Source organism: Centruroides sculpturatus, unplaced genomic scaffold (assembly GCF_000671375.1).
Source record: "Centruroides sculpturatus isolate CEXI.00-Female unplaced genomic scaffold, Cexi_2.0 scaffold711, whole genome shotgun sequence".
Lineage (NCBI taxonomy): Eukaryota > Metazoa > Arthropoda > Arachnida > Scorpiones > Buthidae > Centruroides > Centruroides sculpturatus.
Window position 1 is genome coordinate 163,029 of NW_019384941.1, and position 72,089 is coordinate 235,117.

At 32.1% G+C, this 72,089-nt stretch overlaps 3 protein-coding genes and 1 long non-coding RNA gene across 9 annotated transcripts; 1 reads left to right on the plus strand and 3 right to left on the minus strand.

The window, feature by feature from the left end:
- Positions 1–2,440: 2,440 nt before the first annotated feature.
- On the minus strand, positions 2,441–34,703 carry LOC111632130 (ubiA prenyltransferase domain-containing protein 1 homolog). 6 transcript variants are annotated; one of them, XM_023376500.1, is made up of 3 exons: positions 34,568–34,659; positions 32,878–32,997; positions 2,441–4,882 (listed from the first exon to the last, which is right to left on the minus strand). In XM_023376500.1, exon 3 carries the CDS (start codon positions 4,849–4,851, stop codon positions 3,844–3,846), a length of 1,008 nt encoding a protein of 335 aa, XP_023232268.1. In that variant the 5' UTR covers positions 4,852–4,882; positions 32,878–32,997; positions 34,568–34,659; the 3' UTR covers positions 2,441–3,843. The 6 variants fall into 6 exon arrangements, 5 of the variants coding, with proteins under 5 accessions (XP_023232268.1, XP_023232267.1, XP_023232271.1 ...); XR_002757813.1 differs by lacking the exon at positions 2,441–4,882 and adding an exon at positions 16,490–19,019 and having other exon boundaries at positions 34,568–34,703; XM_023376499.1 differs by lacking the exon at positions 32,878–32,997 and having other exon boundaries at positions 34,568–34,703.
- A 4,881-nt stretch (positions 34,704–39,584) lies between these two features.
- Positions 39,585–49,518, plus strand: LOC111632138 (triosephosphate isomerase-like). The gene is made up of 7 exons (XM_023376512.1): positions 39,585–39,809; positions 39,883–40,006; positions 45,040–45,124; positions 45,202–45,334; positions 45,876–45,961; positions 46,042–46,129; positions 49,237–49,518. The coding sequence occupies exons 1-7, from the start codon at positions 39,698–39,700 to the stop codon at positions 49,353–49,355; spliced, it is 747 nt and encodes a 248-aa protein (XP_023232280.1). The 5' UTR covers positions 39,585–39,697; the 3' UTR covers positions 49,356–49,518.
- A 4,840-nt stretch (positions 49,519–54,358) lies between these two features.
- On the minus strand, positions 54,359–64,450 carry LOC111632137 (adipocyte plasma membrane-associated protein-like). Its single transcript, XM_023376511.1, has 9 exons — positions 64,253–64,450; positions 60,104–60,259; positions 59,063–59,178; positions 58,465–58,554; positions 58,275–58,391; positions 58,029–58,200; positions 57,040–57,174; positions 56,687–56,960; positions 54,359–54,746 (listed from the first exon to the last, which is right to left on the minus strand). Exons 2-9 carry the CDS (start codon positions 60,205–60,207, stop codon positions 54,549–54,551), a joined length of 1,206 nt encoding a protein of 401 aa, XP_023232279.1. The 5' UTR covers positions 60,208–60,259; positions 64,253–64,450; the 3' UTR covers positions 54,359–54,548.
- A 2,094-nt stretch (positions 64,451–66,544) lies between these two features.
- Positions 66,545–68,759, minus strand: LOC111632131. The gene is made up of 5 exons (XR_002757814.1): positions 68,539–68,759; positions 68,412–68,463; positions 67,945–68,070; positions 66,749–66,831; positions 66,545–66,667 (listed from the first exon to the last, which is right to left on the minus strand). It is a non-coding gene; the product is annotated as an uncharacterized LOC111632131 (long non-coding RNA).
- Positions 68,760–72,089: the final 3,330 nt, after the last annotated feature.

Consider the following 72,089-nt stretch of genomic DNA (forward strand, 5'->3'; position numbering starts at 1 on the left):
ATGAATTCATTTATACTGAAAGTTATACAGAATGATAAAGAAATTACAACCTCCAAGAAGTTTAATTTTGGACTCGGGGACCTGCAAACGTCGAGAAATACAAGGATATTCGAGGGTTTTTTGTATGTATGAATGTTAGTGTACAGTATATATGTGTGTGGGTGGCAAGAATTTCTTCACCCAATTTGAAGCTTAATAACTCCTGTGCCTTTTATCAAAAATTTCTGAAATTTTGTAGGGAGGTTTCTCTATTAGGTGAATCGAAGCTATTAAATTTTGGTGGTTAAAGATCAAAGAGGTGGGGAGATAGAGGGTTTCGTTTTATTCATATACGGCAGCGCGACGAATGGACAATCTACCGAGGGGGGAATGCTTTCTTCAGAGGTCTTTTAAGGAAAACTATCCCTATTTTTGGTGTTAAAGCAGAGAACACCCGGAAAACTCCACGTGGCCAGCCCGTTGGCGAAGCGCAAACCTACGCACACCCACATAACTCGCTCGGTGTTTGCGGTCATATTGTTTTTGATTCGTTGGTACTGTACATGTGTTCGTAATCTTGCATTTAGTTATCGTCAGTTAATTATTTAATTGTTAACGCGATACAGTCTTCCACATTTCTGGGAGAAAACAAAGCGACAGCTCCAATAGCGTTAGTGTTTGTTATATAGTATTTTAACAGAATGGCTTGGATGCCATACGCTAACACAGGATGACCTCCAAATAAAAAGGAAAACCAACAGTAGAAAATTTTCCAAAAATCATTTCCTAATCAAAATTCATTTATTTGATTATGTCCTAATTACCTTGTATTTCAAGAGCAACTTTCTTTTCATTTTTGACTTCCGTTCTGTGGGCACGGAAGCGGCCTTTCTCTATGCCCAATATGGATTCGACCAGGCCTTACAGGTGCTGCCAGTAGTGATAGACAGGCGAATGAACTCATCATGGCCAACGATTGGTTGGTTCAACAGGATAAAACACTAGGGGAAACTCAACCACAAAATGACGACGACCTGTTTTCGAACCCGGATCCTGAGCTGCAGGTCCGCATTAAGGTTGTAAATTGTTCTAGACAACGAACAGGAGGATTTAAATACTTCTGTAACTGTTACAGCTCGGTGCCAAAAGAAATTACATAACATAGAACGGACCCTTTCCCTCCACTAAATAATGATGCACGTAAAACACGAGAGGCCTTAATCTATGGCTTTTGTGCAAATTCGGTTTTATACACAGTAACCCAAAAGTCAGTTAATCGACATCTATTTTATCTCGGTTAATTGACTTTTGGACGGCCCTAAAGTTTTCTTCTTGGAAATTTGATCTTCATTGATATAGCTACGATTTAGCCGAGTCATAAAATTAGTCGAATTCAGTGTTACTAGTTAAAAGCTACACAAGTCCATATCTATCCAAATGTTTACATTATTAACAAATCCCTAAATGGATTGTTTACAGTATTCTCCCATTGTCTCAGAATTTACTCAACCATTAAAGCAATTAAACTTCTATTTAGTGCCTCATATGTTCATCCCCGAAGTTTGCTCTAAATCGAAATACTCCAAACTATGCAAAATTGTAGTAATTAATCGCTGAAGGTTCTCTAATATTAACGGAGAGGATCCCGTTCCCAAGTACTCGTAGGCACTCTACGAAGAGGGCGTTATATTGAGGTTTACTTATAAGAAATATGTTACCAATATATATTCTAATTCGATCTCCAAAGTTTAAAAATAACGACTATATTTTGGGGTGTTCAAATTCATTCTGGAATGGTTCCAAACTGTGCATTTCAAATTCACACGTGACAGGGAAGTAAACAGCTGAATGACAACTGTTCGCAGGTCATTCACTCGTAATCGAATCATCCTGGCATTAACAAATAAGGAAAACGAATCAAATCATCACACAGGGGTGACCCGAAAGTCAGTTAACCATTCTATAAACTAAATTGCCGTAGTTATGAAACTTTAATTGTTCGAATTGAGATCCTTCTCGTGTTAACGGATGCTGGAACACATACAACGCGGTTAACTGAATTTAGAGTCACCCTGTATAGTGATTTTACTACTTTAAAAGAACTAACTTCATGAAGAATAATTTTCTCACTACATTACCATTGTTAAGCGCGTGGCACACGTTTAACATGGTTTTAAATCAGTGGCTAGTCTGACTGAACGGTGGTAGATGGTCGTGGGTTCGCACCTGACCGAGCTGGATGAGTGTTATCTTCACGTATTTAGCAACTATACGGGGTCAATTTTTCATAGAAATTCCTCCCTTGTGTTCTGTCGTCCTGATCAAAGTAAACCACAACATTTGGCATGTGCCTGGTAATGGCAGCTGGATTAGGCATACGGTTTTTGCCATTGCTCTATCCATTTTTCACACCGAATAGCTTCTTTACGTTCGAACGTAACTGAAAATTGATTAATTTAAATAAAAATTCGAAAGTTTTTTTTTTATTATAATTTACCTATACAGCCTTTTTAATTTACAGTAATTTTTGGTCCTCTTTAAAAATTACGCTATTCTTAATCCGACAATATATGGTATCATTGCAAAGCCCACAGGCATTTCGCAGCATATACAATAAAACCTGTCCAAAACGGGAAAAATTCTTAGGAAGGCAGCTATTTAAAAAAAAAAAAAAACCTGTTCGAAACGAAAAAATAAAATAAAATTCGGTACCGCGCGAGTCCGTCTTACACAGGTTTCACTGTATATATTTTTAATTAATTAATAAGATATATATATATAAATACAGACCCATTCATGTTATATTCACTAACATATTTTTACACCACTCAATGTGCAAAAAAAATACATTCTTCTACGTCACTGTGCAGGAAAAACACTTAAAACACTTCTTTAATTGTTGGAATTTTACGTTTAGCGCTTCTGAAAATGTTACAAAATTCTTTTTTTTTTTTTTAAATTTTGGAAATAAAAACATCCTCGCAGGACAATTTTTTTTTGAAAATTAATCCTTTGCTAATTGTATTTTTATTCAAATTTTATAAAAAATTCAAACCAATACAAGTTTGATCATTGGCATTTGTTTTTTAACAGGAGGGAAGGGGAGGAGATTTATGCAAATTACACACTGCTCGATGCGTTAAATGATATATAAATTAATTTAAAAAAAACATTAAGTGAATATCACTCGAGATTTTTTTAAAATGAAAGTGTGAACAGTAAACACAAATTTGAGCCATTTGAGCAAATACTTTTTATATATAATTATACTATAAACGACACAAGTGGAGACATACTTGCAAATTAATTTGCATAACAGTATAAGTTTCTTTTCGTATGCGTTAAAACTTAAAGAAAAAAAAAACGAAAATATGTTATTTACACATTCTTTAAGAGCCGAATTAAACGTCTGGGAGTGATCCAAAATTCGATTAACCGCCGTAGACTGCTGCCTGGTCACCGTGCTGCTCTATGTTTTAATATAGCGTCGTAAGCGCCGTTTACGGTCGACCGACTTTTGGGCCACCCCGCATGAAAACAAGGAGAAAGAAAACAATAAACCTTCTTAAATTAAAAACAACTGTCGTTAAATTTAAGCGATGGACAATTATTTAGAGGTTCTCCAGAGAGGTGCAATATATATATATTTATGTTCTTTTTTCTTTTGTTAATGACGAAACCAATACACAAAGCTTTTATATATATAATGTAGAACACTTTTTTGCATCTCCACACAGTGCTACTAGATAATGCATCAGTTAAGTCTCTCAACCAATATAACTGCATATATCTAAAAATTATATACTTAACGGTAAAACGAGGTTGGTTTTGCTTTTTTCTTTTTTTCAATTGTAATTAAACATTTCACCGCACGCGCAGGCCTGGCAGAGTATTTGGAGCGGCCATTATACACGGGATTAAATAAAACAGGCCTAAGTATATGTTGAGTTTCGCAGTTTGTTTTGGCAGTGTTAAGAGAAGGCCGCTGCGAAACTGCTTCTCTAAGTCGAGCGCCTTTGGAAAAGTGATTAATGGTAAAAGAAACCATATACTGACGTGTAAACTCAGTATGGTAAATAAAATGTATGGTACAAAAAGGAGAACCGCAAACAATATATGAGAACCGGTGTAACCGATCAGAACTGCCATAGTTACAGCACCAGCGCGGCTATCACTTTCCATGTCGCGTGTGTTGTTACAGTGTAGAACGGCCTCCGTGTTTAGCGCCAGTGGTACAGCGTAGAAAAGCGTAACCAGATCTATGTAGCCGGCCTGGGAAACGAACGAGAAGAGGACGCTGATTGGTCCGAACGTCACCAGAATCAGCAGGTCGCCCAGGCCGATGTACTTCAGGCCAATGCCACCGGTGTAGAGAAACGAGCTGGAGAGACCCCCGAAATACACCAGTGCCAAGTGTTCCATTTTGGCCGGCGACAGTAGCACCAGCATTATAAAGCCGAAACAGCCGAGTATGTATAAAAGCGCCCCCAGGTGAACGATTTCGTCGGGGGTGAGAATCTTGTCCACCAATGTCCTGTCGTCGCTTCTCTTGCTGTCGATCCCTTTCTGGTAGTCGTAGTAGGTGTTGACAGCATTGCCGGCGGCGTGCACCGACAGGGCAGTTAAGCAAGTCACGAGGAAGACAACGATGTTGAATGATCCGGAGCTTTTGTAAGCCAGGGCAGCTCCTAGAGCAACGGGTGTTAGGGAGGCACTGAAGGACCATGGCCGTAGAGCGAGCACATAGGTGGATAGCTTGTGTGGTATGTACTTCATCTGGGACGTGTCTGACGAAGACCCGGGCACGTTCTTTGTGATACCGCCTTTGACTGATACGTAATCATTGCTGTGGTTAGCACAGTCCATTATCATAACCTTGAAAGTCTCTTCCGAACTGCGGAGCCTAAAAAAGAGAAATAAGAAAGGTTACTAAAGTAACAAAAAGGCTAAAAAATTACATAACGGCTCTTGATATAGCGAATGGTCTACTGAGAGTTCACTATATATCGAGTCCGCTGCGTTATAAACGATACGATGTAGATACATATTTCGATCATCCTACGATATACACAGTGAAGATAACTGCTAATATTTGACTAGGCCATAATAAATAAGGTATGAGGTAGCCCAAAAATTATTTAACTATGTGTCATTTGTGCACTAAACAGTCCCTAATCTTTCTTTTCGAGAAAGTGTCTGTCCCAGGTCCCATCTTTCTTCTTCACCCGGCCGTCCCAATTGTGGGCCTGGCCGAACCCACGACATTGCGATTGAGAAAGATCCTCTCAGTGCCCACAGGGTGGAAGGTGTCAAAAGTTTTTCTCTTTTCCACTCAGCATTGTTAGCTATACCTTTCCATGTAAAGAAAGTAACAACCCCTATGTTTAAGTGATGAAAATATATATATTGCATATGGGCACTGCTGCACTAAGCGGAAAAGGTGTTGTCGTATTTACGGTAGAAGAGAGAAGAATGTTAAACAAACGGGAGCAAACAATTTATCACGTGAAACGATGCTTTTGTTGGAAAGCTGGCAGACATACGTGAGAAATGTTTAAAGAGCGCGCATTAATTGATGGTGCTTACATTTAAATAGCTTCTCTACAAGAAAAAAGAAGGCAGAAAAATCACTGTTTGTATATGGCAACACGACACGAGGACGATCTGCCGAGGGTGATACCTCTCGGGAGGACTTTTTATAGGAAATTGGCTTGTATTTAGGTGTTACAAACACGAAGAAAACCTGAAATACTCTATGTGACAGCTCGTTTATCAGGCGCGAATCAACGACCAACTATCAATGTTCGGTGGTTTTANACGTGGCCAGCCCGTCCGAGCGAGGTGCGAACCCACGACCGAACTCCTAGTGTTCAGGATACGAAGACCGCTTAGCCACTGGTGGGCACAAGGGAAAGTACTCCCCCGGATTCGAACCCAGTCCCCCAAAGCGGTAGGCTGACATCCTACCCACGCCAACTTGGAAAGTTTAAGAATTCTAGATTAGGAAGAAAGTAATAATCTCGGGTATTTTCCATCAAATTACACCTTTAAAAGTTTCGAAAATTATCAGAATTTTCGACTAAGACTTCCATACCCTTTTCTTGGATATGGAATAGTTACAAGGAAAAGTTTAGATCTGGATCTAATTATTGCAGAGAAGCATTACAGCTTAATTACTTGCAATAAAACTGAGCTTTAAAAGCATACCGTATCACACCGTTTTTCTAATAAAAACAAATAGGTTAACTGTTTAGCTGATAACAGTTCTTCGACTGTAAATACAGAAATATCGTTACTGTTAAAGTCCCTATCCTGTAACACAGGATAAGATTAAGTTCAGAATTCCCTCTTCCCATTTTAAAGAAGCAATTACCATTTTTCATTTACGCGGTTAACCGTGTTCTGAATGAGTATTTTTAAAGGTGTTGTCGTATTTACAGTAGAAGAGAGAAGAATGTTAAACAAACGGGAGCAAACAATTTATCACGTGAAACGATGCTTTTGTTGGAAAGCTGGCAGACATACGTGAGAAATGTTTAAAGAGCGCGCATTAATTGATGGTGCTTACATTTAAATAGCTTCTCTACAAGAAAAAAGAAGGCAGAAAAATCACTGTTTGTATATGGCAACACGACACGAGGACGATCTGCCGAGGGTGATACCTCTCGGGAGGACTTTTTATAGGAAATTGGCTTGTATTTAGGTGTTACAAACACGAAGAAAACCTGAAATACTCTATGTGACAGCTCGTTTATCAGGCGCGAATCAACGACCAACTATCAATGTTCGGTGGTTTTATCCACTCGGCCGCTGGTGGGCTTTTTTACTCAAATTTCATTTAAAAATTGGTAAAATAAATACAATAATGTCGAAAACACATCTCCACTCTAAAATCAGAGTTATTGCTCACCAGTGGCCGAGTAAATAAAACCACAGAACACTGGTCGTGGGTTCGAGCTTGGCCAGAGAGATGGCCACGTGGCGTTTTTCGGGTATTCTTCACGTTTGTAACATCTAAATAGGGATCAGTTTCCCTTAGAAAGTTCTTCCAAAAAGGGCTCTCCCACGACAGATCGTCAATGTATACAAACAAAACAGTTATCCCCCATTTTATTTTACTTCCGACTTTCTGAAGTTCAATAAAAGTCAAGCAAGTAAACAACAGAAAAAAATCCTCTCCTATCTTTCTATGTCTGCACGTGTGTATGTATTTAAGAAATGAAATATAAATCTTATTTATTAATTAAATACATACGCACAGACACACGCACAAAACACACACGAATTAATTTTAAATCAAATTTTAATAAGAGAAGGTCCAATTGATTGATTTATTCTAAAATGGAAAGCAATTAACAGCGTTAAACCAAACGAAATTCGTTTTACCCGCGATTTTATCATTAAAATCTTTAAAGAAAAATTGTTCTTTACAAGACGATCGAAGAAATGCACAATAGTTATTAATCTAAATTAACAATTGCTGCTGCCAAGTCCAGATCGCAAAGAAAAATTAACTTATAGGGGATACAAGAGAAAAATTACAAGAAGAATCCGAAAATAAATCGATGAATTAAAGTGCCTACCGAGCATGAAATTAGTTCGATCTCTGGACAAACTTCTTTTTCCTACGACAGGAAAAACCGAATTTAAATTTATTGTGGTCCTAGGTGTAACGTGGAAGAGGCCTTCCTTCTCCAGTAAACAGTAATAAGTTCAAAACCGTGAGGCCCTGCACTGTATTTTCTAATCGGCCCTATGCTGCCTCGCTCCTCTTGCACAAGTACTGTACTGATTTCTGGAATACACGGTGCGAGCCATTCGAGTTTTAAGATTAATTCTTTGCCAGAACAGTAGGGCCAACGTGTTAATTAAATACTACAAGCAGCAACTAGTGAATTACGTATAGTGTAAGCCGTGTTTCTGTTGTTGCGTCACGAATTCAGATAGCCAACAAAGAATTGCGACTAAATTTTGTTTTAAAGCGGGTCTTTCTGACTTAGCAAAGAACAAAGTCACGGATTATAGCAGAGTCTTTGAATGCCCCCCAAAACGGCTGTTCCTCGTGTTCTGAATGAAGATTTGAGGCAGAGGAAAGCGCGTGCTCGTTTTGTCCCACGTGCCTCGATAGCCGAACAAAGATGGAGTCGTGTCTCGCAGGATATCATGGCGACGGATGATGCAAAAGGAAATTTCTTTGATAAAGTCTCGAGATTTTGCGTGTTCCCTTACGATCCTGAAACCAATGTGTTGGCGAGAAATCACCCAGACCAAAGAAGTTTCAAGTCATTGATTTAGCGCCATCATTCGCTCGTCCCGAAACTTACACTAAACCCAAGAAGCACCTCCAACAATAAGAATTATACTTTATGTACTGTACGAACGAGATCTACAGCTAAGTTTTGGGTGTATTCGCAAGCCACGTGATTAGCAACGCAAAATCTGCATTTCGTAATTTCTGAGGAAGCAATACAATTATCCATTGAAGCTTTCCGAGGGTGGCGTTATATCGAAGTTTGACTGAAGTTAACTTCCGTACAAAAGTTAATTATTGTGTTCCTCGTCAAATTTTCGCAAGGTTATTAAGAAAATTTGACGTGTTAGCTGCAGAAGTATTGATTTCACTTCGGTTTATTTTTGTCCCAAACTCCATGTAATACAAAATTAAGTTCCGATACATAAATTTGCATATTTCTAACGTTGAATATTAAGTGCGAAGACTTAAATTAGGTCGATAATACGCGTATCACGTCTCTTTACACAATAAGGTATTGATTAGTATACTTGATAGTACAAAAATCAGTTAACTGAGGATATAAGAGGACTTATTGCAGAAGCATTTGCAAGTTTAGATAGGTCCTGGCTACAAGATTGAATAAAATGTTAGAGCATCTTATTCAATCTTGTAGCTAGGAATAAATCATTGGGGGCTAAATTAATAAATGAGAATAAATTGTACAGGCCTATAAATAACTCAGTATTAATAAAACTGCCTACAGGAACACCTACAACTTTAACTTTTTTTTTTTTGCCCTTCCAAGCATAGTATGGGTGATTATTATTAATTCAATCTGTTAAAAATAAGATTTACAATGTAAGGAACAAGGGTGGAAGCACAATAAAAAATTAATACTTACACACCACACAAAGAAAACAAAGTTTTTATGGATGATTAGTATCTATTTTTTCTCTTTTCCACTCAGCATTGTTAGCTATACCTTTCCATGTAAAGAAAGTAACAACCCCTATGTTTAAGTAATGAAAGTATATATATTGCATATGGGCACTGCTGCACTAAGCGGAGGGTTAACATATTTTTTATGGGATCAAAGCCAATCAGCACTTGAGTACAAGAAGTATCTTCAAATAGGAGAAGAAGAGAGAAGGAACAATAAGATAGACAAAGAGTCTTGACAGAACAAGTGCAAGCAGTACCGTAACTAGCAATTCCTGTGCCCTATGCAAGAATTTGCATTTAGGCTCCTTAATTAATTAGGTTTGGAAAATAAAACAAATACATTTCAAGGCCCCCCTTTCAAGTGGTCCCTGTGCGAGTGCACCTGTTGCATCTGCCTAGTTACGGCACTGGGTGCAAGTCACCTCATAGCCTGACCCTAACTTCAATAACTTAAGTAAAGAAGAAACTAGGTAAAACTCTCTTATTTTGAAATACCTAAACAATATAATTTATAACACTTTGTCCAAGTTTTTCCTAATAATTTAAAATTTTGTAATAATTTTTCATTTTAGAAAAGAATTTTACTTATAATTTATTGTGAAGTGCAAGGAAGACAAAAAAAGAAGGAAACTAGAGCAAATTTTTGTCAGAATCTATTCTTAAATCCTTCACTAGATCCAAGGCTGATTATTATTAGAGTAAGACTCTACTTTGATTATCAAAAAATTAAATTTTTAGCATTTAGAACAGAATTAATTAATTAAAAAATCTACTAACAAATTTACAAAGCACACTAGCTCATTAATCTTTATACGCCTCCTCTATAATAATACAGAGAAACTTTTATATAATATACTATACCAAACTTTAAAATATATATAAATATATTGGAGAAAAATATCCGAGAATCAATTTATAGTAACAAACAATTGATGTTTTATTTATAGAAAGAGTAGTTTAAAAGTTACTGACCTTTACAGATTCTAGACTGCAATGTATTTACTGTACCGTAAAAAATGGGAGACGTAGAATGAATCATCATTACCGAGCTAGAATTATTTTATTAATTTAAAATCTAACTGATGAAGACGGCAGAAAATAAAGCAAAATACAGTAAAACCTCTATTATCCGGACTAATTGGGGATGAAGGTAGTCCGGATAAGGAAAAATCCGGATAATCGAAACAAATACTTTAATTTGTCTATTAATGATAATACAACGCGTTTTCTTTTCGATGACATATCGGTAATATTAAAAGTAAACACTGTATTTAAATCGTGATCAAATTTTTAAGAAACAAACGTTCGTATTGAATTTGGACTTCTACTGACCAACACTAACAGACTAGCTATTGTTTAAAAGATCCTCTGGTGGCGCAAGAAGACGGATTTTATAAAATAAAATAACAGTTGAAACTGCATTTTTATGAATAAAAATTTGACAAACTATTTATCGTTTTATGACGAGTAAAATTTTTTCGTCGCGTTCGCGGCTTTTAAGTAATGCATAAACCTTCGAGGCGCGAGGCCCTTCGGACCGCGAGGCATAGGCGGTGGCCCACGTCGTCCATGCCTTACGCCGCCCTTGGTCATAGAAATGATGTAATTTGAATATAAATTATTTATAAATACGTATGTCAAGTTATATTTTTATTACTACGTAAAATATATTTAAGAGTTTACGACCACTGTGCTGGGTGAGACGTTGTTGAAACAAAAAAAGTTATGCATTCCATCACGTACATAAACAGTGTCGTAATTCGCCAAGTGCAAATCAGCAAATTCGTAAAATTTTTGTTTATTTTGAACAATCCGGATAATCGAAAATCCGGATAATGGAGGTCCGGATAATGGAGGTTCTACTGTATCACATTTTAAAGTTAGAAAGGCAATCGATAAAGCTGTCATTTACTTTGTAAAAGCTATTATTTTTATAAATAATGGAGTGGTTTTTCGGCGTCTTAATGATCTCCTACAAATAAATAGGTGACTTACATTTACAAGAGATATTTACTAAATGTAAAAAGACCAAATGACATTTTGAATAAGAATATCAAAAATATCAATACAGTATACATATTTTGAAAGAGATTTTGCTAGCTTTTTATACCTTAAAATGTATGAATATTAATGTTCTATTTTTTTTTTTTCTGGTAAATGAGGAAACTTCAAGAAACTTTTAAAATTTATATTCTCATTTTTTTCTTTTTCAAGTTTTAATATTCTTAAAATAGCATTCCACTTTTAAAGTTTCAAAAAATCTAAAGAAAATTCAAAGTAGCAAACAATTTTTCTATGATAAAGTATCTTTTCAATGAATAGTTATTTATTTATTTTGACTAAATCACTCTTTTTTTCCCTGGAATTTTAAAAGTGTTGAGTTTGATAGTTCTTAATCATTCAAAATTAATTATCATCTCTGTTTTATTTTTCATACAAAGCAGTTTTAAGTATCAAATTATATTTATTAGTTAATTTTGTGAGTAGAAGATAGTCTAATCTTAATAAAATAAGACAAAAATCATTCTTACCATGAGTTTACATGGTAAAAATGATTTTTGTGTCTTATTTTAATCTTTAAAGTTAAATTTATATTTTACATAGTATATATATATAATTGAATAGAGAAGAGATATACCAAGAAGAAAGTTGAGACTATAAGAAACTGGACAAGGCTCTGAACAGATCTATGCTGAAAGAGACGATTGAAGAAGAGCTACGCACCATGTGCATCCCTCTACTTAGAAAATTAAACTTTATTGTCGTCAACATAACAATAAATTTTTAAATATATAATTAAAAAAAAACATATGAAGTATTATAAATGTATAATGCATGCAATGTGGCCATCAAGAGGGAAAATGGGATTTTTTCTCCAGCTCGGAGAAGATTTGGGTGTCTGTAGTGGTTACTAGTTATAAATTGTTTTTTCAGTGACAAAAATTAAAATGTTTAAGAGTTCTGTTTGTTAATAAAGAAAGCATTCTAAGCATTTGATTTGTCAAGAGAGGAGACAACTCTACCACTGTACGCTATACAAGCATCGACTGTCTTGTAGACTATGTGAATTTAAAAAAAAATATAATTCTGCATTTAAATTGAAAGATGAGCTAAATGAAATAATAAACAAAAATCATTAGTATGTTTGAGCCTAAATTTTTATTTAAAAAATAATATTCATTCGATTGTCTTGAAAAAAAAAATCCTACAGTAATAAATATCTGAACAAACCCATTTTCCAATATAAAACTAGATGATTGAGAGCCCAAAACACAGATTTGTAAAAAATACTTATATAAAAATACATTCTATTGTATATGTAAAGTGTAAGAAGACAAAAAAACATTATATTTAAAACGAGGAAACGTTTGAAATGTTTAGCAACTTCAGACAGAATGAGGAAAATTTATATCGCAGATGACAGTTGGAAGTAATTATAAAGCATCATACAGTTTTTTTAAATACATAAATATCTATAAATTTTCATTTCTTTTAAACAATACATCAGAAAAAAGATTTCTTCACACAACTGCATTAGAAATGTTTGTAAAATTTTAAAAATTTAAGCAAAGGAATGAAAAATATTTCAAAACAAACTGAAATTAATATTTAGTTAAGAATTTAAATATACTTTTTTTAATATTTTAAAACAAAGAATTCAATTAACAGAGTATAAATTTAAATTTTTTTTTGAGATTGCAATTAACACTTTAAATGAATGCAGAATTATTCTGTTTATGAAATCTCATTAAATTTATTCTTAAATTGATAGTAAAGATTCATTTGATTTATAAAATAAAACTATTTCATCACAGAAATAAAATAGTAAATTTTGATAAGTAAAATAAAACATATACACGTGTTTAAAACTTAAGGACGAACACGACTGCTTGAGGTGATGGCTAGAAAAAGTCATGGAGCCAGACAATGATGAGCCTGTCAAAATCTCACAAGTGCTGTGTCGCAGTTCAAGGAAAATATTCCATAGTAAAAGGTCTTCCGCATGGATATTGCTGAGCACTTTACATCCATTTTCTAACTGCTTTATGTATCTTTTTCACCAAGGACTTACTGCTATTGCTTTGATTTGTAAAATCACACAAGCTGTTGTGTATTATCCTGTGTTAGAAGTCAAGTAATACAGTTTTTGCCATATCTGTCTGCATTTGTATACAAGTGTTGGCCATCCTTCGATTCTGGATGTGCGTGTATGTTGAATAAATTACTAAATTCAAGAACAACATTTAATGGTAAATGCCAACAGTTGTTGCTTATTGTTGACATTTGCAGCATTACAGACTTTCACAGCAACATACAAATCAATCATAAACATAAATGTTTTGATTTATATAAAGCTTGAGATTTGTGTGTGGTCTTACAGTTTATGATGCATAAATCACAAAGTGCATTAACAACTATAATATTTTTAAGTGGCATATCACTTTCCCCAAGGAAAATCAATCTCTTAAGACTGGTAGTAGTTTAGGAATTGACATGACTTTCTTCCCTTTAATGTAGAAATCATGGATTGTCGTTCTAATCAAATCACAATCACAGCTATTACTTTCACGGCTGTTATAACAGAGGGAAAGTATAGTGATCTGGCAAAAAATGATTTCCCAGATTTTCACATTTTTGGACTTAAGACACCTCGAAACATCAAGAAATGCAAAAAAATTTGGGGGTAATTTCTGTATGTACGGATGTGTGTAGGTGGGTACAATTTTGTTCACCCAATTTGAAGCTTAATAACGTCTGTGCTTTTCGTCAAAAATTTCTGAATTTTTGCAGGGAGATTTGTTTATTAGGGAGATCAATGCTATTAAATTTTAGCGGTTAAAGGTCGAGAGGTCGGGAGGTAAAGGGTGTCATGTGTTATATTGAGTAAGGTCGGACTTAATGACTACAATTTTTTATAAAATGCATCCCTACCCTCAAAATTAAGTTTTTTGCTATTTTATAATAGTTAAAAATATAAAAAGTTTTTAAAATAAACTATAACAACAGATGGCACTACCAAAATTTTAAATGCTGATGTTGAGCAACTTAGTGCTGGTTTAGCTAATGCTGTTGTTTCAAGAATGAACTCTACCAACAAAGTAAAATATGGCTTGTTTTCATTGCCTGCTTCCTGGCATTTTCTTTTAATTGTTGACAATGACATTCCAGCAATCTTACTTGCATACTTTGTAGTGATGAGCTACAGGAATAATAAAATTGTATTTTTTGGTTTCCCCATTATAGAATTGAATGATCTGGGATGTTGTGTAAAATCACTTGTGTGTATTTTGTTCCACAGCAAAAGGGTTTGTTATACAATATATCCTCCACAATAAAAGAAGGAAGTACACAAAGAAATACAAAAAGACAAATACTGTATATTTATTACTAACAACAAATGAGTGTATCCTTTCTACCTGCTGCCCTTTCAAGATGAGTTGAACAGAGTTGGCAAAATGCCAGTGACAGATGCACCTAAGTTGAATGAATGAATTATATTCACAGAACTGAAGTGATAAATAAATTATCTGCTGACAATTTATATAACACACAACATCCTGAAACATTACTGTTATCAATAAACAGAACACAAAAGACAGATGTGAAAGAAATATCCCTGTAACTGATTCCTATAATCTGAGTATAATTGCAGTTTTAATTCTCCTTGAAGTGTTTGTTCATGTTTTTTTTTTCCACTCCTGTATGCATAACCTTGTTTACACTGACCTTTGGCTATCTGTTATGAATGCCAATTGAGATTGCATCTATATTTGTGACCAAGTCTATGAATAATATTCTGGTCAAGTCATAACACTGCAGTTCCAGGTTCTAGTGTGGCAACCCAACACTCTGGAGAAGTTATAAAGTACAGGAATAGGTTGTGATAAGTTACTATGAACATCCACTACAGTTATCAGGAATGTTTCGCAGCTTTGTATGTTATGTTAATTATCAGAATGTAATTTATTTGGTTCTATAGATGGTGTATCCTCACAGGTAAGTGGCTACAGCATTGATTGCTCAGGCTATGAACATCCAATTCTGCTAGTTAACGTAAACATTATGATGTTTTATTTTTAAACTGTTCCTTTAAAAATCCATCTAGAAGTTCAACAATATTTGGGACTTTGAAATAGCATTTTACACCCAATTTATCAAGTGTCAAAAAGCAGTTACTTGTATTAAAATTCTACTATATAAGGAAAAATTTACTATATAAGGATAAATTTGACATTTGTAAATTGAAATATTTTAGTATATAATAAAAAATAATTTAACTTAAAACTTTAAATTACCTGTTTTTTCTAGTGCTCTGCAATACTCGATATTCTGTAACAATATCACAGCTTTTACTTACTTTTCTACTTTAATCACTTTGACTTTTTGGCTAAGTATAAACTTGTACCCATTCCATGCTTAGATGTTGTATAAACGTTTCTAAAAATGCACTGCAATGTTACTCAAATGTCATTAAAACTATCAAATGTGACAATTCCACCTACGCCTCATATGCTTACAGAACAGAGTGCAATCTATATATCATTTCAACAATCGCTGCATTCTCTTTTCGTGTTTCACTTTTGAATTACAAGATAAAGCAGTTTCAAATTAACCAATAATTTGAATTAATCAAGTTCAAATTAAACAGATTTAACTGTATTTTAAATACAGCTGTGATTAACAGAGCATCAAATATCTGAATTTAATTTCTTCAGAATCACACAGATCTAAAATTAGGATATAATTCAACAAGTAAGAAAAATCATCCATAACTTATCCGATCTTTTATAGAGAATTACACAACATTTAATTTATTGAGACTAAACAGTTAAAGTTATTTAAAATTTATTATACAAGAAACAATCTCAGAATTTATCAATTGTATCAATTTATCTTATAATAAATTCCTGACTTCATGTTATATATGTATCTTTGGAGATTTGACTTTCATAATTCATAAGAATCAAATCGATGCTAATGTATAAAAATAATAACTTTAATTCAAATTATTTGTTGAAGTTAATAATCACTCAAAATATTTAAGTATAATGCTAAAGATAATTTTTTTTTTGTTTTAATTGATGCCCAATGAGCAAAATATTTTCATTTCCCTTTTAATTCTTCCTACCTTATGGATATTAATTAATTAATGTTATAAAGTCAACACACCTTAATACTGAGAAAGCTTGTTTATTCAGCTAAACAAATGATTTCAACCCATTCCATAAGCCATCATCAGGTTAAAGACGTTTGAATCAATGGCTTTTTCTTGATTCAAATGTCTTTAACCTGATGATGGCCCATGGAATGGGTTGAAAATGTTTGTTTGGCTGAATAAATGAGCTTTCTCAGTATTAAGGTGTGTTGACTTTATAAAGTTAAAGAATCTGAGTGTGAATAGGAAATTAATTAACGGCTAGTTTCAACAACCTTCATCAAAACTACACAGATGCATTAAACCTGTTCAAACAGCTGGAAGTGTTTCATCAACCCTTATTAATGCTAATGAAGCATTAAACTGACTGTTAAATCCAATACAAATGCTCTTCTCTTTATATATTTGTACACATGAAGTTTACTTCAATTTCCTTCAGTCATGATTGCATGCATTCAACTAGATACACAAGATGTTTCAGATCAGAGAGATGACAAAACTTTTCAGGAGCCAATCATACATTTTGATACTTTTTTTGTTAATACTGCTGTATGTTTATCTATCTATGAAAAAATGAAAGTTCGTATTCATTCAAGATAATTTAATGAGGTAAAGTCAAGTTACAAACCAAATAATCTGACAAATTATTGGGCTATTGTACAACTAAATTAATGATTAGAAACTAAATAATCCATCTAGAGTAGTCAGTTATGCTGCCATCTCATAATTTGGCAGATAGTTTGAATTAACTGCAAGTTGTGTTTAGAACTGTTTATGTATAAGTTTATATATGTCAATCAAACATTGGCGTGACATCCAACCCCAGTACTTAATACTCCTAACAAGTTTATATATGTATAATACATACATATCTATCCATTATTCTATTATATTTTATAACATTCATGGATTTTTTTGCTTTGCACAAGGTTTAAGTGTATTCCTGTTTAACAATTTTATTTTTATTACTCATAAATTTTTAATAAGTAATTTGTTATTGCATGAAAGTTGGTAATTTCATCTCTCTGTATGAATTATTGTTAAATCAGAAGCAATAGAGTTATATCATCATCCGTTAAAAAATAAACTGTAATGATTGTCAACTATTACTTTTACTTTAAAATGAAAGTCAAAAGCACTTATTACTGTATTTTTATCTGCATAACCTGCATTGGAAAATAACCTGACAGAAAGTTGCTAGAATGCATAAAACCTACAAATAATCTGTTCTATCATATATCCTATCCTGTGCCTGTACGAGCAGCTGTTAGTCTGTAGTGTAGTGTTCTTAATTGTAATTTAAAAACAGCATATAATTTACACCTCCTTTCAAATTATCTTTTAAACATAAACAACACACAAATATATAGTAAGCTTTGCATAAAGTAACAATCTAGCCAACACAGAATTACATAGATGATGTTCACTTTACAAGCCAAGAATACAATGAGATACTTAGCCAGTAAGACATGGGGTGAATCCAGCACTGAAAAATTATGAGCCAATCCAGACTCGAACCCAGGTTCAAAACTGAGTCGGAAACCTTTAATAAGAAATCTGTACTGGAAAGATTGTACTGTACTTTGTCTCCTTGCCAAATGGCTGTCCCTATTGTAGTCTTGTTGTAGAGTTTGATGTAAAAAACTATTTAGTGCCCTCAGGAGTGAGTTAAAAAACAATACACAATTTTATATTCACATATTTTGTTATAATGATTACTTTCTTTTGTAAATAACTGAATTTTTATCAGAGTGATATTCTCGTTACGCAAGTAGTTTTGCATTGTAAAGTGGCAACTTGAAAACATATTCAATATACTGATAATTTTGTTATACTCGTTTGTTACAAAAAATTCTACTCTACACCTGGAAGAACAATACTTTTATATATAATTATTGCATGTATGATTATTGTTTTTACCTTCCCAGCTCTGTTATATATAATAGAGGGAAAGTATGGTGACTGGACAAAAAACGACCCCCTAAGATATTTAGTTTTGGACACGGGACCTGGAAATGCGAGAAATGCAAAAAAATTTTTTCCCCCTGTATATATGGATGTTAGAGTGCGTGTGTGCATGTGGGGCATGATTTTGTTCACCCTCTTTGAAGCTTAATAACTTTTTGCTTTTAGTCAAAAATTTCTGAAATTTTGCAGGGAGGTTTGTGTATTAGGGAATTGATGCTATTAAATTTTGGTGGTTAAAGGTCGAGGGGTGGGGAGATAAAGAAGATAGTGTGTCAAATCTTGAGTAGAGCTGGATTTAATGACGATTTTCCCCATTACTAGCATTTACAATTTTTCTATAAAACCCATCCCTACCCTCAAAATTAAACTTTTTTCCATTTTATAATAACTAAAAATATAAAAAGTTTTTATAATAAAATATCATAATAGATGGCCTACTTATGCAGTTTTAAATCTTGCCTGGAAAGTTAAGCAACTCATTGCTGGATTTTTTAATTAAGGTTTACTTTATTTCATAAAATAATCAATTAAAGAATAGTTCCACAGAACTTTAAAATTTAGCAAACACTTTTATTTAACACACATTTACATTATTTGGCTCCTCCAATAAATCTATACAAGAAAAAAAAAGTTGCTGTTTCTGGTTAACATTCCTACTGTTAAGAATATAATTTGAATTACAAAATCTGACGTTCCTATCTGCAATGGATAAGTTGAGAGAACCAAACACATTCCAACCTACTAATTTAATAAGTTAATTGTAAATTAAGTTGATTACTTTCAATGTTTTGATGTGAAAATTTTTATAGAAAACGATACACAGCCTTCCAACAAGAATTCTACCATTTTAAATTATTGTAATTATGTTAATTGGGCTGCAATTTTGAAAATTCCCACTGTTTCATTACTGTCTTTCCTTAATCTTGAGAACAAGTTATATAGATGAAAGACGAGACCAGATATGGAAAAATTGGGGGCAGCCAGTCTTGATTAACTATATGTGAACTTCCAATGAAAACCAGAAGTCACATTATTTCAATTCAAAACCTTTCCTCCGAAAACTAATATAGATGACCAGCACGACTCCATTGCTAAAGGAAAAGTATGATGTACAAGAGCAAGCCGCTACTACTTTGAGGTGGACAGCATATATTTTAAATGAAATAAATTAAAAATTGCAGCCTGGTATTGTGACAATGTCACAATAAATAATTGCTCATTATTATCTTAGAATGTTTTAATATAAATTAAAGCATTGGAAAATGCTCCAAGTTTCACATGTGCCCCGGATGCATTGAGAAGTTGTGATGACAACTTCTCAATGTATACACATTCGGCTGATACTCAAATACTTCCAATATTTGCTCACAATGCAGCTACAATTCTACTGTTTTTGCAAATTACTCTTGCTGCACAATGATGAGTGGTTCCAACTTTGAAAACTGCAGAACACAAACATCTGTATTTTGAATTTACCATTTTCATTTAAGGTGCTTCTTACAGATAGTAAGCAACAAGATGTTTGGATGCAGATTGGAGATAAAACTTGGATGGGTACATTGGTGTACATTGCATACTTCTCAGATTAACATAATTACAATGATATCAAATGGTAGCATTCATTTTGGAAGACCCTGTATATATTCACAACAATATATATCACATTTTATTCATTCAACTTTCATACTTTTGAAGAGATAATAAGTGAAAACAACTTAAAATTTTTGTATATGAATAATTCCTATATTCAAATAATTATCCAATGAAGTTTTGTATATAATTAAAAATATCTTTTCTAATTTTAAGTTCTATAAATGCTTCATAATTAAGTGATGATAAATGATTGGATTCATTTACAATCTCAAAACAACTTCCTAGTTAAATTCCATTCAATAATTTTAAATGATGACTGATAAAAACTTACAGAATGACAACTTTATCAGCAGTTTAACAGCTTTTTTCTGAATTGAAACTATCGAGTAATCTTGTTCAAAATTTATGATTAAACTGTTAAATGTATTAGGGCAATTTATGTACCTCTTAAAATAAAACTAATATGTATTAATAATATAAAAAGTTCCTCCAATTACACTTGTTTATCTTAGTTTTTAATTAGAACGGAGTAACTTATCAAACAATTTCCTTCTCATTTCACATAAAAAAATATAATTTCATTTTATATAAATATATTAATATCAAATGTAATATTGTTGAAATATTTTGATCAAATGAATTATTTTAACACTTTCAAATATATTTTAAACATATGTGTGTTAGATTGATAACACTGTACCAATGTGTATATGTGTGATTCAAACCACTTCAAACCTTTATATTTAAATGTGTTCAACTACTTAAAGCTGTTCTGTTTGGTATTTTTTAATATATACCTGATGAAATTAACAAGTAACAGACAAAAACATTCATATTATTAAATAGTTTTACCAGTTTTGGGGATATTTGGCATGTTTTTTATTGCATTAATTTAATCAAAAATATAACCTAATTCAATAATTTTAATATTTACATAAATGTATTTGGTACAATCGTAACAAAGTATATTTTCCAGTTAAGCAAATTACAGAAATTCTTTTAAACTCTGCCCTGCATACACTAAAGGGTATTTCACACAGAATGAAACATAAAACAAATTTCACATCATTAGCAATATCATTTCTGGTGAATGTTTGTTTAGCAAATCACACTGTCAGTCCAACGTGTTGAACTTTTTCACTGTCAAAAAATATTCCCACCAATCAGAATAGTGGATTTGTTAATACTACTATGCATATGTAGCTAGAACTATTTCTAAGATTATCAGAACAAAACTTTTCTCACTAATTTCTAGCCTTATTAACAGGAGTTTGTACTCCTGTTAATAAGGCTAGAAATTAGTGAGAAAGGTTTTGTGCTGATAATCTTGGATTTGTTAATGTAAAGAAAGAGGGAAAACCCAATAAATGTAGACTAAGCTTTTCACTTAAAAAGATAAACAATTAATGATAATTCTTTTAAATTCAAGGAAAAAAAACAACATAATTGGCCATAATTACAATTCAAATTTATCTTAAATTATTGATTGTTTTTAAATCACCATCATCGAAGCCTAAATAGATTATCAGTAGATTAGAATGTAGAATAACCGGAAGATATCTAATTATTTTAGAAATTTTTGAATGGCAAATAGATAGTCCGATTTGAAAATTTATTTCTACTGATAGCTTTATCAGTTTCTATTATATTTTCCTACTGATATGACAACATTCTGAATCATTTTTCTTATCAAATGATTACAAACATTTTCTCAATCTGATTCATAACCCATATATACCCTCTATCTAATTTTTTCAGTTTAAAACACATCAAATTGATATTTAAAAAAATAAATTTGAAATATTTTTAAACGTATATACCATAATATGGAGTAATCAAATGAAATGAGAACTCACAAGTAGTGACAGGAATATGACAATGTTGAGAATCGGACTAGATAATATCAGCTGGAAGTGCAACAAGTACCGTACATGCCGCAAGTTCTGCTTTCATTTCATCATCCAATATTAATCATTTCAATGAGCTATTATTTATTGTGACATCATCACAATGCCGAGCTGCAATTTTTTGTTACTAAGCTCTCAATTTTAGTAGTATCTTGCCCTCTACTTTGTACTTTTCCAGTTAACAATAGAGTCATGCTGGTCATCTATCTAACACTGAGAGAAAATTTTTGAATTGAAATAATGTGACTTCAGGTCCAAACCAGAAGTTCAGATATAGTTGGTTGGAACCTCCCTGCCTCTAAGCTTTCCATATCTAGTCTCGACATTCACCTATCTAACTCCATTCTTGAGATTAAGGAAAAACAGGCAGACAGACAGTACCAGTGATTATTTATATCTGAAACCTCCAGTGATTCTACCAAACTTCAAACCTGCCGTAGACATTCGATATAGAATCTGCTTAACTTGGTGCAGGCCACTGAAGGTAGCTGAAAACATTCCTTTTTAATCAGTAAATGCTAGAAAGTGAGAGGAAGGTGTGAATTTTAGTATGTAAAAGATTTATATGGTCTATCACTTTCAAGCCTCCTTTTATATCTTAGTGAATTTAATCATATGTAAAAATTGTTGTTCTTATATCATTTATTATACAGCTAATACACACAATAGTTTTTAGAATAAAAATATGTTTATGCATGTTTTAATATGAATGATTTGTCTCATATTGAAGTTAAATGGGAAAAGGTAACAGCGAAAAATCATTCTGTAATTCACGCTGTCATTTTAAACATTCTTTTATAAATTAAACTATAAGAAAAGTAGTGTATTCAGTTACAGTTTCGTCTCAGATAACTGTGCTGATAAACGTAATGAAAAACATTTAAGCAAATAAAGCATATAACGAAAAACTGCTTTTTCTAATTAAATATTGCTATAGAAACTAAGTTTTGTATTTTGCTTGTTACAGAATTTTTTTATTTATAGACTATATAAATTAATTTTTAACAGAACAACTATATGTAAAAAGTAAAAAAAATTTATTCCTTAAAACAAAATGATTAATATGTTTATTGTATTGTTTTCAATAGATGACTTTATTTTAAGAAGTATTTTTTTAATTTTATCATTAGGAAATTGTAAAGATATGTCTGATTAATTAAAGATTTCAGAAATATTCAGTTTTAGAATCTATTTATTTAAATATAGACATTATTACTGTCAAATTAAATGAAAAGTAACAAAATTTTGAAAGGGAACAAAAATTTAATAATAATTTTAATTTTAAATACTGAAGTTTGTAGAATGTTTTTTCCTGTTTTATTATAATTAATTAACTATGAGTTTATCAAAATTATTAAATAACACGTTGTATTCATTTGTTAAATTGTTAAAACAAAATGTTTAACTTCATGCTTTTCAACTGCGTTTAAAAGTAATTTTGATTGTCCATTTTCAAATTTTCTCTTAAATATTGTAAAGACAAACATTACTAGCCAACCATTTCTAGGAGTTATTTAAGCAGGCTTTCTATTCTCTTTCTGTTAGTGATCCCTTCATGTAAATTCTCTCTAAAATTCAAACTTAACATGTTGCAGGTCTCATCTAAATGCAGTACTGTTTAGTAACTTAATTATTCCATTAAATTATATCCTCTTTATTGAGACTAGTAGAGATCTTACCTTTCTTTAGAGCATCTTTTTATGCTCCTATTCTCTTTGTTCTATTAGTAAAATAAACAGTACTGCAGACTTCCCCTCATTATTCTAAACCTGAAAATTGACTAACCCAAAACTTGATATATCTAGTATATATGTTTATAGATTATTAGTCTACTGCTGCGGCAATTCCGTTTCCAACCCAATCTAAACCCTTCTCATAATTTATGTTCCTTATCCTCCAACTACATTAACCAATCTATTTTAATACTTAGAATTGTTGATTTGCTTTATATCTTACAATTCTTTTCCATAATTTAATAAGATAATTACAATTCAATTAATATACATTAAGAGAATGTAAAATTCATGCTACTTCCTCTATATGTTGGTGTTCTCTGTCATGACTGAAAATGAGATGCAAATGATAAGTAAGAATGATTACTGCAATTAAGAGAATTATTAATAACTTTCAGTATTAGATTTTTACAAAATAACAAGACACATTACATTAGTATAATGAATTTTTTCTAAAAAATATTTTTTATTTGATAAGCTATTATTATGACTTATCAAAAGAGCATAACTTTTTCATATAATTGGTTAAAGTAATCAATAACGGAGAAGACGGCATCCTAAAATTAATCGAATCACAAACAGCAATTAAATCCAAGTTCATTTACATGTAATTGAGATAATTAAAAAGTAAATTGATAGCACAATATTCACTTTGCATATACTGGTATTAAGAGAGTAATGATGTAAATGGAATGAAATATAACCAGAGAAAAATTACATTTAGAATGTGCTGAAAATGAAGTAACGAAAAAGTAAAAGTAGTATTTTCGGCAAAAGCGTAAAATTTATTTAACAAATTTAGGAGTGTGCGGAATAAACATCGCTTTATGACAGATATGGATCCCACATTTTAAAGCAATTTTATATTCCATTTTTATTCTTCTACCTTTTAATAATAACAACCACTATAACATCAAAAACATTCAGAATATATATAAACTATTCTGATACTAAAACCATCTGCCAATACAGTGATGGATCTTTAGTGATAAGCATAAATATTACTGAACAAGAAAAGTGTCAACACATTCAAATTGAATGCACTCAATTTAAAGATTTATATTCTGTGTGTCAATATAAACTATCCAGTGAATGATACTACTTCATAGGTTTAAATCAAGTATCAAAGTTACACTTAGAATCAATACAATACACATTTTTAAAACAAACATATTTCTTATATGGACAGAGTTACAGGGGACATGAAAGAGCATTGTCCCAGAGTTGATGGGAAAAATTACTGACTTTTGACAAATACATTTATTATACTGTGTATATATATACAGTATTCGTATGAATGATAAATTTATCAGCATTTTCGATTGGAGCTTTTGCCGATCCCTCTTCAGAATTACTCAGAAGGCAATTTTAGTTCCCAGACACATATGCATTTCGAATTGGATCAGAGTTTTCACCAATCCCTCTTCAGTAAAGGTACAATCTGTGACAGAGTTTACATTTATTTTTCTGCTTCCCCGACATCAATCACAATAACAGTCCTGCTTATTGGTGCAATCAATGTCAGGATTGTTACTGTGATTGACGTCAAAGAAGCAGAAAAAATACTGTAAACTCTGTCACAGATTGTACCTTTACTGAAGAGGGATCGACAAAAGCTCCAATTGAAAATGCTGATAAATTTATCATCCATACGAATCTTAGAACATCACTTTTGAAAATATCAAATTTTTAAAACATTCATTTTTGGAATAATTTGTTTTTAAATGTGTTCCAAATACGTATAAGCCTAAAGACAGCGGAGTTGTATTTGGCTGAAAACATTTGAAAGAAGAGTAAACACTTATTAAAATTTGTCATGTATAGACTTTCTTAGTACCATAAAGCAATTCAAGAAAGATCAATAGACATAACAGCATTACTCTAACGTGAAAATTTATTGTAATTTTAATATGACATTGGTAAATATTAACATATTTAATATTCTTTCTATTCAATTCAAATGATACAGGTAACTTATATATAATGCAATTTTCAAAGAAAAAACTAAATAAATCATTTTCCAATGCAAAATCTATACTAGTGTGAAGGTCAGAGAAACATGAGACTTGTAAAATAATATTTTAAAAATTCTAAAGTTTATATTACTCATAATTTTAAATGTGGGTAATTTAGCTATTGATATAATCAAACAATTTTAATACATTTGTGAAAATGAAGAAAAATATGATGATTAGTGTAAACAAATAATGTATTTATAGGAAGAACAAAATAGCAATTTCTTTTATTGCTGTCCCTTTGTTCTGTATGACAAGTTTCTAAGTTTACCGACTGCAAAGAGAAACAAAGAAAACTGCGAGAATGCGATATAAAGTTTTTCGGAACTTCCTCATCCCATTATCAGATCATCTATTTTTACATCAAATCTAATAATGGGACGAGGAAGTCCTAATAAAAATTTTGATCCGTTAATAAATGTTGACTCCTTTATTTTATATAGCATTTATGCAATTCTCTTTGTTCTGTATATTATAACAAAAAAATCCCCATGCATTTTCCTTACCTTGCCAAATTTTTGATATAAACGGAGAAGATATTGGCAACTCTAGGCTCTCAAATACAGTTTAAGATGACACCCCACATTCACTATTTGCCGAGAAAACATTTGGTTAATACGGAATAGTGTAAATAATTTAATGTTTGGTACTGTTTCTCAACCTTGTCAGTATATTGCGCTGAATCAAAAGGGACAAATAAGCAATTATTTGGCAATCAGTGAATACTAAATGCGTGGTGCCACCTTTTACAAAGATATACTGTATTTTCAATTGATCACACCATGACACTAATGATCAAATTTTGACTGATTTCTTTAAAAGTATTGCAATTTAGCACTGGCTTTAGTATTTTAGCTAAACTTAGAACTATCTTTTTTATTTTTTATGTATATAATTACTTTTAAATTAAAAGAAATATCAAGTAAAAACAGTTTCTCTTACACAGAAGTATTTGCTATCTCAATCACTATTTTGTAAAAGATAGAATATATCAAATTCAGTTTTACCCAGAGATGTTTCAGAGCCAGAATACCATGTAAGAAAATTTTAAAATAATTTCACAGTTTTTATTTTTCATACGGAAATACTTATTCGTTAATGAAAGATTTTATCAAGTAATTTTCTCTTGTAGCAATGAACCATCAATGAATTGATGAACTTTAATTTAAAATATTCATGTCTCGCTTGGTTGCATATGTCATGTTGCATCATGCATGTCAAATTGTGATCAACCGCAAATCCTATTTCTTTAATTCATATATCAGTGCTGAAGTTTTTATAATGAACAAATTTCTCAAATTTTATCAAAACGGATGGAGAAAGATCGACCAATGGAAGAAAATAAAGAAAATGATAATTTCTAAAGGATTTTGCACACATTTTAATTATTAAAACAGGCAAATTACTTTTAATTAGTCACACTTATAGACTTTGGTAAGAATACATTAATTGAAAATACTTCAAAGTTTCAACTAGAATTGGAAATATAAATACCAACATCCCTTCATTATTTAGTTTACATTATTATAAGCAGGGTTTTATTTATTTAAAAATATTCAAAAGTTGTTTATGGATTAAAGTTAATTTAAAGTTTAAAAGTTTTAAAGTTAATAAATCTGACTTCTTTAATTCAGTTGTCACTCTTTTCAAAGTTGTAATTTATAAAAGTTACTTGTTTTTATATTTTCAATTAAAATTAATGAAAATTAGTAATTTAAAAACTCAATTAACCAGTGCAGAACAACAAGTTATTATTTAGATTCATACAGTTATTTTCAGATAGATTGTAGATTAACTTGTAAAATAACTATGCAAATAATAGAATTATAAAACACTTCCTTCAAACTGGAAAGTTTTTGGAGTAAACAACACCTTCCACACTCTTTCCAGGACAAAATTCTTTACTAAAATGAAATATTCAATGGCACCAAAGAATGTGGTGAATTTAGAATTGTCTGTTAAAACATTCAATTTATGTAAGTGTTAAACCTGAAACAAGTCCTTAAAGGGTGCTGAAAACATTTGTTTTAATAAAGAACTATGCTGAAAAGTATGTGGGAAGGGATCATTTATTCCAATAGAATTATGTTTAAAATTAAAACTTAATCATTTATATCATATTTACCAATGTACTGTACTTACAAATTTTTATCTGATGTTAATAAACCTAGAAACATTAAATTATTTGAATGTAAGCTACCTTAATTTGCTTTACATTATTTTATAATCAATAGTATCATTGAAATTAATTCCATTTTACTTCCTGCTTTAAATGTAATTAATAACTATAATTAATATAACATTTTTTACAATATATCTCTTAAGTTTATCTTAGTTTAAAACTAAACAATTCTTAAAATCAAGAAGTTTTATAATGCTAATCTGAAACCATGTCATTATTATTCTTATGTGTTTCTTAAACACTATGTAGTGTAATTAATTGATCACTTGGCATTCCTTCATATCTTTATTTCCAATTCAGTTGTGTTTAATTAAGAAACACAAGTTTTGTAATACTAACATTTTACAATATAACTGTTTTAGAGTTTCAATATCGATATCAATTCTAGACATAGAAGACTATTCTGTGAATTAAAAATATAAAAAAAACCCATTAAAATTGTTGTTTACAAATGCTAAATGCTTACACAAATGACAGAAACTTAATACACTCACTTTTAAACACTAAAATATTTAGCTGATAACATTTTTATAACTAAATATGTAATATGAATAATAAGAATAATGCTTATAATGCTCTTTATTTTGTAAAATGAAGAGCATTTATAATATTTCCTTAAAAAATTTTACTTTTATTCTAACAATTTGTTAACTAAGAATATAAAATGTCAATGTTAAATTCATTTATATCTGTATGTATTAAATTCAAATGAAAATATACATTAAAATGAAATGTTTGATATTAAGTTATTTGCTGGACATTTTCAGGTTAATTTTATCTTCATTTAAAAATAACATTTTTAGGAGAGAATCACCCCATCTTCAGATTGCAAATAAAAATCAACATTGTAAAATGCAAAACTGCAATGTTCTTAAACAAGCAGAATGCCTCGAACAGATTAAATTCAAATACAGGACAACATGCAGTATCAAATATAAACAAAAACTAAATTAATTTCAATAAAAATAAATAAAGTAATTATTTATTTTAAATTTATCTTAAACCATTACAATTTTCTTATGAAGTGTAACATAAGAAAATTAAAACAAAAATACTGTATATTGGAAAATGATCAGAAGTAAATGACTTGTTCAGAAAATGAGCTATTAAACACAAGAAAAAATAAAATTTGAAAAATTCTATATTGTTGTTCAAGATTAAATATACAACAGAAAAACAAGCATTTGATTAATTTATATTTGTTTTGATTATCTTTCAATTAGCCTACTCTTTCTACAAGTTTGCTAAAGTAATTTTACTACTGTGATCACTTAATATAAATTTTACAATGATGTTAGTGAATACTTAAAGACAAAATGTATTTTTTCAATCAACAAATCATGGCAAAATAATAATGTTTTGGTTAGTAAATACATGATATACAGTAGAACTCCTATTATCAAAACGTTCACTTATCTGAACCACCACTTTTCCTCCTCTTTCTCTCTCCCTCTCACTGATGTCATACTGCAATTCTCTTACATCATGCAATTGGATGATCAGTGATGCCTGTTTGCTGTGGCAGATACAAATGATCAGTAGGATGCTACTCTAAATAAATACAGTGTGTCCACAATACTGAGCTGTAATTTCATTCTTTATATACATATCTGAATTTTCAATTATCCAAATCACCTGAAGAACGAATCAATTTAGATAACCAGGGTTGTACTGTACTCAATTGATAAATCACCCTCCAATGACAGACTAAAGATGTGTAAAAAGAGTTCAATTTTCAAATGATACTAAATGAAAATAGATGAAATTTATTATTCTGTAATACTGGAAACAGGAAAACTAGACGTAAAAATTTGAATACTAAATAGTAATATACACAAGAAATAGCTACGGTACAACATAAATTGTAAATACATTAATTCTGCTAAATAAAAATATAGATTTCAATAAAAATTTATCATCTTAATTCTAATTCTCACATTACCTGCTTAATAAAAAATTTACAGCTATATAACATGACATAATATTAAATATGTCTATGTTTTAAATATTAATATAGCCCAAAGAAATAAAATAAAAAATATACTCAATATCTGAAATCCTATTATCCTGATGCTTTAGCTAAGGTTTACACGATGCAACTACTGCCAACATTTTGTCATACAGAAGAACATGTGGATAAGATTTGTCGATGATTCAGACATTTACATTTACACAATGCACTGGAATATGACTTATGAGTTGTTCTGAGCATGCGCAAGAACATTTATTTCTCTCGAGTGGCAAGAATGCAATCTGACACGGAATAACAATCTCATCAACTGGTTGGAAGATATGACAATGAGCAAAAGATCGACAGATTATGTTTTCTGCAACACAGATGTGACTTGTCAAAGCAAGGTCGCCTAATAAGTCACGATTTTGTTCAAATGAAGCAAATTGCACATATTGTGACTTTGATCAACAAAATGTTGGTGGTAGTCACATTGTGTAAACCAGTTTTTACACAAAATCTGAAGATTTTGATATATCATCACTTATAAAGAATTAAATGAAAATTAATTAATAAACAGAATTTAACAAAAATAAAACATTCATATAATAATTTGTAATAAACTAACTTGATGTAACTTTTATTAGCAAGGTTGAGGCCGAAGTTTTAAATGCAAAAACGTGTATGTCAGACGTTCAGCACTGCTTTCCTGCAAGCCTAGAAGCTTAACAATGGTGTTTGGAATGTTGAGCATGATTCCACTGACTATCCAAATGCCATTATCAAACTTCTAGGCTTACAGGAAAGCAGCGCTGAATGTCCGACGTACACGTTTTCGCGTTTAAAACTTCGACCTCAACCTCGCTATTCATTTTTTATATCAAATTTACCTTACAGAATAAACTTCAAGTATGCTCATTTTGTCAGAATTATGTACACTTATTCACATAAGTTAATTTGATGTCATTCTTATATTTTTGCCACAAGATAGATTACACCATGGATGGCAAACCTTTTTTAATCCGCATGCCATAAAGGAAGTATGCTTATCTTTAAAAATGATTATGCATGCCAAAGTTTTAGACTGATTAACAATATTCAAAGAAATGAACGAATATCCTTTAATTAGAATAAATGTAAAGAAACAGATTGGAAAAAGGATGATGAGGCGATAAACTGAAATTGCATGTTATGTTATGCATCAAATTATTTATTCTGACATGCCACTTTGGGGTCAGGTTCACTTAGGTTCACCACCCCTGGATTACACTATCTTGTTAATTTAATAACAAATCAAAATGATGTAATAATAATGCCAATTTAACATAAAATTATACATTTTACTGACAATGCAAATGTACCTTTAATAATTAAACAATATTAACACACACTGTTTTCTGTACTTCACAATTTCTATTATATAATTATCATTGTCATCATCAATCAGCAATTAGGAAAAACATATAACCATTTTGATAACAAATTGTCAAATTACTATAACAAGGTAAGAGTAAAATTCAGAAGTAAATCTAATTAAAATAAAATTAATAATTACCAAATTACTGCACCATAACTTTTAATGAGATTCTCATGATCATTAAAATGATAGTAAGTTTCAATTCTCATTATGAAATTTTTTCTATTTGTATTATTTTGTTTTTATCCTTTACAATTATTTTTCTTTGTAGCATATTAGATAAAATAAAATCAAACTGTAATAATATATACAAATTTAATTTTTTTTCATACATTTTTCCTGCGATAAGATCACTTAATAATGATTCTTCTAAAACTGTCATTTCAAGTCCTATTATTAGTCTTCTGCATTGAACTTATCATATTTTAAATCATTTTCCTTGTCTTATCTAATAATTTTCATTTTTAATGTAGCTTTTGAATATATTTAATATGGTTGCATTTTAGTTTGCATGGTTATCAAAACATGAATCAAATAATATGTTAAAAACTTGGGTAAAGGCGACTGCACATATTTGGTATTTGACAATTGCTTAATAATTGACTATTTGTCCCCTTTGATCCAGCACAATATACCAACAAGGAATGGAAAACATTTGCTCAGCATTCAGGAAATATTGAATGTGTGTAGCTACCTTAAGGCACTAGTTATAACAAATGATTATTGTTTATAGATTGTTTCAGCATTTAATACACGATGAAGAATATGTTACATTATTATTATAGAAGACAAATTTAAAAAAGTATTTGAAGTGAAATGTTTTAATGCAGTGGTTATCAATCAGTGTACTGCAACGACACCTCAGGGGTGTCATGAAATAGTGTTGAACCCTAATATTTCATATCTGTATTATTGAAAGTATAATAAGTACGACAATAAGTACATTGATAAAGACATGGATGCCATAAGAAAATAATTACCAAGTTAGAGTGCCATAAAGTTATTAAGAAAAGGTTGAAAATACTGGGCTAAGGTGTCAGCACTGCTCTGGGAAACCAGGTATATATCCAGATAGGTCAATAACCCCAGGAATTTTTCAGGTGTGGTCCATCCTGGATATCCAGGGTGGATTACCCCTGGTTGAACCCACAAAGGATATGATAAAAAGGCTCCCTTAGTGCCCAGAGGGTAAAAAGAGTGAAAAAATTTTTTTTTAAACATGTAACACTCAAAATTATAATTTTGTGTAGAGAAAAGTGATTAAGTAGACATCTTGTACAAAATTTAATATTTAAAATATTCTGGAAGATAAGATCAATCTAGAGTGGCAATCAAACTTCTGCTTTCCACTAAATTAACTTAGACTGTAACACCAAGTATCCACTTCCATATTAAATGTATTATTAATAAGTAGTAAATTACCTATTTACAATTAGAGAAATAACTAGTTTAGATTGGTTAATAGTGATATATAACAAACAAACTGGTTACTACTGTGATAAAAATCAAACCTTTTTAACAATAAGAGTTTAATGAACAAGAACTAAATTATCATAGGACCAGCTACAGGTTACACGAAGATCAAACTTATGCAATCTTTATATAGCATGAAGATGATCCTATTAGAATAAAAGGTGACTACTAGTAAAAAGGTTTGATTTTTATCATATTAGATTTAGAATGGAAAGAGAAAAGCTAATTATTATTTGCACATTGCTTGTACCTTAATCTAAACATACATCAAGCAGCAATTTTAAAGGTATTTTAGCTGGAACCGAGTTTAATAATAAAAATACTATACCTTTCAACACTTTTCAGCACAATTATTCTTATTGACTAATGTTTTTGGCTTCTTTTGTACGCCAACTTCAGATTTGTTAGGAATTCACCACTCAAGTGTTCTAATTCAGAATGGCCACAGCTGCAATAGTGTACAATGAACATAATAAAGTTTGAATCTTATATTTTAAAAGATGAAATGTCTAAGATATGTGGGACCATCTATCAATGAACACCAGGATTTATGAGATAACTCTGTATGCAATAGAATGTTTAAATTATCTTCCACATAACTTTATGTATTTATGCTGAAATTTTGTTTTTGGGTTTTCAAAAAACAATTTCCAAGCTGCTGTAGGGATTCAGTGTTATGGTTTATATAAAGTTCTTTCTGAAGATGCTTTATATATCCCAAACAGGAGCAGACTGATGATAGGACAGTTCCAACAAATGCCAGAAGGAGTGGTATGTTAGAAACAGTACACATGAAAGTACTTTGTTGAAACTTCAAAGTATTATTTATTAGTTCTGTTCAAATGTATTGTATAATCAGTTACATTTAATTTTATTTTACAACCCCTTTCACCCAATTTTTTTGTTACATTAATATCTGATCCAGATTAGTAAAGTGAACCAGTATTGGGTTGCCATCATATAACAACTCTAAGTAATTTGCCTCTGTTCCGTCAAGATGGAACTACAGAGTACAAAAAGACTGTAACTTAATCATAGGCAGGTCGGAGACCTAGTATTCACCGAGGTGATCAGAGAGACAAGTTAGACCCAAGTTAAATGCTCGGGCTCTGGTGGTATGACCCAATGGGAACCAACTATCTTTGTCTTCCTCGCTCTCGAGTCTGACCCTCTTACGTGAACTTGCAGTTTTGTGTGCAGCCTATACTGTACTAGAGTACTCTACCATTGAGAGTATTGCTCACACTTTAATGGTCAGCGAGGTCCCCTCCCCTAGATAAGGGGGACCAGGTACCTGGGCAAAATTGGGATAAAACGAGTTTATCCAAAAAAAAAACACTATGACACCTCAATTCCAGAATGTGTATTTTTATTCCGAAAGCGACAGAAACTCATTTAAAATGTGGAAAACGAAAAAGATACTTAATCATAGGAACATTTTCAGAATAAAGTCCTCCCGTCACCAGACCAAAGTCGGAAAATATCCAGTACATCCGGCAATCCTAGACCAGCGGTCCCGACGTTGCCGGACTCGAAATTGATCCGCCACCGACCTCGAATACCTCCAAACTCTCGGAGCGGTTCTGATCGTCGACTCATTTTATTAATTCGGCCCAATTGTGCCAAAAGATAGTGTTTTTCTTTAACAAAGCAGCAATGTTGTGTATTTCCATAGTATTAATATTTGGTAATTAAAATTTCAAACTGCACACACAAATGTGAAATTTAATTTTAATTGATTGAGGTTTAAATGATCAAAATATTATAACATAAGAATGAAATACTTCCCAATGTCTCAAATCACTTAACATTTACACGAATAAAGGCATTCATTTACATTATTCTGTGTTATGATCATTTCTAATGTACAGAAATATTAAATATTATAACAAGAAACATGTCAAGTGATGGTGTGACCATGTTGCCTTTACTGATCAATTACAGTCGACGATATCGACGTCACAAGAGAAATAATTAAAAATATAATTAATTGCACGTATTACAAACTATTTACTTACTTGTAAGTTCACATTATTTTATATTTTTAACGCAGAATTTTGCTTATTTGCAATCAGACGCCCTTTTTCCTTGATTAGCTGTCACGTAAGTCAGCCGAAATCGTCTTGAATCGCCTTTATAACACGCCCGAAAATAGCCAAAATAATATATTTTTATGATTTATTTAAAAAAATATATATATTAATTATTTTATATTTGAAGTTTATATTATTATTACGAAATTAAAATAACGTGAAATTATATAATTAAATTTACTTACTGTTTATAACGAAAATAAAAATGAATGGTGTAATTATTAGCATGGCAACGTGTATGAAGAGCCGTATTCCGCCATACCGCTTGTTATAAATAAGTTTAACCAGGGTATTTTTTTATCCTGGTTTAATTAACAAACAAAATAAACTGTATACAGTAAAATTTCGATTCGTCATTTCTGTCTAAAGTTCCGACAAAAACTATAAATGTAAAGGCCTATAAGAAATAAAATGATTACATTTCCTTATATTTTCTAAATTGAAAAACCCTACACCAAATATATATTTTTTTGTACCAATTGTTTTGAAGTGTCATTAATTTTCATTTGTTTAGTGATTCTGTTTTTTTTTTTTTTTTTTTTTTTTTCAAATTGAACAATAATCTTTCAATATTTCTCTTTCGATGATGTGAACGTAGAAAACCTCTCTCAGAGATTCAAATGCAGGTCCATTGTCGGCCTGGCTAAACTAATACAAGTTGACCCCCCTATAACACTGTTGATAATTCCGTTTTATATGAATTCCGTGTTGTTCGAGTCACTTAGATTTTACAAATACGTGTGCCGGGTGTGAATGGCTCACGTATTTGTAAAATCTAAGTGACTCGTACAACATGGAATTCATATAAAACGGAATTATCAACAGTGTTATAGGGGGGTCAACTATAATGGGCTTGTTATAATGAGGTTCTCTGAATGGTCACAGGGCAGAAAAAGTTAGAGAAAAGACTTGAACGTGTAATGTGCTTTTTTGTACGTTCAAGAATTCGATACCGGTGTGATTCGGGTTAGGCTTCATTATCATCATTACCACCAATTTACTGCTCCACTCAAAATTCCACTTTCATACATTTCTTCCACACAATACATCACGAGTTACGAGCTCCTCGACCATAGATACTTAAGAATAAAAGTCCACATCAGCGATAGTTTGTCCTAACTTTAATTTAGCGTGATGTTATCGACATTTCCATTGATCTCTTTTAAGTCTGATCTTCTTCAATCTTTTCACATAGCCATATTTTACAAAAATGTTCTGGATTATACTATGTATACGGGGTGATTTTTTTACGCCAAAGAATAAAGTGTTTTACAGGATCTTGAGTTGGACTCATTTGCTGTATCTGCTTCCTGTATATCTGATTGAAGCATTTGATTACACCCGGCCCAAGTCAACAGGTTTTACGTTACTGGCATAATTCGGAAAGCGTAAAAACCATCTTTACATTCTACAAGATGGATGTGTCCGGAACGATCGTTTACAACGAAGAGAATATTCTTGTTTTGTGCACTAAATGTTGCGTCAAGAATACATGTATAGTCTTATTCGTTAAAATCTTTGTCGTCATTCATCTTTAAAAGGGAGTTGGCTTAACGGATTACAGATTTACAAAGCTTTTTTATATTCTTAAAAACACGATGGTTTGGTAGACTTTCAATAACGATGGGCATTTATTTGTCTGAGCCATCATTATTTTGCACAGTAGAATAATTAATCGCTCATTTGCACTTTTTTTCATGTCAGGTCTCTTCTTGAGTTTCAACTCTAGTATTTACTCTTTTTTACAACTAGCGTGTCAATGCTAGTTAATTAAAGAGGCTTGTTTTATCTGCATTACAGAAGTTCAGAGTCTTGCGGCCTGTAGTAACTTAGGAAGACTTTCGAATCAGAGGTTCGTGGCGTTGATGTCTGCAACAGCACACTTTCCTGCCAATTTCTTAAATATTATGCCACAGAGTTGCTTGAAGCAGAGATCCAAGCGTTTGAAGTAGGAAAGGCTATAATCCGTATTTTTGCATCTATTTTAAAGGATTTTTCTCTTAGAATATGCCAATAAACAAGTATGCCTGGTGTTCGGGCTTGCTAGTACCAGCAAAGGACATTTTCCAGCTCATTGAGAATCGATTCCAGTGGAGGACTGGCTCACTGGAAAATCGGGAATTTCTCGGTAATTCGTTGTTCAGTGACCATTCCTTATTTTAGTGTACACTACTTTATATTTCACCCCCAGAAAAATAAATTAACAAACAAAATACAAGCGTAATCTAATGTATTAAATTTAATAAAAAGGTATGTTATTCTAATCTTGTATGCAAGCTTTATACCTGTATGGTCAGCAATTTCTCTATATATGGTATGTAAATGCTGGTTATACTTACAGTGACCATATTTTTTGGGGGAAAATAAAGGACATATCGAAGAAAATCAAAAAATATCTCATAAGTTTATAACATTTATTACGAAAGTAGTAGCATACAACAATGCATACATTAAAATTTTAAACAATATAAATTATTACACATACACACATTGTAAAAATTTAATTAACATTAATTTTGATACTTTTCAGTAGAATTAATTTTTTTTATAGCGCCGTTTCACCGTTTAAAGTTATAAAATTCCATACAGTTCATTTGAAAGTTGTATTTGATGGAAATACATGCTTCTAATTTGCTTACTTTTAAATCAGTTTTTTTCATTCGTCCACCTATTATTCACCAATGAAAATATTCGTTCAACGGGAGCATTAGATCCAGGGAGACAAAGAAAATTCTACGATTTTACAATGTTTTTGAAAACAATTTCTTTTGCTGTAAAATGTTCAAAAATCTCAATCCACCTTTGATGGCTGGTTATTCTGTCACCATCCTTCGATCTTTTCGTTTGTGACATATTTTTTTACACATGAAACTTCAAATAATTCACCATCGAGTATATTTACGGACCAATGATTCGAAATAAAGATATAGCTTTCCTCTACTTTCGCCCACAAAGGGATTTCGCATAATGTGATCCATTCAAACACCTCTATTTCAATAAAAAAAACATGTCCCAATTATTTAGATAATCTATGCACGTTTGATAAAATGTGTACACAGCATCATTGCATTTTTTGGCTTGTATATTTTCTGATTTTTCTAATGCTAAAACCACTTTTCTAATAACAATAGGAAGAAACCCCTCATTTTTTCTTTCAACTAACTTCAGCTTTAATTAACAAGTGTATCATCCATCAACTAGAGAGTTAAAAAACTATCACAAAAATCCCCATAAGAGTGTCCACCCCCTGGTACTGTCAGTGGGCCGTTTGGTTGGCGACACACTGCACTACTGCGCTCTATGTAGCAATGCAACACTGGTCGTGATGGCGTATACAAAACTAACTTGTTCAATATATTATTAAAAAAAATTTTTTTAAACTTTGCATCAACTTTACAAAATAAAGGACAAAATGCTTATTTTAGAAAATAAATAAAGTTAAAGGACAGAGCAGTGAAATAAAGGACTGTCCTCTTAAATAAAGGACGTATGGTCACTGTAGTTATACTCTATCTCTGTGCTCCTGGAGTTAGGGTTGCAAGCTTGACTTCTGATGAAATCTCTTGGGTATTGGAGACGTTGCGCGTGGCTTGTTGGTTGGAGTAAGAGCGAGATAAATTACACATTAGGTTCGTTCTATGCCCATGTTTTATAGCTATGTCATCCAGATGTTTTAGTTCTATTAGTATCTTTCCAACTAGTATGTCATGTACAGGCCCGTCTTGTTAGTGCACGAAGGGCTGTCACTTTATACGAAAAAGGGTCGACCGAATTTGCCGGACTAAATAATGGTAAGTAGCAGGGTTGATAGTAAACGTATAATCCTTCAAATGCTCCAATGCAATGTTGTGTACCGCTTTTTCTAGTAGTCGAGTTAGAGATCTTGTTTTATCCACAACGGGTCTAAGAAAAGACGTCGGTTTTTGCGTTTTTGCGAAAGTAAATGACTTAGGTATATCCGGTGAGGCACCATCCCAATTAATTTCATCTTCGTTAGGGACGTATATGTATACCGTGTGACCCGAGCCTGTCATCTGTTTACACAACCGTAGTCGACCGGTTCTCAGTCAGTGTCAAGGATGTACTGAGGCATGAGAGATCTGTATCTTCTTTTAATAGTACGAAAGCTCTGCTTTTATCCACTTTCAGTACCAAGACGTGTTCTTCAGCCAACCATTTTTTGGTTCTTCGTAAATTCTTATTGGGCTGCAATTTGAAAAAAAAACATTATTTGTAGACCTATAAATTCCCACTGTCGTCCGTCTGTCTTTCCTAAGTCTTGAGAACGGAGTAAGATAGATGAAATACGAGACCAGATTTGGAAAGTAGGACCGTAGGAGCAGAAGGCCCCGACTACACAATATACGAACGTCCGATGCAAACCGAATTTAAAATGCTTTTTCCCTGAAAGCAGTTAATAGATGACAGGCACGACTCCGTTGCTGAGTGAAAAGTATAAGGTACAGGGAGGGCAAGACACTACTAAGACGGTTATTTTTTTTTTTTGTTATAGCTCTTTCCGGCCTGTGGACACTAACCGGGCCGTATTTTTTAGCAAGTCCATTACGGATTCGGCCAGGCTGACAATAGGGCGATCGGACGGGTCAAGGAATCCCCAGGAATTTTTCGGGGGTGGTCCGTTCGGATAATACGGGCCCCGTCCCTCACCACCCGGTCTCCCCATTGTGGGCCTGCTATAAGAGACCCTCTTAGTACCCACAGGGCGGAAATATTATAAAAAAAAAAAAAATACGGCGATCGGAGGGACTCGACAAAATTATTTCTGAAAAAACAAAAAATTTTCATATTATATTAAAAGCTTTTATTTTTCAAAATTTATTAATAATATTCTGAATATTTTTTTTATTACATTTCCCTTACATATTTTAGAGAAATAATAAAATGCATCAATACGAAATTACGATGTCGATGGCGCACGTGTGCAGAAGCATGTAGTGTGCGAAGGGTCACGCGCATCAAGGGCATTTAACTTGAATGTCATAGAGGTGACACTTATTCCTCATCTGTCGTATCGAGGGAAAAGCCGGCTAGGAAATGTCTCAGAGGAAATTTTTCGTCGGTGGAAACTGGAAGATGAACGGAAATAAAGCGGGTATAGAAGAAATAGTAGGCTTTATGTCCAAAGGTCCCTTAGATCCAAATACAGGTATAATTGATTATATGTAATATAATTATTTTCCCTGTCTTCTCATTGTATTTAACAATAAGATATGTTGCAGAGGTGGTTCTTGGATGCCCTTCCATCTACTTGGACTTTGCAAGGTCAAAAATGCCTGCAAATGTTGGCATTGCTGCACAGAATTGTTACAAAGTGGAAAAAGGTGCCTTTACTGGAGAAATTAGGTAATTTTTCCACGTTATTAATAAATCTGAAGCCCTTAAAATGGATTATAAACTGGAACTTCTGAAATGATAATCGAGAGCTGATATTTAAATAAACTACCAAATTTACCCGTTTGCTTAAAATAATTTAAGTCTAACCGTGTCGGAAAATTCTAGCGTAGTATATATTTAAATTATTAAAAGAAACTGGTAAATTTGAAGATTCATTTCTCTATTTGATTTGGGGTTTTTATTTATTTCGTGGTGGTGCACTTGGGATTTAATCTCTGGGAGCCGAGTTGAACGGAAGAAAGCATTTTTAATGTTGAATTCGATAAAATTCCCACCTTATGTGGCTGCTAATTCATTAGTAGTATAGAAATAGAAGGCGTGACACATTATAAAAAAATTAATTTGAATTAGAAAAATATTTTTGGAAAATTTTTCTAGTATTATTTCTCCTTTGAAGCGTGCCAGGGCCACTTGCTTCCCCCTATGGATGTGCCACTGTATTTACCCTCTTTGACCTTTATATATGGGATGAAATTAAAATGTGTACCTTACCACTAACTGGGCACCAGTCATTTTTAACAAAATTAATATTTTATTTCATAAGTCACACATGTTTAAAATTATTGATACAATGAAATAATGAACAATTAACAAAGGAAAAAACTTACAATTATTTTTATGCTTTGAGTATGACATCAAGTTTCAGCGTCGACAAAGTTTATACCTGTGGTCTTCTCACAAATGTTTGCATTCGTCTTCTAACTTGATAGTTTTATACAATTTCCAACAGTCTGAAAATATTATACTACCTTCTTTCACGTCATTTTGTATTGCCACAATTGATGTGTTAGCAGAAGGGTCTCGCACAATGAATTAAAAACACTCAACTCACAGCGAATTCCACCGAATACCCACTGCTGTGGTAGAACACATTTGACATTTTGTTTTATACGTGTAAATCGACTTCTGTACTTCTCAATGACTCTTGTTTGCATCACCTAATTTTACAATGATTACAGATGTTAAAGAATTGGTACAAACATAACTCACCTAATTATTCCAATCAACAAATGTGCTGGGATTAATTCCTAACTCGTCATGTAAGATTCCAATTTGTAGGAAAAACAAAGTGCAATTGCTTTGTCAGTTGACAATTGCCGCATTCTAAAATCTATTAAATTGAAGAATAACAAGCTGTCCAAAAGTAATAATTACAGTGAAATTTGAAAAAACATTACAGAAGGTATGATGTGCATCACTTTTATCAAGAAACATAATTTACATAACCACATGGTGTTGAACGATGCAATTATGAGACTCGGTACTATGCGAAGTAGGTTGAAAGTAATTTTAAAAATGCAATTTGAACTTTTAATATTATTCTAATTTTGAATTTACAACCAAATAACATAAAATAACAAGTTATATGTAAAATATACAACTAAAAGTTGAAATTTAACTTTTTTAATTATACCAATGCAAAATTATGCTAATCATTTTCGATATCAAATGTGTATCAACAACCAAATAACATAAAATAACAAGTTATATGTAAAATATACAACTAGAAGTAGAAATTTAACTTTTTTAATTATACCAATGAGAAATTATGCTAATTGTTTTTAATATAAAACGTGTATCAACAGTCATTGTTTAACATTATAATTGACTTTTATAACTTTTATACAAACGTAAAGGAAATGGTAAGTTTTCATACAATTAGTCTTTACATATGATTAAATGTAAAAGAAAGCAAATATTAAGATGTTTACGCAAATTGGATGTCATTGATTGAATGGCGCCCAGTTAACAGAATATTACCTTTAAAATGTAGCATATGGGTGTAATCTAAATGAGACAGCTTGTTTCCTAAGAACTTGCAAACATTGCTTTATTTAGAGTGTATAGTGGCTGGCTAGATGATTAAGATGATAGTTAGTGATCTGTTTGCTGCTCTGAAGTCTGGTTTGATTCTACAGAGAAGCAGGTAGATGTAAAGGTCTGAGAGATGGAACCTATCTCTTACAATATTAAGATTTTATACAGTAAATGGAATTTAAAACTAATTCACAGCTGCAACAACCTTAAAACACAGCAAAAATTTTAGTTATAAAATTTTTTGCTGTGTTTTAATGTTGTTGCAGTGTGTTAAACATTACAGAATTATTACATAAAGTGACAAGATAGGGTCCAGTTGTGTTGTGTCCTATTCCTTGCAAATACTGTTTGGGATGGGTCCAGTTCCTATAGATAATTGTTTTATATGCTTGTGTATATATAAACTTAAAAAATGTTAATTATGAAATGATTGGCTTTTTTAATAATGCTTAGTTAATTTATGTTATGTAATATCCAATAAATTTTGTATGTGCAATTTTGCAATGAAATTTAGTACATTCAATAAATTTCATATCTAATTTTCTTTCTATAATAAACGTTTTTTTGAATATTTTTTTATGTAATTAAAACAAATTCAGCAAATTTAATGATAAATTTTTTATATATAAAGATACATACTAAGTAAAATCTAAATATTTTTTATTGTGTTGATATCATGTAAATATTTAAAACAGCTTTTATAATTACAACTCGTAATCCGATTTTAATTATTTAATGCCGAATTAGTGGACATATTTGGCCTATGTTAATGATTTATAATAAATCGATGTTACATAAACTAGGACATACTGGGGAGAGGGGAAGTAAAAATTTCAAGAAAATTGCAGATGTAATTTATGAACAACCCCTAATACAAATGTCTTGCAAATGTTAATAAAACATTTTGTAATTATTCAAATATTTTTAATTTTTCAGTTAGCCTCTTCCCATTTTGGATCTTCTGCATTAGCTATAGAACTTTAAAAATTAAAATTATTATTTTAATTTTTTATATTCTTACATTATTTGAATAATAAATAATAAATATTTTTTTTTATACTAGACTTTATTTATTAGTATATGTTGAAAATTATTAACAGGATGTATAAATTCAGAAGATGAACAGTTTTGCAGGAAAGCCAACTTAAAACAGTAGATATGGGTGTATTTCCTGTAATGCTGATTTAAAGTAGTTTTGTGAAGAGAACAGTGTAGTGACTGTAGATGTATGTTAGTCATTTAAAGTTTGGAAACACTGAATACAAAACTTAAGATGCCACAAACAGCAAAGTGTGTGTAAAAAAATTGTTTTACTATATAAAATATTTAGTTGGTTGTCTTTAATATTATGATTGATAAAACATCAGATACAATTTTGTAACCAGGATGTTTTCTTTTTGGCAAAACATTGTCATTATCTGAGCTTTACTGTTGACCTTAATCGGAATTTGTTTGCATTTGCCTAAGAGATCTTTTAAAAAGTTTAATCTTTTTATTAGTAACTCTTAAGTTAATGTATAAAAACAAAATGTAACAGACTTTTGGATTCATTTAAAGCACTATCATCAATTACAGTGACATCACTATAGGTTTTGCATATGGTTTATAGAAAAGTGAGAATAGGTAGCTGGGACAAGGAAGAAGAAAAATTGTACAATTAATTCTCATTCAAGAAAACTGGACGAAAGGCATAAAACAACTTTGAAAATTTCAATATTTTAAAATCCATGGGCAAATATGAGACAACATGCATACTTATTTGAATAAAAAAATATCAAACGATAGTGTTTTCACTTAAAAATTGTGACGATTTTGTATGGAGATGTCGCTAATTCTCGAAACATGTTAGAGCAAAAAGTGTTGTACAAGGGCTACCTGTATTCTTTAATATGATTTTTCAGATAATTTCAGTCGGCATTGATAAGCTTAATGTTAATACAAGTGATAAATTTTTAGTCTCTGAAACTTTTTGTAATTATTTTTTTGATCTTAAAAAGGGTCCCTTTCACTTTTAAAAATTGCTGTTTTGATGCGAAGTGACAGACACCTTAAAGGATCATTGGTCCTACATGCTTTAAGAGGACATTAAACAATTTCATTTGCTTATGTCTTTGCTGAAAATGCAGAATAACTGAATGGCACCCAGTGATAACCTGTTTTTAACAGGATAGGATAATGTGTAACAGTTACAGGAAACTGAGTTATCCAAATCTTCCAAAACAGTACTGTGGCTCTCCTTACTTGTCAGACTTGATAGCCCCAGATTTTTACACTGATGTTTTCTTTAAAGACAGTTAAAAGAATAAATCTCGCAGCAAGTTGCTTTGAAAACAAATATTTGATTGGCAAATGCCACTATTTTTGATAGTATTGAACATTGTTCAAGCATTTAGTTGCAGGCAGCAGCCACTTTCAATGTGATGTAAAGTCATTCAGGTCACTAGAATTCTGTATGTGTCACTAGTTTAACTTTATTCCATCTACATGTTCACAGATTTTAATGGTTAGTCATTCTATTAGAATGATTCTATCATAGTGTATATCTGGAAAAGTTGTTAATAATTTGAAAGAACTGTCTTTAATCACCAAACATATGCCGTAAATCCATTGGGCTAGTTTTAAGGCTAATTACTAAATAAATTACGTAATTAATTTGGCACTAGAGGTAAGCGTTAGGCGCCATCTCTTATTAATATTAATAATTATAAATAAATTAATTAATTTAAATAATTTAGAACCGCTGGGAGAAAAAATCGGCCCGGAGCGGGACTCGAACCCACAACTCCTGCTTACCGTGCAGATGCGTTGCCAGTTACGCTATCCGGACCTCCGATCCGATCTCCTCTTCCAGCGTATAACTATGTAACCATCGACGGTTATTACAATGCCGGCTGGGGACACATTCAGTGCCCATTTATTTAGTAATTAGCCTTAAAACTAGCCCGATGGATTTACGGCATATGTTTGGTGATTAGCTATATTACATCGGGTTTAGTGATGTTTAGAACTGTCTTTAAGTGATATATATATATATATATATATATTTTTAAAATTAAATGTGTGTTTGAGTTTTGTAAATGAAAATTAATATGATGGAGAATATATAAAAATATTTTAAATAATTGATTTGATCTTATTTAACAAAAATTTATATTTTACCACAGTCCAGCTATGATTAAAGACGTTGGTGTAAATTGGGTAATCCTTGGCCATTCTGAGCGGCGAAACATCTTCGGAGAGACTGATGAAGTAAGCTTCACCAAGTTAGAAAGCTCGGAAGTTGAAATTAGATGCATTCATTCTAAAAATTAAATTTATTTTTTCAGTTAGTTGCAGACAAAGTAGCACATGCACTTTCTTCAGGTCTGAAGGTAATTGCTTGCATTGGAGAACTTTTAGAAGAACGGGAAGGCGGGAAAACAACAGAAGTAGTTAATCGACAAACTAAAGCTATTGCAAGTAAGATAAAGTCATTATAATTAAAATTTGGTACAAATGCAGTTTTGAATGATTCGTTTGGGACATTATCAGAGCTATAGACATGTCTGTAGGAGTAAAAAAGTCAAAGGAAGAGATGGTATACATGTGACCCTTTTGTGAGGTTTAGCTTTCTGAAATCAGTTTATCTGTAATTTGAAGACCCTCAAAAATAGGATAAAATGTAAAAGTGAAAAAATTTGGAACTATTTCTCAAAATAATGCTTGATTTTCACTATTAGAAGTGACTGAGAGTTCATAAAACATGAAGAATGTCATTGCACTGACTATTACTGGGGTGTGATCGGAGTCGTGCTGTATTAAGCCAATTGTATATTTAATGAGCAGCCCAGATATTCTATCTTGAATGGTCACAATTATAGATATTGTTCCTTTTGACTTTTTTGTGTTGTCCAGAGACTAAAATTTGTGGGAGCAAATCCTCACATTCAGAACTGTAATTTCACCTAAAATTTTTTAACAAAAATGTTTTATTGATCAATTCAAATATATTGAATTTCAGGCAAAATATCAGATTGGAGCAATGTTGTTCTAGCTTATGAACCAGTCTGGGCTATTGGCACAGGAAAGACTGCATCACCCGAACAGGTTATTATTTCTTTCTGTATTTAATTGCGCAAATAATCAATACATTTATTTAAATTTTAAATATATTTTTCTTTCGTTAGGCTCAGGAAGTTCATGCTCAATTGCGCCAGTGGTTGAAGGATAATATTTCAGAAGATGTATCTAACAAAACAAGAATAATTTATGGCGGTAAGTTGATTTGTTAAAAATTATTTTAGCCCAGATGCATTTTTAAATTTGTTTAAAAATAGTGAATAATAATTAGTATTTAAGATTTCTGTAGATTGAGAGATTAGTTCTTGTACAAAAAAATAAATGGTGAAATGAAAGGGTAATGTACTTGAATTTTTTAAAATTTTATTTTATGAGGCATCAAAATTAAACCCTCAATGATTCATAGAATGTCATTATAACTCCATTCCTTACCACCTGACTGTCTCATTTTGTATGAGTTTAGTTTCGTACAAAATAGCTCCGTTGACATTCAATTTATTTTCGAATGTCAACGGCCAGCCTACTTGAAATAAGAATTGGCCTGAAGAAGTGCCCAGAAAGAGTAACAAAGATGTTCATCACTTAAACGTTATTAACACCTGTTGATCGGTTGGTGAGTCGTAAGTTTTATTAGGTCATTTGTAGGTAAATCATTAGGATAATAATTTAATTAATTGCCAAATTATAGTTTAATTTAAATCATTACTGTGTAACAGTTCAAAAATTCTGGCTTGTATTAAGGTTTTTAGAAATCGAATCAGCTAAAAACAGTTATTTTTGTGATAAATGAAATACTGTAATTTCATTTATTAACTGCTATGCTAACATGAACATTTTATTCAAGTTATCGGTTCAATAAATGGAGGGCCTTTGACTAATTTTTATTCATTCATAGCAAAATTAATCTGTCTATTATAAATGAAGCATTGACAATTCAGAATACCTCTATAATTATACAATCTGTCATAAAATCATGTTCCATGAAGTTTTCATGTTTCATGGAACATGAAAATTTTGCAGGAACATGTCAGTATTCAACAAAAGGAAAAATAATTAAACCAGAAATGTTTGTGTAACCTGTCATTTTCTATTACTTTCCCTGGCATGGTGTGTATATATAAATATAGCATTACTAAGCTCGATTGTATTAATAATAAATCAAATGATTGCCGTAATTAATTGGGCTATTTTTATGCTGCTACTTATAAGCAATGGTGAAAAAAATTAGTCCGATTTAATTACAGCAATCATTTGAGTTATTATTTCTATTACTTTCTTTTTTGGTCCCACACATTCAAAATACATAGCTTTCATTTCTATCTTATGAAAGCCTGTTTGCATCTGCTTATCAGAGGGAGTAGACTGACAACATGTACACAAGTAAGCTTTTGTCTCTCCTATAACAGTTTGATGATGCAATAGTCCCAGAAACTCGACTCTCGATAACGCGACATTCCACAAAACTTGTCAGTCAAAAAATGTATATAATTTAAATTCCTATAACTTAACATTAATATCAAGTAAGTTAGTTTTTGCTGATAACACTTGATAATAGCATCAATTCCTCACATTAGCAAAGAATATAATAATTTTTTTCAAGATGTCACTGCAAAACGACACAATGCGAATGTCACTAACTTAAAAGTATTTACTGAATAGTGAATAATTTTTTTAAATTAAAATTTAAATACTAATAGAAATAGTTACTGTTGGTATGTAGTTAATATGTATATGAATTTGCACATATAATACCTTTACGAAAATTTTCTTTTTATTTAAAATAGCATCATTGATATATCGTAAAACTTGCCATTTTCAGTAACTTGTCCACTTCTCGGTCCACGTTAAGTCGAATTTGTGGGACTTTACTGTATATTTGATGAAATACATGTGTTTGCGGGTATGGTGAAAATATTTCACTCTATGTCATAGTTGAATGACAAATATGTTGAGATAATTTACTTGTAAGGTGAAAATGACCAACCTTTCACAGACTGCAGTTGCATTCCATGGCCAAATTCTGCAAGAACTGAGACCCATTCATACTGAGGTTAGTTTCAAAGTTTGAGTTGACAGAGATAGTTACAAGGAAAAAATACCAACTTGTAAACCTGTTACTGCTCCAAATGATACAAGTGACATGTCACAAGCATTGTTGTTAATCCTCATTCATCTATTAGACTAGTCATCCACAAAACCTTACGGATGTTCAAGTGAGTTTGCGCAGGAATGTGCTTTTAATAATAATGGAAACCTTCCATTGTATTTTATACAACTAGATCTATAAAAATTTGTTTTTTGTTAAACAGTAGACATTTCATACCATGCTGTAATGTTAACATAAATTATGCCATTACTAGATTTTATTATTTTTTACAAAATTTCTTTATGTATTTGTACAGTATGTATATGGTTTGGATTTTTTATATTGCAAGATATCTGAGGTCAAATTGCACCAGACCATGGTCTGATAGGGTCTGTCTTTCACTGTATCACTTGACCTTACATAACTCTTTGGCATTACAATTATGCCTTATGTCAATCTTGTCTCTGCCTTAAACAAATTTGGTTGTGCAATTTTAGGTTTGTTTCCAATAGACATGAATACCTTTAACATCCTGGATTATTATGTTTTAAATGTAACTTATTTTGTAATGTTATCCAATTGCCGATGGACAATTTTTGTCGTTTTTACATAATTTACTGAGATTATAGCCTTAAATAAAAGGTCTAATCTCAGTGTGTTTTAGATATGTTCCTGGTGTAAAACAGGGCAAGTGAAGACACATTTCGGATAGTCTACATTTCATATTTTAACAAATACCTTAATTTTATTACCTTACCTTGCATTAGATTTATTGATTGGGTAAGTAACTGCAATCATTGGAAAGCAATTTCTCATACATAAAATTTAGCATTTTAATTCTTACCTACTCAGAATACTACATAGATGACCTGTAAGTTATTACTTCCCTTTTCTTTAATGCAATCCACTTAGTAGAGAAATCCAAAATCCCTACGCTTTGAGGATTCATCATATATTACTTTGTCCCTGTAAGTTTCCCAGCCAAATCTGATATCTTACCATAGGCTGATGGCAACATTTGCTATGGTTTTCTGAAAAACAAAAATTCCTATGAGAATCTTGCCATTTTTAGTGATTGTTTTTCTACAAGGCAAAGGGGCATTGTGCTAATTTCATAACATATTGTTTGAATTTCAGATTTTAAATAAAAATAAACGTTGTTTTTAAATTCGCTATTTTTAATAGATTAACATAATGATCTTTTTTTATTTCTCAGGTTCTGTGACTGCAGCCAACTGTAAAGAATTGGCAAAGAAACCCGACGTGGACGGTTTTCTCGTTGGAGGAGCATCACTGAAACCTGAATTTGTACAGATTGTGAATGCTAGACAGTAATTTTCTGTTACCACATTTCTGTTATTTACATAATTATGCAATTCCTTGTAATATCACAGATGATTTAACAAAAGATTTTGAGGATAATTTAAATGACACATTATTATAATTCTCACAATTTTGGTTTTGTTCCTCCTAATTAAATTATGTTCATGTTGATTGAGTTTTGTGTTTGATTTAAGTTACTAAAACGAAGTAATTCAGAAATTTGCCAATGATACAAGTTAAACAAATTGGATTTTTCGGATATCAAAGAAATTTGCGGAGCATAAATTGGCCCTCTCTCGATTCCTATATACTGTATTTCTGTACAAATAAGAGCATACTCTTATACATGAAAATTGGTTTGTGTTTTTCAAACATATTCTGCTCCACTTTAAGAGCATATGTAACAGCATGCATATAAGAACATGCATTTACAAGTGCATTATTACAAGTGCCAGCTTATTTTCTGTTATAAGAGAACTTAATTGGTAGCAATGTAAACTAAATGTAAATGAACTGATATGGTACTATTCAGTGACATCTCTGTGGTAACCTTTATTAAAAATAACGAAAAAATTCTTCCAATACTATAAAAATTGTTTTAAAAATACCGAGTATGTAAGGTATTATGCAAAACATAGTACCAGAAGTAAAGAAAATTTATGTCATGCTTGCTTGCATTGATAAAAATCTGGTCACAAATATTCATTAGCATTTTAGGTGAGTTATTATATAGAGAGGCTCTGTCAAGGTTTGATTATTGTTTTTTTTTCTTGTGAGAATTAAGGTTAAATTTTATTAATTGTAAATCAAGATTTATGTAATATTCTTCTGTTGCAATTCAGTCTGTCACATATAACAGAAAATTCAACTCTTTTCTATTGTTAAGCCAGATTTAATTCTTCCAACAATTGTAGTGAAATGAAATCAGTTTGATGTCATAACACATTTCACTAGGTTGAGTAAGGTAATTTAACTTTTGTGTGCTATATTGATATTATTGCTAGCAAACAGCACTATGGTAAACTCCCTCACCAGTGTTGGTTAAACAATTGGCAGATAACTACCATTAGATTATCCAACAATGGTAGAGTGAGGTATTATATCAGGATGTCTGACACCATTTGGTTTTTTCTATGGAAAAGTACAGACTCAAGACAGATGTGAGGATTTAACCCTTTTTTCATGGGCAAGTACAAGACCATTAGAGAAAGGAGGAGACAGGAGACTAATGTTTTTTGACAAAGACGAGTTAAAATTAATTAATTTACATGAAAGAATTATGTTCTTTTTAAATTGTGTTCTAGTTGGTGCATTGGTCAGAGAGAGAACTTCCCTCTGATGATTTGAACTAGAGTTGTTTTTTTCCTATCAGAGATGATTCGATAAACGATAAGAGGACTTGATCTAATCATTGAGGATGGAACTTATTTTAATTGGTCCCATGGACTTGAACTCTCAGGATTGGTCCACGAGAAGCAAGAATAAGATGACGCTGATATGAATGAACAAGTCTGAGATGACACTCATCTGAAAGTTTGAATGAGACTTATTCTAACTTCTCATTTAACTGAAATTTCTCAGAAGTCCTCTCAAACTTGCCTTTGTTGGTGGACAGTGGATTCATCTGTTGTTTGAACTGTCTATGGCAATGCTTGGGGTATGGTCATCTATGAGGCTGGAAACAAAATTTTCATGGACAAAAAGGGATTCCATGTTCTATCATAATGTTTTATTCCAATTGCATAACACTAGTTTTACCTCTGTTTATATGTATGCCTTTGAAATAATTTAACAGCCAACTAATAACAAAAATATAATTTATTATAGTGAGTAAATAGCTGAGGTTTTTCAACATTGGTACAAACTGATAATAGTTGTCCCCCATACATAAAATCAGAATTGTCTTAGTATGGTAAAAATGTGACAAAGTTTTGGATATGGCTAACAGCTACACAATATTAAGTTAAAACGAATAGAATAACGTTAATTTTTGTCTGATATTTTTAATTAAAAATAGAGGTGAGATTTCATTTCATCTTTGTCCCTCTTGAGTACCAGCACGCTTTTATAAAATCGTTATTTCACGGATATTTTAACTGAAGAGAAGCAGATTATGGCAAGAGATTCTTATAGGTATCAGTTATTCCCACTGGTGTCAGTTGCCTGCCCTTCCTTAATTTCGAAGCTAGGTCAAGAGGTCCTGATTAACTGCATACGAACTTCCGGTCTGCACCGAAATTCATGTCATTTCAATTCAAAAAATTTTCTCCATAATGGAGTTAGATGACCGACATGACACCTGTTATCAGGAAAAGTATGATGTACAGGGGCAAGGCGACTAAATTTTATTTATTTTAAAATAAAAATTGCAGCTAGGCATGGTGAGATGTCGTACTAATTTTTACTCGTTTTATATATTTGAGCTATATTTACAGAAATAATTAATTGAAAGAGAGAAAAAAAAATGTAGAACAGTTGTCCCCAAATTTTCTTTTACCTCTTCTTTTCATAAGAATTTTCTACAAACCACAATTAGCAACCCTATATTACTCTATATACAATGATGTTACTCTGCCCATTTGATAGAATTGATGAGTCTTCTCGTTTATTAAAAAAAAACTTGGTTAAACTGAATATCATGTCATACAAATTCTCGCCATATTTGCCATTTGGGAAGTTGATGTTTTTTTCAAAGCAACCAAGTTATTTAACATGAATATTTATAAAGTTAGCCAGTTATCTCTGCATGTCCTTACAATACGTTTATAGACTATTAACACAACTGCAAAAAACTTATAAAGGAATTGATCCCTAAGAAGTTTGTTAATAAGAAAAAAATGTCGCCCATTTCAGGCACAGAAAGAATATCAAACAATTTTCTACAATCACATTAGGTCCACCACCAAGCTGATTTTTGTAGAACATCCATACGATGAACATCTAAACAGAGCAGATGGTTTAATACCCAAGACTCGGACTGTGAAAATGCACCAATTTATGGTTGTTGACAATGGGTTTACTTTTAAGAGGGATTTATGTTACTTTTGAGGTGGTCCTGCAATTTTATGCCCACGATACAACTTGCAAGAACACGTATTTCAGTAGCAGGATCCAAATTCCGAGCTGCAAACATTCAAGTTACAATTCCCAACAATTCAGAAAATTCCGCTTCCATTTCAGCGAATCCTCTTCAGAAAATTCTGACGGAATAGACAACACTACATTGAAAAATGGCGTATTGTTGTTTACGATGATGTGGATTATATACATTAAGAGTTTCAATATTATCATCATCATCATAAGCCGATAATACTTTTGGTTTGATAAAATTAGAGGCTAATAATTTAATAAAACGAACACTTTCTATGTAAAGATGAGATATTAAAGTGTGTTCGGATTGGAAGAAAGCATTAAACTCATTGAATATAGATAATATTGGCTACATTTTAAAAATAACAGATAAGCTTTAACATATGGATTCTTCATTTGATTAAAAATAAACTGACATTGTTGATTTTTTTCTTCAAATTCTGTCACTCGAAAAACTTCCAACAACACATCCCATTGCCATTGTACTGTATGATCTACACATGTTGATAATGCCAGCCATCATGTTTTACTGGGACTTATTATTTTAAGCTGTGACTTTTTAATATACTGTACTCTTGGATGAATATTCAGACAGTATTGATTGTCACTTTGGACTTTGAGAAAAATATGAATATAAATTTTGCAGTAAATTTTCAATATTATACCAGCGGCGGATCAAGTCAAGCGAATCCCACCAGTGGCCAAGCGATCTTTGTACCCTTTGTACCAGTGGCCAAGCGGTTTGAACACTGGGAGTTCGGTCGTGGGTTCGCTCCTCGCTTGGGCGAGTTGGCCATGTGGATTTTTCCGGGATTTCTCCACGTCTATAACACCTAAATAGGAGCCAGTTTCCCTTAAAAAGACCTCCCGAAAGGCATCGCCCAAGTGTTGAGTTGCCGTAACTTAACTAAACAAACCGTCTTGTTTTATTTTTTGCAAATTCGTCAATTATTTTAGCAGTATCAATTCGATTAAAAACTTCCTGCTCTATATACAGAATGGCCATATTATTTAATCTTTTGTCTCCGGTAGTACTCCTTAAATAATGTTTATACGCTTTAAAACAGAAAACGACCTTTCTCTTGACGCATTAGATGAAGGAATTGTTTTATAAATTTTCAATAATATTTCAACATTGGTAATGTGCGAGACATTTCTTTGGTTCAGACAATGTGTGAGGTCCCGGATGGAAGTCAAAAGGATGTGACGTTCTTGGTTCTTGGTGCTCCGCTTCAGTGATCCTGCAGATCATCAGCGACGGATTTGTCGACTCCTGAGACTTATCGTCTCTCTCCCGTGACGTCTTGCTTCGCCCAGATTCACCCTTCTCCCGAGACTTTCGTCCGAACCTGTGTCGCACGACTCATCGAGGGACAGAAGGAAGAACTTCCAACCGAACGTTGCATCCATTTTGAAAAAATTCAACCAAATCTAATAAATAATTTGAAGGTAATTTTATTTCATAACATCAGTAAAATAAAAAAATACAAAGCTTTACTTATCAAAGTTTATACAAATATCTAAAATTTTAAGTAATAAAATATGTTTATTATAAGCAGTTAAATCTGTCCTTTAGGATTCAAATCTGGATCCTTTGCAATATTCATCTTGCTTACTTCTTTACTCGTGAAGTTCCATGGGATTTCATTACTTATACTTTTTCTTAAGTCCCAAATAAATTTCAGTTGATTTTTCTGTCCTTACCTTATATTTCTAGGGACTAGTTAATCTCTTGCATCAAGAATTACACCAACGGAGACTAAAAAAAGGCTTTGTGTCAAGAGCAAATAGTATTTTTCTATGCATTACTACAGATTATGACAGCCATAATGGGCAAAATTCACTATATAATTCATTACGCTTGCTCCAACTTCAATAAATCCAACATAATTTAATACTTAAAATAAATTTTTCCCACCTTTTTATTGCACAGTTTCATAAAGGAACAATGTTGCAAAACAATTGAGCAATGGAGTATTGTCATGCCATAATTTACAGTTAATTTTGGATATTTTTCTATATATCACTATACTATTTAATGTGAAAATATTATTCAAAAGCATGGGTGAAGATGACGTGGACAAACTCTATTTTAACTCTAAATCATTAAAAAAATTAGAGTTTCAGTTTTCCCAAAAAATTATTTCTCCAAGATCCTAAATACAAGTGATTCTGGAATTCCAAGATTTCTGAAATATACGTCATCTTTCCATCTGGAGAATGAAGACTCTTAATGATTTCTCCGTCATTATTAACTTCAATAATCATACCATAATTTGGAATTATTGGTACAAAAATCTGCCCAGTTTCAATCTGTTTAAAATAAAAATAGGAAGGTATAAATCATATTGTTCTGAGTATTTATTATTATTATTATTATTATTATTCTATGAATCTACGTACAAAAGTATAAAAAAAACTTTATGTAAATCTTAGTTACAAGTGCTGTTTGAAGAGAAAACGGGAGTATACACAACAGTGTTGAAGACAGAACCAATATCTAAGCAACAGCACCCGCATACTATAAAAAAGTGGGAGCACAATCCATAAAAAAGGGCAACTTACATTATGCAAGAAGCTTCAAATTCTATGATTCAACGTGGGATCAACGCTCTAACAAGGTGGCTCCGATTGCACTCGGTTCTACTTCCATTGTGGGTTTGGCCAGGCACAATGGAACAGTTGGATGGTGAAGGATGGGACCTAACGTATCAAGGACAGACCAAAAATTCCTAAAAGTTACTGACTGCTCGGATTCAATCGCTGGTCTACTAGAAGAGTAATCTGAATCTTAAGTGCCTCAGCCATCTGACCAGCAATTCACAATGGATGTGATTTAAAAGGCTCTCTTAGTGGTCATATGGAGGAAAGTGTTAAAAATAAATAATGCTTATTAATATACGTTAGAATTATTCATTTTACACTTGTTAAATGTAGACATTTTTCCTAATGTTGAGTCGATTTTTTTGCTGAAGGTTTTGTTTTAAAATACAGTCGCATGCAGGTAGGTTTGAATCAAGAATGCCTTTATGGGGATGATGTATTTTAACTGAATAACCGAAAAGTTTGTTAGATTTTTAAACATAAAACATTTAAATTGGGAATTCATCAGCCGTTGATCCCTTAGTTGTGGTAAGTTACTTCCGGTTTCTTCCTCATTTGTTAAACACGTCGCCGCTATTATAAACAGTATTATGGAAGCTTCACGTTCTGGTATTGGAATAAGATGAAGTTCGCTATGGTGGTAGTTAAATGCATGATTCTTTACAGTTAAGAGTGCTACAAAAAATGAACGGAAAAGTCGTTCTGCCATGCAGAGAGAGAAAATAAAATAAAATTCACATATTGTCTGACATATTAAGTGAAATGTCCTAATTGGTTTAATCAGAGTCGATATATACGGGGTGTATTTTTTTATCTTGAGACAATGAATTATCTTAATTGGATCTCATTATTTTGGAAAAAAGGTGTAGACAAAAGTTGTAGGATATCGAGGGGCAAGCAATTGGTGACCTCAGACGTGACCTTGACCTTCAAGGTCATTTGGAAGTCAAGTCAGTTTTTTCAATGGGAACACACATTTTTGACCCCGGAAATGGAAAGAGCAGGAAATTTTACATTCAGATATACCCTTGATCCTAAGGTCTAGGTCAAAGATCAAGATTATTTTAAGGTTAAAATTAAAAGCTTATTCTAACGGGAAACCATACATTTTCTTACTGGAATAGACAGGGAGGACAATTTACTGGTTTTTACAACTGTATTACTTTCATCTTTAAATGCATTCACTACTTTTCGCACTACGCAGGAGTAGCAGCTGGATGGCCGAGCTGTCAAGGTGGCAGCCTACCGCTCTAGGGGACCCGAGCTCGAATCCGAACAAGTTGAAAATTCCCCAGGAATTTTTCGGGGGGTGGTCCGTTCGGATATGTCGGGCCCCGTCCCACGCCACCCGGCAGCCCCATTGTGGGCCTGGCCGAACCCATAATGGGCTTGCAAAAAGAGGCCCTCTTAGTGCCCACAGGGCGGAGAGTTAAAAAAACAAGAAAAAAAAACTACCCAGGAGTAACGACGTGGACGTAGTAGTTTTGTGCTCCTTTTTAGGTGCTTGTTCTGCCCAACTGACACCTGAAGTTCTTAATTGTCCTCCCTGTCTATTCCAGTAAGAAAAGGTATGGTTTCCCATTAAAATAAGCTTTTAATTTTAACCTAATTAATCGTAAGTTTAATATAAACAAAAAAGTCGCGATTACCTCAAATGCTAACGTCTTGAATCTCTCTGAATATAAAAATTGAGAGATGCTTCTAAATAAGAATCCAACAAAATATAGAAATTCAACAAATATTTTCTTGATTATTGGATATTGGGAAGTTAAATCCATCAAATTTGGCTTGGACGCATTTCTACCAGAAGTTAATCCTACCCAATAGCTGTTCTTTGTGCCATAACTCAAATTGTCTGGTTCTCCTGGTAACCCCTCAACGAACACTTCCAACTTTTCTGATGCTTTGGCATCTAGATTATATCTAGTCATAAATATATATATATTTTAATATATTATATAATTATATTAATTTAAGTTGAATTAAGACAATAAATACTTACTTCAAGATTCTATGATTATTTGTTTCAGCAATTAGAAGTGATTTCTTATCATGAGAGAGAATGATCCCATTTGGAAAGTGTAAATCATCGATCAAGACTGTGGCATTATTAGTCTTTGGGTCAAATTTAATAACTCTGTAAAAAATTCAAAAAATCACTATATTGTTTTGCTCTTGAAATACAGGATAGATAATTTAATTTAACTAGTGAGGGCCCATGGCATTTACAGTTGTAGAAACCCCTGTATCGCGCAACTTATACTATAGATTCCTTATTTTAAATTTACATCGTATTTATAAATATAGCCTACTGTATTACGTTTCTTAAATCATTCCTCACGTCTTTTGTTTCGTTTCTCTTTTTTAAAATTATTATTTCCTTTTTTATATGGAGACCCTAATCACGTTCCTAGGATACCTGCCCACAAATCCGCCCCTCTGAAATGTATACAATTTATTTATTATAATATTAGATTATTATTATAATTAACACGAATATCTATTAATCGTTCAGTGAATTGCACTTTCTTCATAGCATCAATTAAAAAATATGCCCAAAACAACCAAAAATTTTCGTTTTTGGCGTATAAATACAGTGGAATCTCGTATGATAAGCCTGGTAACCCAAAAAGCACGGATAATAAAATTGGCATTTACAATACTGTATTTTCATTTATTTGAATTTATATGACAACACAAATACAATAGAAGGGTTTTGTTTTTTCTAATTTTCTCACATTTTATCCATGCCAATTTGATATCAATTACCTTGGATAGCCGAATATCCGAGACAGTTAAAGTGTCTGCTCTGAGGGTCCCGGGATCGACTTCAGGCATGCATCCTCCCAATTTTTCACGGGTGCTCTGACCTGAATCAGTCAATCCTCGATCCTCACCGCCCCCATTGTGGATCTGGCCGAATCCACGATGGACACGGATGAATGATCTTAGTGCCTTCAAGGTAAAAATAATTTAAAAAGTCATATTTACCGTCCTGTACTTTCGTGTTCGAGGACTACGTACAAAACTCTACTTAATGGCCATCGATTACTTGATTCTGTTATGTATATAATACCATCATCATCGATGGCAACGTCATTAATGAAGACCAATTGTTTTCCATCAATTATGGCTGACGACTTTAGTAATGAAGTGACTTTACCTAAAGTAACAAATAAATTATCTGTATTATAAGTCACAGCAACATTTAAAGAAGTAAAGTAACAATAAACGTACCTGTTTGTATATCAATAACATACACTCCATAATACGCATCGACTACATGAAGTCTGTTCTTACTATCGAATTTCAAGCCTAAGACACGGCCACATTTATGTTGTTCCCATATTCCTTCTAATTAAAGTTAATTAAACTTGAAAACTAAGTTATGAGTTTAACAATTAAAATGTTTAAATTAATTACTAACCGCATTTGTTTCCAATCTGCGCTACAGTTGAAATTTTATTATTTTCTATTTTGACTATCCTTCCATCTGATATTCCTGTATAAATAACTCCTATAAAAATAAAAAATAATATTCATTACTTAAATCATTCAAATATCTATATTTTAAATTTGATTTAAAAATATTATTTATTTATTTCTAATAATTATATTTAACACCAGATGACGACATAATCGCCTATCTATAGAGCAAATTATTTAGTATCTTAATAAATAATTAGCCATATTATAGCCAAATAAAATTCCAGTCAATTTTGTAATTATAAATACTGAATGTTTAATATACAGTAGACCCCCCTATAACACTGTAAATAATTCCGTGTTATATGAATTTCATGTTGTACGAGTCACTTAGATTTTACAAATGCGTGTGCCGGGTTGTGAACGGCTCACGTATTTGTAAAATCTAAGTGACTCGTACAACATGGAATTCATATAACACGGAATTTATCTACAGTGTTATAGTGGGGTCTACTGTATTTGAATATTTACTTATGGAATAAGAATATAAATAATTTTGTTTTGTTTTTGTAAATGTATAATTGAATTAAAACACTAACCATTTAGAAGAGCAAGCGATTCTGGTTTCGTTATTTGTCCTTCAAAAATATGTTCCGCGTCACTCAAATTATTGTTTACAGTTAAGGGTCCTTCAAACGCTTTTGGAAGCGAAATTCTACATAAAATAATAACTTGATAAATATTATATTCTGATTTATAAGAAGGCAGTTTAAATAATTAAGTAACATAATACAAAAAATATTATTACTAGAGTTTCTGAGTAGAAATTTTTGTGTTTCCGGTACCCGAGACTATTTTTTCAAGTTTTAGGAACTTGAAAAAATTACTACGGCATTACCATTTATGCAATTAGCACAGGTATAATAAATATAGCTATTGTCTGTGACTGTTTCGTTGTACAGTCTAATCTTCAATAGTGGCCATCTCTCAATAAAAAAAAAACACCTGTAACAACGGCCATTTTAAGAAGCTCTTTTTAGACAAAAATGCAATAAAAAAACTTCCAAACAACGGCCACTTCCGAATATTTTTTCTTTAACGGTCAGATGGCCGAGTAGTTAACGTGGCAATCTACGCTCTAGCAGACACGGGATGGATCGAGAAAGGGATTTTTCAGGAGTGATCTGTCGGGAAACGTTGCCCCCATCCCTTACCACCTGGCCAAAGGGCCTTTTATAGCGGGCTCTAAGAGGACCATTTTTTAAGCAAGCTCATAATGGGCTTGCTAGAAAGGTCCTCATAGAACACGCAAGGTGGAAAGTTAAAAAAAAAAAAAACTTAATATTTTTTTTATGTTCATATCAGTGGCCGTTGTTCAGAGGTTTGATTGTATTCAGTTTATAGTCTTATTAATGATATTACTGTACAGGCATCCCCGTTTTACGTCAGTAATACATTCTTTAAAGTGAGATAACTTAATAGTTATTAGGAATAGTTTAATGACTTCAAACCTTCAGCTGTAAAAGATAGTGTCCAGAAAAGAATAGTGGGAAAAATTTTAATTTGAGAAGAATATGGTGGGGAAAATATTTATAGGAATTTTATGCCTACGCTAAAGTAATAAGTAGAATTTTACTTACTTATAGGAAACGGGTTTGAAGTCCAGATTCAGAGAAGAATTTGAGAAAATTAAGTATACGATAAGGAATATTCCCAGAATTTTAAAAAAGATAGGAACTGCCATTTTTAATTCCGATATTCTGTTAGAATATTATCCGCTTAACGTATATAATAACCTGTAAAATAATATCGGTAACAATAAGTATTTTTATACAATAAAAAATTTATAATACTGTATATAAATTATTTAATGTACCGTGAAACATCAATTTAACGCCACGATTTCTTCCTTGAAAACTGATACTAAGTCGAGTATGGCGTTATATTGAAGTACCTCAAAAATGAGGATTATATATTGTAAAGATAACAATGCCTTTTGCCGTGTAAATTCGTATATCTCTTATAGTACAGTCGACCCCCCTATACAGTAGAGTAGCGAAGGGGGTGCAAGGGGTGTATCATGCACCGGGCGCCACTCGCAGAGGGGCGCCCAAATGGTCTCCAAGACAAACTATATGTGTTTATGGAGGGGGAGGGGCGCCAATAAAGTGTCGTGCCCCGGGCGCCAGTTATGTTCGCTATGCCACTGCCCCTATAACATTGTTCATAATTCCGTTTTATATGAATTCCATGTTGTACGAGTCACTTAGATTTTACAAATACGTGAGCCGTTCACAGACCGGCACAATGAGGATTATTTTATTAACGTAGAACAAATGAAAAGATGTTATACAGGTATTTATAGCTGCTTCTTCTCTAATGTAAGTGTTTTGTTTGGAAGATGAGAAGAAAATACCGAAACACGTGTATGTGACGCATAGAGGAAAGAATTTTTAAATTATAATTTATAATTAAGCTGCTGGCATGCGGAAAAATTCCACTTTGTTCAGGTTATATTATAGAATCGGTACTCAAACGTCTCCTTTTTTAAGCGTTAGAAAGGTTTCTGCTTTTCAATGTGTCCTCTTTAGATAGGTTATTCTCTTATAGTAAAATGTATCTGTATTTATTATAGAAATAAAATATATATTTTTTTAAAAAGAAGTATTTTAAATTACATTCTCTATATTTTTTTAATGTACAGTACTCAAAATTAATTAATTTTTAAATACAGTATTACAGTAGAGCCTCGAAAACTCGGCCTAATGTGGACCGAAAGATGGCCGAGTTTGTGAAAATGCCGGGTTATCGGGAATGGGGTTATAATAAATAAGTACGAGTGTTTCCTCAGAAAATATTGTACTGTACTTGTATGTATTGTTTACTTGAGAATACAACAGAGAATAAACTGCCCAAATACCCTTAAACAAAGGAAAAGTACGTCTTTTATGAAGGCATAGAGCCTTTACTACATGAAAATGAAAATGAATGAAAATGAATGAATACACTGTACAGTAATTTACCTGATAAGACAGACCGCAGAAAAACACTTTATGAGGCATAAAGCTGTCTTTATCATGAAAATTAATTAACTAAGGATTTTTTTGCCCTGCCAGGGTGTGGCCGAGTTATCCGGAGTGCCGGGTTATCGAGTGCTGAGTTTTCGAGGCTCTACTGTATTTGATTATTAGGATAAGTTAGAGACAGATTATTTAATTTTAGTATTTAATTAATAGCACAATAATAGCCATAAATAATCGAATCTTTTTAAAATTTATAACTAATTGTACATTTTATATTTACTAAAACAATAAAATATAAGAATTAATTTTCCTCGATTATCTTTTCATATAAATCTTTTATCGCTGTTGAATTTTCCTTCAATGTCAAAAGATTATTTTCCTATTATTAAGAGCATTTTTGTAATTATATGTAATTTTATTATCATTTCCCTATACAGGTCTGATTAAATTAATTTATTTTCTTTCATATTACTTAACTAGTTAGCAGCCTTGGTCTGCTAAAAGACAGGGAAATTTATTTATACGGAAGTAAAACATGTAAAAAAAATAATAAAGAGATTATGTCTGAAACCGGTTTAAGATATAATCAGAAAGAAAGAAGGTAGAGAATTCTACAAGTTTTCCTCGAAAAAAAAAAAACAACAAACAAACTAAATTGCCTGTCGTAATTTCGATTTTTATCACTCCGCGTGACTTCAGCCATTGAAGGTCGTATGATAGATTTAAACATAAAAATAGAAATTTTTGCGGGGAAATAAGAAGAAAATAAACTTATTTATATAATTATTTTAAATGTATACTAAGAAATCTAAATTGAGAAATTCAATTTTTGTGGTTACTCTTTGGTTTTCCGTTCCGTGAGAAATCTTTTCCATATTCTTCTTGGATTCGGCTAGCCACATAATAGAAGCGATTGGATGATGAGGAATTGGGCCAAACGTATTTGGGAGAAGGAAAATTATTGGGATTGTTCGCCCGGATTCGAATCTGTGTCCTCACAGCGGTAGGCTAACACCTTAATTGGTGATTAAAATATATCATTAGTATTTATCTATCCTCTATCAGTTTCAAGAAAAAATAAAGTGGATTTTTTAATATAGTTTTCGTCAGTTCTAAGAAAACATGTGTACAATAATTGCTACTTTGTGATCACATAAATGCATATATAGGAAAGTTTTAGCTCGAGGGAATCATTAATTTTTATTATTTTTCTATAAAAATAATAATGTCCTCTAGCTGAAACTTTCCTACATAAATTGCATGTTGCAAGCTTTTATGTTGGCAAGATGCAAATTTAAGATAAAACTGGTTTACTTATCCAGCTGTATTAAAGCCGCGTGCTAGAGCGGCTTTAATACAGCTGGATAAGTAAACCAATGACATATTTCGTTTCATTAAACGGATTATGTCATCGATTTTCCCATTCGTGATTTAGAAAGACAGTGCTTCCGACGGTAGTTTCCTAAAATATTAAACTAATCGCCTGTTCTATTTCTTATCTATTGTTTTGGGTCTCTGAATCTAAGATGGCTCTCGATTAAATTTCAGCTGACGTAGTGATTATTACTCCCTTAAAAGACATGTTATAGGGTTTATTTTTTCTATAAACTTTACGAAGAGATGGGCCCGAAAATTTATTACGTTTAGGGCCTTTCAGATTCGTAACATCTTACCGGCGTGGTAAAAAGTTAGAAAATTATACAGCTTTTATAGTAACGTTCCATTAATTCCTCCATTGGCTTATACTGTTATCGATCGTTCAGTTTCTGTAGATGTGCTTCAAGTTGTCTGTTTCATTATTGATTCGTTGTCTAACACAATAAAATCAATGACAAGTATCTTACTAAAAACAATTGCATGGAGTCATGCACCAACGAATTTAAAGGGGGATTCCCTGATATAAGATTCTAGTATTGATGTCCAGAACTGGGCCCTTTTGGATCGTGAGCACGTCTTCACTGCACGTGCAGCAACCCCGATTATTACTCCCTTCATTCTGATGATTCTCTGTTAGTTATTGCATAATGCGGCGCATTGTTCTTGTTTAGCAGAGGTCGTTAACAATACAATTTATTCAGTTTGACGACCTATTTTTTCAATTGTTTTGCCGCATAAACCTCTTTAACGAAGCTCAGGGATTTTAGGGAATATTAATTAATTAATTGTATTTAAATCCTAATTGTAATATTGAGAAAAGTTACTCCTAAATAAACAGGTTTCACTGAATTTATCTTAAAAACTATCAAGTTATTTAAACTAAAACAAGCTTATTACACAATTAGATTACAATTTTTTTATATTGTCTTGTGGTTAAATATATTTAAACCGATTTGCCAATTTAAACTGACCTAAATTTATATTAAAGTGGCATAAAACACCCCAAATGCTAAAATAAGCTATTTTATTTGTATTAAATATGTAATTTAATTATATTATTTTAATATTTTGTAATTAATTTTCTTGCAAATCACCCGCTCCTTTCAGAATAATGCATAAATTTTGGGGTTCCGTATTTATAAAGGGCCTCAATAAAGTTAATTTTACTTAGTTAATACGAAAATATCTTTAAAGGGCCTCTGTATAGCTTGGCATTTAAGGCCCTTTTTGTATCATTAGTTTTATTATTGTAAATACTAGGCTTTAGTTCATAGTAGAATGGTCGTTATCAGATAAGGAGAAACAGCTGATAATACAATTAAGTATATTAAATTTAAATATTTAGAGATATAAGGGTATTTTTAATTAAACGACATTAATGTTACTCACCGTAATTAAGTGTTAACTCAGTTCGGAAGGGAGAGTTCGATAGAACCACTGTAAACATAACGTTCAAGCAGCCATTCCCGGCTGAAGTGTTATTGATCACATGAGGCGATTCACGTGGTAACGACTTGACCTATGAACAACGTTGGTAAACAATAGGCTAATAAATACAGAAGTCTAGAATTTCTTTTTTGTGTGTGTATCGATTTACAGTGTTTAAATTGAATATTTAGTGACGACCTTCGTTAATTAAATTACATTATTCGATAACATTAAAAATAGTGTTAAATATACTGTATTTTACAAAATAACTGCTGGAGTTAAGCTCATGAGGTGGGCTCCTTTTAAAGTGGTTTTGTTTGTTTACGGCAACGCGACAAGTGGGCAATCTGCCAAGGGGAGGCCCCGGCAGGACTTTCTATGGAGAAACTGGTTCCTATTTACGTGACGAAAAGCCTAAACAATCCACGTGGCTAGACTGTTAGTGAGGTGCGAACCCGCGACCAGTGTTCTATGGTTTTATCCACATTAGTAAGTCCCTTCAATGGCGCGTTATAGTTTCATGGGACCCAGCAAATTTAAATCAGGGGCCCTCATATAGGGTTAGAACTTCAGAAAATTTTCTTTGGGGGGGAGGAAATTTCAGAAAATTTCGACAAAAGAAACGGGAGTTATTAAGCTTCAAACGGAGTAAACAAAATCGTGCCCCCATACTCACTAACAACACATACAACCCTCCGACTTTTTCAAGGTTCACCGAGTCCAAAAATATAAAACCCTTGGGGGATTTTTAATCCGATCGCCATACTTTCCCTCTGTTATATATATATATATATATATATATATAACAGCCGGGGGGAAAATATAATGTATAACTTAACTTAATGTATACTTTTATATATTAGACAAACCTACTTAAATAGATAAATACCGTATAATTTCCTGTGCGATTTACACATTTCTTATATCGTCCTGTGATCCTTCATTTTGTAAACTGTTTATACAACACGTAGAACACCCACACTGAACTCCACGTAGTAGAGGAAGTTAGTAAATAGGTCACTTTTACACGGATCATCACCAGTAATCTGGTCACGAAATGTCGTCGCTGTAAGGCAATGAACCGACATCTCCGTGTACGGAAACGGTTTTATAACGTCATAAAGTTCAGGCTGTCGTCGTTAATTACAGCCTTCGTTTTGTCTTAAGAAAAAGAAAAAAGCCAAGTTCACACACCTCAAATGAATAGTTATACATAAAAAAAAAAAAAACATAATTTTAATCTTTAATTAATTTAATAACTGTATTTTCGGAGCGGTGTCTGGTCGCATCACCGAAAACTTAATTGGTAACGTCACGAATGACGTCACTCCTCACCTGTCGTCATTTACGCACAAGTAGACTGGTCACACCACTTATAGTGTTTAATAAACAACGTAATTACCGACATAAATATTGTACATTTTCTGTTGAAAAAGTATTCGCATTCAAGTCTCAACCAGAAAAAAAAATTTTTTTTTATTATACTCGTCTTTCATAACGGTTAATAAAAGGAATTTCGTCACAGGAAGTAATGTACACAATCCAGAATTTAAATAAATCAGTTTATTCCTCGCCCTTTAACCTTTTATGGAGTCATTGATGCTATTAATCTTTGGTGGTTAAAAGACGAGGGGATAAGGAAATAGAGGGTTGTCATATGTCATAACTAGAGAGGGATTGGATTTTACCTGTTGTTAGCATTTACAGTTGTCTTGTATATTTTTAATTATTATAAAATTTTAAAACAGATGGCGCCACACGATTTATTAATATTGCGATTAATAATATAAAAGTTATTTTTTAAATAAATTTTCATAACAGACGGGAAGCTTGAAGGGCATAAATTTCACAAATTTATATATGTATTCCCTACTTTCTGGTCATTCGAGTGGGGTTATATATAACAAATAGAAAGTATTGAATCAGTCAAAACATTTCCCCTCCAGGATTAAGACCTCGAAGAACCCCCAAAATTGATTTTTTTCCCTGTATGTATAGTTGTTAGCGTGTGTGTGTTGTGGTGCACACTGTTGTTCACCCGCTTTGAAGCTTAACTCCTGTGCCTCTTATCGAATATTTCTGAAATTTTGTAGGGAGGTTTGCGTTAGATTAAGATTTTTTGTTTTTTGCGCTTATGACAAGACTTTGTAATTATAAATTTTTGGATTTGTATTTATAAAAATTATATAAATAAAAAATTAATGCTAAACGAGACAAAAACCATCAAACTTTATTATTACAGTTAAAATGTATACCGATCAGAGTAAAAAGAATATAAAAACAGCGTTGTACAGTATACGCCATCGTAAAGATGAAATTATTCACTATTATTAAGAACTAGATAATAAAGTCCAACAGTCAGTCATTGGTTAAAATCTAGAAATAAAAATTGTTTTCGATATTATCTAAAAAAGAAGATTAATGAAAAGAAAACAAATATGAAAAACAAAACCTCACCAGAAATATTGTAGGAACACTTAATTTGTAGTCTTCAGTCATTAAGAAAAATCGACGAAATCATCGGAACTCCTCTTCCCTTTCTATAAAATAAACTGAGATAGTATACTAAATACATTAAAATTTTCTTAATATTGTCTAAATTACTATCGAAATACTCCGGTTACAGTATAATAATCTAAAATTTTTGTAAGGAATACTTCAATAATCATTAAAGTCCAAGTCTGTCGTCGTTATCATTCATTAATCCAAGTCGTCTATACTTGGATTGATGATAGAAGCCGCCCACGTGTTGTTGCCTTATTTCTACGAGGAACTAGCTCCCTATTTAGGTGTTGGGTACAAAAAAAACTTAAAAAACGCCATTTGCCCAATGGTGAGCCAGATGTTTACAGAAGTAAACATCCGGTCGGCTCACCATTCGTTTTACTGAATACGTCGTATTGATGTCATTACCACAAGTATGGCGTCAATTTGTTGTCAAAACGATGTATGTATATTATGAAAGGCACAATTTACTTACAATGTATGGAGTATTTACGGTTTCAGAATATAACTTTCTCATCAGTATTAATAAATCGATTTCTATTTTATCTAAAAGAGGCATTAACTCTAAAATGTCACCCACTAAAACAGTTTTTTCGTTACTCTCGTATTTCCAAGGATCCAAAAAGCACGTGCCAACTTTCAAAACCAGGTGAACGTCAAACGATCGGTCCACTATTTCCATTATCATCCCTCTGACTACGTATCTTTGCTTCGTGAGGTCCTTGCAAAAGACAGACATTCTCCTTAGTAAAAATCAGTAGGGAAAAAAGGGGTTGTAAATTTATGTGTTTCTGCTTAAAATATTAAAGTTTCGAAGATAAACCAGTGCCGTAACTAGAAGAATCGATATCGGGGAACCCAAATTACAACGTGCAAACTTATATTCATTCCTGTGGCACTGTGGATAAGCTCTTACGTATGTTATACAGTATACACGTATACAACGGTTTTACTACATTCACGTAATTTTCTTAATTAAAATGGCGGCGACCCTTCCTGTTTACGCTATCGAGATGATAATTTTAGGTTTACGAGTTTCTTAACCATTTTAATTTTAATGTGCGTAATTAACTTCAGCATAAAATGAAAGTAGAGCATCATATACAGCAAAAAGTTTGAATTGTGAGAATAAAAAAAGAAGTTTTTACTTGAAATCCAGGTCTTAGTTCCTGAAATTCGGGATGTCCAGAAATCCAACTGAGAAAAGAATATCTAAGAGGTACGAATTCTTTAGTTAACATCTCCCATTTATCCTCACCATCTACTTTGATATCCTACAAAGAAATACACACAGTGCAACGTTAGAAAAATGTATATAAATGTAAACTTTCATTATAAAATATAATCTTAATTATCTAGGAACCACGTAAATGGGAATGCTGCCTGAAAAAGCGGCTCTAATATAGCAAGACGCACCTTGTTCACACAATACAGCAGACTAGTAAAAATGCAACAATGCCAGTTTCCTTTAAAAAAGACTATTTTATTGGTATGTGTATCCACCTGTATTAAAAGCAGTTTATCAGACACACACGACCAATAAATACAGACACTACAACATACTTAGCTATATTAAATACCGAGTGGTAGTACAGAAATTTAAAAATACACTTACCCATGTTCTCTAGCTAATCTTAGCTGTATATCACGATAGAAGCAATTTTTATCTTCAATTAAAGGGAGTAAACATTTAATAATTACACAAGTATCGAGAGTAATAATCAGAAAATGGCTCTACAAACCGTATTGATCTATAAACTTCATTCCCAGTTCGTAGCACCTGTTCAGTCGACAGTACTCACAAAGGAAGATTAATCTGGAATTTGCACAGACTCCTTCATTGTAGCATATTGGATCATAAAAATCTCTTATAGCATAATCGAATCTGACTTTGCATGTACCGCAAATTCTCACTCCTTGGCAAATCCCAACCCGTTCCTCCTCATAACAAACCGCACATGGTCCAATTTCCTCATCATCTGCCTTACAAAATGTATTTAAAAAAAATAAAGTGACAAAAAAGGATTTAAATTTTTAAAAATTACTAAAGTTTACTTCCATCGTCTTTGCTACAATGGGCACCGAGTCCTTCACTCATGGTTTCTGAAGAAATTACGAAAGATGACGAGAGTCAAGAGGAATTTTTACGGTATTCTTCGAGTAAAAATTTAAGAATTTTATAATTAAAGAATTATTTTTTTAAAAAATTTCACGAAAACTCACTTATTTCCTTGTCAGTTCAAACAGTTCCAGAAACAGAACTGGATTTTTTCTACCACCAATCAAGAGTTCGANCGGTCCGATTATAAAATCGGTCGGGTCGGACCAGTCGGTCCAGTCGGTCATAGTGTAAAACAGCCCTAACGCATCCAATTCTACCCGGGACCGATTCAGGGCTGTTAGCCGCCCGCCCTCGCCCGATTACGCGAATCGCGAGTAGATTTATAACTTAACCCAACCGATAATAATTTACTGGTATGTTTTTACAATAGTTCTGTATAGTTGACAGAAGTTTAAAAAAATCCATTACTTTGGTAGCATCATTTACAACTAAATTTAATGAATGAGAAAGATGCACGAAGTACAGAAAAAGCTCTAGAATTTATTTTCCTTAAATTTACGATTTACGTATCCGTTTGTCATAAAAAATTTGTCTTTCCACTTTTTTTCCCGAGACTACAAATATTCGAGTACAAAGTAACCGGTTTGCACTTATTTCTACTTAAGAAGTAGTTAAATAAATAAGAGGTTAGGGTATTGGGAACAAAATAAAACCCTGCTGAAAGAGTTGGAATATTACTTAAAAGCTTAACCGACCCAATCTCTAGCCGAGTACAGTGGAGACTGATTTCTTCGTAATATTAGACGTAATATAAACAGAAAATTTTCCAGTTCAACGAGAGTGACCGAAAAGTTGTAAATTTTGGAAATTTCTGTGGACATCTGGTCCTGAAAATAATTAGTTAGAAAACAAATGACTATTATGTTTAACATACAGTCGACCCCCCATAACACTATTGATTATTCCGTTTTATATGAATTCCATGTTGTACGAGTCACTTAGATTTTACAAATACATGAGCCATTCACAGCCCGGCACACGTATTTGTAAAATCTAAGTGACTAGTACAACATGGAATTCATATAAAACGGAATAATCAACAGTGTTATAGGGGGTTCGACTGTATTTATTTTTTNACTTATTTCTACTTAAGAAGTAGTTAAATAAATAAGAGGTTAGGGTATTGGGAACAAAATAAAACCCTGCTGAAAGAGTTGGAATATTACTTAAAAGCTTAACCGACCCAATCTATAGCCGAGTACAGTGGGGACTGATTTCTTTGAAATACTGTATTAGATGTAATAAAGACAGAAATTTTTCCAGTTCGACGAGAGTGACCGAAAAGTTGTAAATTTTGGAAATTTCTGTGGACATCTGGTCCTGAAAATAATTAGTTAGAAAACAAATGACTATTATGTTTAACATACAGTCGACCCCCCATAACACTATTGATTATTCCGTTTTATATGAATTCCATGTTGTACGAGTCACTTAGATTTTACAAATACATGAGCCATTCACAGCCCGGCACACGTATTTGTAAAATCTAAGTGACTAGTACAACATGGAATTCATATAAAACGGAATAATCAACAGTGTTATAGGGGGTTCGACTGTATTTAGATTTTTACAGCTATGGTGAGAAACGTTTAAAATTTACAACAACCCTGTCGCGCCCTTTGAGATCTACTAGTGATGCCAGAAAAGAGGCATTTGACATTGACCGGTATGGGGACCCTCGGGATTTGACAGCTCGCGTGCATGCACGCACCGCACACCTAACAGGACCGTCTCTGATTCCACTCGTAGGGAGCTATTTGATTAAGTGGTTAAGATTTAAAAAGTAAAGAATATTTTATGTTATTTTTATGTATGTTTCTTTACAAAGCTATATTTAATTATAATTTTCTTTAAAAGTATATTAATACAATTGAAAAAGGTTTTGTACCAGGTATGTATATCCACCACATTATATTTTATTTCACCAAGTAGTTTTTATAATTTTATTTTTTTATTTTAGCCCTTATATCGTGGCTAGCGATTCGGAATGTTATTGCGATATTGAAAATTTATTTTTAAAGTTTTGGCTCGAGATCGTATAATGGAAAAGAAAACATTATTAAAAGAGAAAGGCCAATTCCTAAGTTAAATATAAACGCTTCAATAAAAAATTTGTTCGACATTTTTACGATAAAATGGCTCTGTAAATTTCACTCTGTAAATGCATTTTTATGCATTTACAAAGTGAAATTAGTGTGTGGAATAAGAATGTCTTTGACAATTTAGCTGGCAAAAGACACGAAAAATCGTCGATTCTTTCGTATTTCAAGCAATTTGGAAATCGAAGCGGAATAGAATTTAACATTAGTAAATAATATAAAATAAATATTGAAAATTGTAACGAGATAATTATGGGTAATAGATATATTATATCTAAATAAATAGATGTTACATGTTTTTATCGAAGCGAGAATTGGCATTTAGACGGCATAGGGAATCTATTGAATCTAATAACGGAGATAATTATATTAAACTTGTTTATTTATTAATTACGTCAGATAAATAATCTATTAAAAATACATTTAAAGAATTAACTGATTGCCCCTGGAAGTCGGCTTCTTATAGAAATACAGCTTCCCTATCGTCAAAAGTCACGGCACGTCACTGCCCTGTTTCAAAGCATCCAGATATTCACCATATTGTAAATCAAACACTTGCATACTTAAGGTGGTCGCTAATTTTGCTGCAGGCTTATTGTTTCGGATCGTAGTCCCTATCAGGTGCTTTCTATTAATGGCTGACGTGTCGTTTCGACACCAGACATACTTAAGAGCATGCTATAGTCAGTGCATCTTACTAATCTTACTATTTGTATTGTGTTAACTAATTGTAGAAATACAGCAACCGCGATGAATAGAGCCTGTGTATATATACTTATATAGGCTTCTCTATTTCAGAGCAGAAGGCAAGATCTTCCCTCGACATACCTGTTTTTTAGTTTATATAATAAAAAAAATAAATTATATTTTTTGGAATTAAATAGTTTCCCGTCTAACTTGTAAGAAGTCCAAATTTTCCTGTCTCAGTATTTACACCATAAAATGTGTGTTAAAATTCCCCGCGTAACAAATTATCCCGTATAAGAAATTCCAAAATAACGGTTCTTTGGACGCTATTTTATCCACTTAAAAAGTTACCTTTGGATACAAATTGTAACATTTTTCTTTACCA

Excerpts from the sequence above, each read along its gene's own strand:
- LOC111632130 (XM_023376499.1), bottom strand. The coding sequence starts at position 4,851 with ATGATAATGGACTGTGCTAACCACAGCAATGATTACGTATCAGTCAAA.
- LOC111632138 (XM_023376512.1), top strand. The coding sequence starts at position 39,698 with ATGTCTCAGAGGAAATTTTTCGTCGGTGGAAACTGGAAGATGAACGGA. Across the intron at positions 39,810-39,882 it reads TCCCTTAGATCCAAATACAG|AGGTGGTTCTTGGATGCCCT; the intron begins GTATAATTGATT and ends GATATGTTGCAG. Across the intron at positions 46,130-49,236 it reads AACAAGAATAATTTATGGCG|GTTCTGTGACTGCAGCCAAC; the intron begins GTAAGTTGATTT and ends TTTATTTCTCAG.
- LOC111632137 (XM_023376511.1), bottom strand. The coding sequence starts at position 60,207 with ATGGCAGTTCCTATCTTTTTTAAAATTCTGGGAATATTCCTTATCGTA. Across the intron at positions 58,392-58,464 it reads GCAGATTGGAAACAAATGCG|AAGGAATATGGGAACAACAT; the intron begins GTTAGTAATTAA and ends AACTTTAATTAG. Across the intron at positions 58,201-58,274 it reads TGTTATTGATATACAAACAG|GTAAAGTCACTTCATTACTA; the intron begins GTACGTTTATTG and ends TTGTTACTTTAG.